Source organism: Vanessa tameamea, chromosome 16 (genome assembly GCF_037043105.1).
Source record: "Vanessa tameamea isolate UH-Manoa-2023 chromosome 16, ilVanTame1 primary haplotype, whole genome shotgun sequence".
NCBI lineage: Eukaryota > Metazoa > Arthropoda > Insecta > Lepidoptera > Nymphalidae > Vanessa > Vanessa tameamea.
In genome coordinates, this window is record NC_087324.1 from 205,264 (window position 1) to 277,352 (window position 72,089).

Below are 72,089 nucleotides of genomic sequence, written 5' to 3' on the forward strand. Positions count from 1 at the left end.
CGCAATAAATGATAATACCTCAGTTATAACGTTACCTAACAAAGATATCTTATATATTAATACCGTAAGCCGATTTCTGTCCCATTGATTATGGGACGATGGCTGCATATAATAAATCGGTTAAAGTCTCATTTTGAAGAGCTCCAGCCGTAGATGTGCAGAAAATTAAAGGATTCCTGGTTGTAATTTACTAAATTGTTACCATTTAACAAAGAATTAATTTTAGAGAGCGGAAAAAGTTACTGGCCGGTTAGAGAGCAGTACTAACGCTGTAAAAGAAAAAATAATTAAAAACGTAACCAATATCAAAGTAAATTGTTTTCGACATACTCCAATTCTAACTGAACTAATGTATAGATACTATTTGATACTAAAAAAATCATTTATAAGAGGTTTCATCATTTTGGCGCCAAATGTAGATCAGTGACTTGCAGTTCACAATGAAATGAAATCAAAATAGAACCTGTCATAGGTTTCAAATTTCTAAAAAATCTTTTGAATAAACGTGAAATTTCGCCGGAGACCCACTAGTTTTAAATGAAAGGTAAAGATGAATGTATGCTGACTGTAACATACAGGTGCCTGCGTGATATGAATTCATACGTAAAGTTGCCACGAATTATTCGTAAACAATAGTTTTGACAAACTGTAGTAGTGAGTAACAGTTTAACTTTTAAAGCAACTTTCTAAATGAAATCTTCACAATATTTTCTTGACATTTTCTTTTTCACACATTGACATTTTAAATTGAAACGAACAATGTCATTGAACTCTAACTAATTATGTGTGTGTGTGAATGTATATACATACGTAGCTCGTGTATACATATATAGCTAGTATATTATTGTAGAACGAAAACTGAGTGACGTGGTCAAGGAAGTGTCGTCACCCTTCAGACGTAGTAAAAGAAAGGGGCATCCATCTTGGGTTGTCGCGGCGGTAACAAGTTTGAACTATCAATATTTCCCTTTACCGCTGAGCACGAGATGATCGCATAAATTTAACCGCAATCATCGGTTAAGATGTACGCGTTCTACCCGCTGGACCATCTCGATTACCTATCTATGACGACGACTTTTTCATGACTACAAGTATTTATAACGGGATATTTACCACGTTTTTTATTTTTATTTGGTGGAGCTCGATATTTCGACAATATCTACGAATATCTTGTTCACGAACAAAAATAAAAAACGTAAAAAAAAAATATCCCGTTTTAAATACTTGTAGTAGGGGAGGATGGGGGAATTGCGGACGCGGGGTAAATACGGACTAGCAAGTATCTACTCATTCCCTCCCCCCTGCGGCAGCCCGGTGCTGTCGTCTGTTTCATTCCGCTATTTTAGTGTCACACAAAAACTTACGACAGCCGGCTGCGCACAGTTTGAAAGGTAGGTAAAATAAAAAAAAAAAGTGTGTATTGATCTAATTTTTAGTGTTTTTTAATTTGAGGGACAGGTCTGTATACTAAGTGATGCTAAAAAGTGATATTTTCTATGGATAGCTTTGTCAATGGAGTTTGAATCGCCAAGGTTTGTTTTTATGGAACGTTTTCATAACCTACAAATTTCTCTCTTTGATTTAAAAATACCCAGTTGGGTTAATTGCGGACACGGCTTGTGGGTAAATACGGACGTCCGCAATTACCCCTAATTCGATAAACTATTATGAAATTAATCAATAACTGCTCATTTTTAGATGCCTCGGAAATATATAAGAAAAACAGAACAATCATACACCATCGAATCATTACAAAAAGCTGTACAAGAAATAAAAGACCAGAAGATAACTTTTCGTCAGGCGGAAGAAAAATATGGTATTCCCAGAGCTACTTTCTTTGATCAAGTGAAAAAAGGTAGTGTTTCTACAATACCAAAGAGAGGTAAAAAATCTGTTTTTAACGAAATACAAGAAAACGAACTGGTTGATTTTATTTTAAAGTCATGTAAGGCTTTCTTTGGGATAACAATACCTACTCTGAGAAAGATAGCTTTCGATTTTGCCACCGCAAACAACATAAAACATAATTTCAATAAAGAAACTGGTATGGCAGGAATGGATTGGTATTACAATTTTACTTCTACAGAATTTATCACGGGCAATGTTCCGAGGAATTGTTCGAATTAATCCCGGCTGCTGAATTTCACCTTCGGACATCTCGTCCAAATTCCAAATATCACCCGCACCACCTAGATGTCCGAAAATCCACAACAGCGCGATGTTTAAGACATTTTCTGCCTCGCACAACCACTCTGTGGAACCAGCTTTCGCCGACGGTTTTTCCGAACCGATACGACTTAGGAACCTTCAAGAAAAGAGCGTACTCTTTCCTGAAAGGCCGGCAACGCACCTGCAAGCCCCCCGGTGTTGCAGATGTCCATGGGCGGTGGTAGTCACTTTCCATCAGGTGAGCCTCCTGCTCGTTTGACAAGTACAGTGATCCACCCGCCGAAGACTGGATTATGTGTTCAAAGTGTAACAAGTGGGCTCATGAGTACTGCACTGCAGGAAGTTCTTCTAAAGGCTGTACTTGTGATTTTTGTCTATGATTTGGACCTAGTCCGTAAATACCCCATGCTGTCCGTAATTAACCCAGGGTCAGTCCGAATTTACCCCGAGCGTTACGGGTAATTACGGACAGACAAGGTTTTGTTTTTGCTAAAAATATTCTATTTGTTGATTGATCTCGTTTAATAAGTATAATTGTTTTTGTAGATGTATAACTAAAGATTAATAATTAATAAAGACAGACTGATTATTACTAATAGTACGAATGTTGTGCGTTATTTCCCTTCAGCGTCCGCAATTCCCCCATCCTCCCCTAATTAAAATAACCATGTTAATTTAAAAGACTTTTTCATTGATGCAGAATGAGTCCTAATTGTCTTCCTTGGTGTTATTTGTCTTCGTGGGATTCTGGATTAATTAGCCGTACTCCTTTGGTATTTGTCTACGTTGTCTATAGTCCAGATTCTCTTTAGTAGTCGCCATTTGTGCCAGTTCTCTTCGCGATTTCTTCACTAGTGTCCATAACCAAAATATTGCCATTAAAGTGTGTGCCTCTCTTTCAGATTTATCGACTCACGTGAAGCAATGTTCAAATATTTATTCAATATAAACTTAATTATTATTTGTCAAAAATATCAACGGTTCGGAAATAAACACCTCGGACTTGAGAAGAACCGGCGAAAGTAACTCAGCAGGTTTTTTGTCTTTAAGTGCAACTTGAGCAGTGAGTCAATACATTTCAAATGAATATCAATAAAAACGTAATCCTGGAAATAAATGTTATAAATTGAGGTATTTCGGAGTTAGCACGTTGCAGTCAGCGGCCTCGTCCAGTGATTTACAATCTCGACACGTAGCGCTTTGAAACCTGTCTCGGTTACGAATTCAAATCAAATTTGAAATCATAATTCAAACAGATTGTGTATTGAAGTAACAACATTATTATTAGTAATTTGTTGGGTAATATTCAATATATTGGAACTCATGCCCATTGCTTAGCCTGCGCGGATTTTAGTTCTTGACTATAACAGTTAATTTATACACATAAAATTGTGTGATATAGCTTTTCGGTAGCACGTTTTCTTTTGGCTGCTTCTCAAGCGCTGTTATTTCGTTCTACACCTAAGACTGACGAATGAGTGTTAATGTCATAGTTACACAGTTTTTATTTCACTTTTGTTACCGCCTCTCTCTTTCCGACATCAGTAATTTGACATTCAGAAGAAGAAAATATATTGTGCACTGTACAGAGTTTGAGAGAGAGGTGACCGACCTAATGTAATAAGACTACTATTTTATTCATGGTCTAAATTAAAAAAATACATATATCTAATGCACTCTTTGGCCAATAATCTTACTGAGGTCAAACTTCACAATAAGCCTGAAATTAATTTCAATTCTATAGTGTAATTCATGTCATGTATATGGTTTAATTTCAAAAGAAACTTTATACTGAATATAATCTGTAGTTGAAATACTTTGATTTAGATTTTTTTTTTAAATGAAACGTCTGTTTGGTAGCTTGGGCTTTTGTACGTTTTAGCTGCTTGTAAATAGTTATGATTATTAAAACATGACGTTAGTAATAAGTCCTAATAATTCATAGTTCGGAGCATAACAAACCCATGTGATCTTGGCTAATCAATAAAAATCTGCTGTTATCAGCTATCACAAAGAAGATGGTGCAGTGAGGCGTAACACGTGCGAAGCGTCACGTAGACCACTTTCTAGACGAGACGTGGGGCGCGGAACCACGCGTCTCGCACGGAGGTGTGGCCGATGGACCCCTTTGTCACGGCGATGTAACGGTCGAGCTGGATTTACAAGGTATGTTATGAGAAATAAGTCGGGCCCTTTTAATGTTGTTTGGATATCCATTGTTCGTGTGGCGTTGAACTAGTTCAGCGGCTATACGATGTTATGTTATCCATTCGAATATCTCTTGCTTTCGGATGTGAAGGATCCGCCTCACAAAATCTCAATATATGGGATGTCATTGGTAGAGTTTGCGGAAAACCTAAAAAGGAAATGGTATCAATCAAAGTAAACAACGGTAACATGCACAGTCAGAATTATAAGTTGCAAATTTATTTGATTTTTGTTTTATTGTAATATAATATATTCAACAAATAATTTGATAATATACGCAATGAAATAACATTTCACTTAAAATCATGATCGTTAGACGCAGCTAGATTATTAAATGACAATGCTTCTAAATGCGTTAGTGATTTTTCATTTGGAACAGTCTCTTTATTAGACATACGTAAAAGTATTTAAAACTCTCAATATTAAAAACAATAACCACAACTATAACGGTTCTATTTATTAATAAAATCATACCTACATGATATTGCTGCGTATATTGCAGTAATTTTTAACAAGATTAGGACACGGGTTCATTTCTTAATTTGTGAAAATGTAGTAAAGATTTACCACTTCTTAAGATTGAAGAAACAAAAGCGATCCCAGTAATGACAGGCCATTTCTATACTTCCACTTTTAAATAAAATATTTTAAATCAATTTCTCGTCCATTTCGGTTTTACGAGAGGTCGCCCGACAACTGTTACGGAAATAGCACTTCTCAAAAATATTTACGATGCGTGGGAAAAAAAACTGAACGCTATTGGAGTATTGGAGTATTTATGAAACGGCAAAGTTAAAAATATGCTATACAATCACGTCTATGCTATTACACTTACGTTATAATACATTATATGATGCTGATGTCGTTCTGACCGTTTTCGGCTACGGCGACAAATCTTAAAGTGACTAAAGTCTATCTAAGCCACTACGTATTAACAAACACTTACGTAATCCGATGGGACGGCGAATCCGACACTACCGGAAATTCGGCTCGGGCGCAGGATCAACCCCTTGACTTGCTCTCCGAGGTACAGGACTCGGGAGTGTACAACTTCCAGACCTTTCCAGACCGAAAAATAATAATAACTTAAAAAAAAACAGATAATTATTAAAATAAAAAACATGGTTATGTTGATAAAATGATATGAATTGTTGTTTATCTTCTAACTTTTTTTTTAATTATATAACAATTAAAAATAGTTGAAAATAATAACCGCTATGAAAGGTGCAAGGATGCTAACAGCATTTACCTATTGAATTGCAATTCCAATCCTCAGAGCAAAAAATGTACCAGCCCTCCTACTAGCAATAAGACGAGATGTTATACTTTTAATATTATTTTACATAAGTTTTTTAGAAACGTTTTAATGCAACTCAAATATGTCCCCTTTACGTAACATATATTGCCATAATATTAAGTACCTAGAATTAAGGCGTGGATATATGGGCTCAAAGTACCGCTCAGGCCCGAGACATTCTCGTTGGCTTTTTATTCGTAAGGGCGCCGCCGTGCGCAGGCATCCGTCTGCCTTCCGGTGCGTCACGACAACCTTCACTTACAACCTTTCAAACAATATACATTGCCCTTTTACAACAACCGCATCTATTTATACGTAAGGAAATCAGCAATGTATGCCAGTTCACCTATGTCTGGCACGTCCGGAGTGCCAATTTGCATGTTATATTTGGGAACGACGTAGCTTTTATGAGTTCACGGAGTGCAATGCAATTTAAGCATCGGTCCGTTATAAAAGATGTTGTGTAAAGATAAACTGACATGACGCGTATATTACGCGTAAATATTAGCAGACCTATAGTTTCTAGGTAAAGAGGAGGGAACGTGAAGGATACGCGTTAAAGGTCTGACCTAGTTGGGTCGTTCTGTAATTGGCGCTGTAGTCGGATCTTAATAATTGTACTCTTTCTATTTCTTCGAATTGCTATAAATAAATCATACTTAAGTTAAGGAGGGAAATCTTTATCGTGTTGATGTGTATTTTATTATTGTTAATGGATGATTATATTTTTACGTTGCTAGTAGCAGGTACCTAGTTAATTCTTTTCTCGAAGGATTCATGGGGTTATTCGTAGCGAACTCGCTCTCTAATCGCCAATGTTACATGAGCCTTATAAAGAGGAGGCCGCTGCTAATGTTGCAGAAAGCCCTCGTCTTAAGGGGCTAGCCTTAGTTTAGATGACTTTAGAAGAAAAGTTAATGCAAGTATTAATATTTGACCTGACCTAACCTGATTAGTGTTCAGCTTCCATTTTAGAAATCTTCCGCTGTAAACTTTCGCGGTAGGTACTTAACAAATACAATTTTTGTAAGTTTGTTGTTTGTTAAATACTAATTGCCCGGCTTCCTGTGGTTTCGAAACCACATTGCGGTCATTATTTTATTGTCTTTTAAAATATATTAAAATTCGGAGAAAATGTTAAATTGCCGGATTTCAGGCCAATCCGTGTTGTATTGTTTGAAGTTAAATTTTCAGTTCACACGGAAAAATATCGATCATTCCTTTATTCAGCGACGAAGATGACAAAAAATATAAAAATAAATGAGCGATGTTTCATTCGAGAAAAGAATTAACTAGTGAGATTTTTGCTGTTTGCTTTTGACAAAATTTAAAAAACTTAAGGCGCAATGATGAATATTTCTTACAGTAGTGGGCAGTGGTGACCATTTACCAGCAGGTGGCCCATTTGCCAATCCATATGACATGAAAAAATGTATAAACTGTAAATCGATTACACAGTGTGTAGAAGTCGGGGCGTGCAACGAACGTTAACGTATCCATCGGCCGTGAATGCGGGTTTTGTTTGCATTTATTGAATATAATTATGCATTTAGATCATGATGCATTGATTACGAGGGAAATGCCCGGAAAATGTTTAGGGTATTCCAAATAACCCGCTTATCCGCGGAAAACCTTTGCTTTAGGTTTTGCCGTAAATGTATCTATACGGTTACTAACTTGCAATGTTTTGTACATTTACTTATCTCCAGATACCTATGAAATTATAATTGTTTGCGGATGTGTACAAGAAACCCGGTGGTATAACGTAAATAATTTATAAGTATTCGCATTTAAATAGAAGTTAAGTAAAGAGTTCACGAAACGACTTGAATCTCAGCTCAGCATAACTATAGATTTACAAAGCCAAATAAACAACATTTGACGCGATATCGTTGATTGAGAGCTGGAATAATCTTTGATATTTAATATGGATTTGCGAAAAAATGGCGTTTTGAACATCGGACAAACTGTTATCGGAACTTTGGAAGTAAAATTAAAGTGGATATAAGTAATTAAGTGGAATGGTGTTGTATAGCAAATAACGATATGTTAATCCAAAGCAGTTAGTAATACAGCAGGGCCATTAGAAAATCGCGTGGAATACGTAAAGCTAAGGTTTTCGATTGGAATAGGCTATAGAAGATAAATAAATAGACTCAAATCAATAAGAATGTCTATAATTAATATCATGACTGCGTGGCACGGTGGCAAGAACGCCAGCAGCATTACACCGTTGATTCGTAGTAACGACTCTCTGAGAAAAAATGTACTAGCCCTCCTGTCACCAGAGCAGGCGATCTGACGACGAGTGATATGATGTGTTACTTTTAGTCATGTTTTTTGCACTATTACTCCAAGTGTTTTATCTGCAAACGACACAAATATATTATTTTATTACTTGTTCGCTTCAACCTTTTTTCGCCCGGCGGCCCTTGATATTGTTTCTCTGATATTAAACGGAGTCAACGTGGCTCGCCACATGTAGCTCCCTTGTTTTGAAAAACCAGTGTTATCCATACGACCATTAGGTTGTTTGCCATCATAATGAAATAAGTTTAAGTACATAAGAGAGGTAAATCACAACTCCTGTAGTAACGTAATATTATATCGATATCATATGAAGATTAATATCAAACCTTTTCTATAAAGCTGCGCTTATGGAGCTAAGCAAATAATGGTATCTACCGAGAAAATCAATTTGATAGGATTCTAGACTGATTTAAAGAAAAAAAGATTGCTTAAAACACTCCTTTGGATGAATTGTTGAAATTTTCTCAAATATAAAACAAACTCACATTCAAAGAATGAACACAAACTGAAATTTACTTTATTTAATAATTAGGTCACTAAGGTATTAAAAACCTAAGTCTTAAATTAAGACTAGATGGCTGTATAGCTAAAACTCAAAATCGAGATGAAATCTATAAGCATCACATGAGACTTATTCACGGAAAATATTTAAATTTGAAGATTAGTTTTTTCTTTTAGTTTTTTAAAGGTATAAATGATCATGAAGTAGGTAAACTATACTTTATAATTTCTTACATTGAATATACTATATATACACTATGTATAACATGTAAATATATATTGTGACTTAAGGTGTAAAATATTCGACCGAATAATCAATTCGGTTTAACATTAAACGAATATTTGTGTTCTTAAAAACCCATGATAGGTCTATCACTAATATTTATTCTATAATTTACTTTTTATTTAATATTTAATTTAATGGGTACAGGTAAGTAGACAATATAAAATTATAAAAGCTTAAACAATATAGTTAAGCTTCTAAACTGTAAAGTACTGCTTACGACATCTATTGGCAGATTTAGTAAGTAATAAATATTGCAGCATCCATATCACAACGCCACTGCGGTTTGACTCTATAAATACCTACATTATCGATAGATGGCGCCTCCGTTAAAATAAATAAAATAAAAAAAATATTTTTTGACCTTAAAATTTATTTATAACAAAATTATATCTTACATGATTATTATGAAAAGTTCAATTGAAAAATAAAGAATTTTATTTATGCTTAATTCTAATTTTATGGTTTATCTCATTGGTTTTATTAATTATTATTTATTATATAAGTTAAAAATGTATTATACTTCTTATTCTTAATTATTGCTTATGTTTAATTTCAATACATATATTGTGTATTGGAATATGATATTGCATGGTGAGACTACCTGTAAGTTCTACTAAAGTTCTACTAACTTTTGCCAAGTTTATTTTGAAATGTAATTTATTTTTTATTTTGGATGTTATGTTGTATCTACTGTTGGTTGTCCTAATGAAAACATAATGAGCTTTTTGTAAGTTTTATAAAAAAAAAATATATTTTTATTTCTATAAATTTTTAGAATAGTACCTACTATCAAAGTACAAAAGATGACGCGCGCGTCGTTAACAAGTTATATAAGTTAAATCTAATTATATAAATTACAAACTGTACACAACTGAAACATCTATATTATTAAAATTATAAAGGCAAAAGTAACTCAAAATCACTGACCCAAATTTAATGAATTTTGTTATGAAGCAAGCTTCAACTTAAAGAAAAGTTATACTTTTTTATGACTAACGCCTGAATATAGTATAGTAATAAATATAGATAAGCTGCGCTCGAAGGAAACGAATCTTACATGAACAATAAGCAAATAATCGGATCAAAATGCAATAAATGTATCACTTATCACATACTCATAATTATATTGCTTGATTTAGTAAAAAAAAAAAAATTTCTCATCGTGCGATTGGGCTAAGCAGTACTACACAATCGGAGCTGAATATTTTTGAACTATTATGATAATTAATTAATTTATATTATTTTAAGATCATATATCCGTCCCATAATGTGTCCGAAGATGCGTTATTTTTTTGCAATAAATAGAAAAATTGTAATCCTGCAACAGATTAATATGAATCGAATCATTGAATTTGCTGAGAACACAATGAATAATATACCTTGATGGTAGACCGTAGTATGATAATTTAATCTAAGCGACAGGAGTCAAAATAGAAACAAAAATAAAGTCATTAAAATTTATTATTTTTATAAATTAAAAAATATTTGTGATTGAGTCTTTAACAGACCGGTTTACATACAAATTATAATTTTGAATAGTTTTAAAATAGCTTTATTTTTTCTCTTCATCATGCTTCATTTTATCTTCTAAATTATGAAATCTAACTTATGGAGACCAGATTCGAAATCTCAATGCAGTGAGTTCTGATCATTCTTCTTTATCACATAATTATTATTATAATAATAATACTCATATATAATAACTGTATCAAATAATAATCATTTTTTTATGTATATTTTTAACTGTTTGCAATGGATATAAGTTTAATAGGACAATATGAAAACGACGATTCCTGTCGAGATACAACGATCAGTTGTGGCCGTACGTGAAGAGCTCGTAGTCGCGCACGGTGAAGTTGTAGTCGGGCGCCAGCGTGGCGGGCGCCAGGGCGTCTCCGTACGAGTGCAGGTTGCTGTAGCTGTCGCTGTTGGCGTGGCAGTTGCTGGAGATGAACAGGTCTGCGCCTGCGCCGAATATCGGCCCGCAGCTGAGAAAGTGACCACATGAGTATCACTGCACCAGACTTTAAAATATGATGATATTTTTGCTATACTAAATGCATCTCGATAACTGCTGATATCTGTTGTTCCATAAAAAAGTGTCATACCATATAAGATTATATCGTTTTCTTAAACGATCTGGTAGATGGCGAATTGGGGTTCACACGTCATAAATGTACTCCGGTCCTTCTGGCACCGAGCCACAGAATTTATCCATTAATTCGGTAACATAGGGGTAACTCACTCGGGGTGGTAGCAGAGCGCGAAGGCCTTCTTGGCGAGCGGGTAGAGCGCGGGCGGGTCGGAGAGCGCGAAGAGGCACGCGCGCTCGGCGCTCACGTAGCCCGCGCCGCCGCCCCCGCCCGCCCCGCCGCCCGCCGCCCAGCCCGCGCTGCACACGCCGCCCAGCGGCGGCCCGCGGCTCGGCTGCGGGGGCGACACGCGCATGACACGCTTTATGGTGGGGTATACTGAACTTGGTTGTCGTTTCACGGAACACTTACAGTACTACTTGAACTAGAAGCCTATTTAAATTCAAGAAGAATTGGTCTATTATTGGATTATTACATAACTGTAAAATCTCAATTCATGGTATTGATATAGTATATATTAGTTCTTTTCTTCGTCTTTATGCGACCCCATCTATGTATCATATTTTGTATAAATACAGTCCCTTTGTACATCGCTGGCTATAATAAGACAGTGAGTATAACGCCTCAGTCCTCCAAACATAATTTGGCTCAGCATTACAGATCGTTTGTACCTGCACGAGCACCAGCACCGGCGCGATACCATCGCAGTGCGAGTGGAAAGCCTGCGCTGAGAATCCGTGCGTGGAGGCGCGAAACACCAGACGCCACGACTGCTTCGGGTTGCCGCACCTGTGTAATCTCAGTGTTACAATACCACACGGTCTGAAACATTTCCAACTTAAATTGCAATATGAATGCATAGTATATTACCAGCTGTTGATGAGAGACTGAAAGGCGCTCTTATCTTGTTGCAGGATCACTGAGCCGGCGAACATATTTACTGCCAAGCTATAAAAAGATTTTGCCTATTGTTCAAAATTAAATATAATGAGGGAATACTAGTCTGATTATAGTTATATTATGAAAAATAAATTAGTATATTGTTTAAATTAGTAGTAGATGTGAAATGATTTTATAGAGAGTTAACATTGAAAATAATGCATATGATTATATTTCCCTAACAATGTAATCAGTCAGTACCGCGGCTGCGTGCGCTTGTCGGGCTCGTGTCGCGGCTCCAATCTCGGCGCGGCGTGCAGCGCGGCGCGCCGGTAGCGCTCCAGGGACAGCTCCATCGGCACCGCACCCGTCGGCTCTACCTCCTCCGCAAACACCGTGCTGTCTGTGGCACACTGGTAGAATACAGTATACGTCATAGTGTAGGTTGCGCTTAGGCGTTTAGGCCCTCACCGATGAGCAGCAGTCGCATGTGCTGCATGAGCGGGGCCAGGTGGTGGCAGACGCGTGCGCGCTCCTCCTCCGTCCAGTGCGCGGTGGGCTGCGCCACTCCGGCGCGCTGTTTGGCCCATGCCAGCGCGCACCGCCACACCTCCTCCTCCTCCAAGTACAACTGGAATATGTGATTGGTATATTTATTGATTAATGATTTTTAAATTCAAACTTAACATATTCAGCATCTATTGCAAGTGTATGTGCAGTTATTAAATTGCACTAGAATCATAAATTTGCATTATGTGGAGTTACTAATTTATCTTTACTTCCCTGTTTTAGCATAATGTTAATCAGTTGCTAATAAACAAATTACAATAATATTGTAAATATGCATGACTTTGAGTAACTTGACAGCTGCAGTGATTCTGTGAGAAACCACTTTGTATCTCATTCATGAAATATTGCCAAATAGCTTACAGTGATACATCATTTTGGTGTGTATCCTATTATTTTTTTAATTATTAGTCAAAGTCGCATTTAACATTCTGACATTTCAAGCTTGTGTTTTGTGTTGAGTTTCCAGTTTTTTGTTACAGAATAGTCTCTAGAAAACTATTATTTATTTAAAGAAAATGGAAATGCCAAAAATTAATATTAAAAGGTAATAAATACTAACAAAGTCTGACGATATAAGCTTGATGAGAGCATCTTTCGGCAGATTTAAAAAGGAATTTGTCTTGACACAGTCTGATGCATTGTCCCCAATGAATGCAATACAGCGTTCCATGAAAGATGATGCACTTTTTCCTCCTGGAAATTAATATTAGTAATACTCATAATTACATCAAAGTAAATCAATCAGAAGACATATTATTAGTCTATTTCTGACCTACCTGTTCTTGTCATTTGTGGGGTTTATTAAGGTTGATTATTCATAATATACTTAAACATAATTCACATTAACTATTTAATGTTTGTAGCTTTTAAACATACAAATGAGTTGCTATTTATTAATTTATTTTAGATTACATATCATTTAAATAAAAAACTTATTTTCAATCATGTCAACAAGACATATTTTTTTTCAGATCAATATCAGATGTTTGTCTTTAGAAACAATTTGAACATTAACAAAAATATACGAACATTCATGAAATAAAAAAAGTAAGTGAATTGTCTTCTGAGGTTAGAAAATAAAAGCCAATTTAGATCTTAAATTTAATGAAAAAATGACGTGAGGTTAGCAGTAAAACACTTTCACAATTCACAATTAGTGACCATCACACTTATCAGCTAGGAATGTTCGTTTGGTTCTTATAACCTATTTCACACCGTAGCGTTTGGATTGACATTTTGGATTAATGTTATATTATCGCCTTTCATCATTATGCGACCGATTTGCTTTCGATTTTTGGTTTTCATATGCACTTCTTCGGCTTCATCTAACACAATGTTCATATATTCGTCAAAGCCCACGATGTGGCCCTCGATCCTCAAGTTCACGTTCTCGTAAAGCCAAATTTGTACACGGCTTCTATTTTGTAAATACCTAAATATAAGGTTGATGGGTTGTACCATCACCTTTTGAACTTTCGGTGGGCCTTTGTAAGCCATTGTTATGTTTTATTCTTAGAAGTGAAATGATAATTTGTTAAAAACAAAAACCGCCAAAGCCGGCGTCGTTTTTATACGTCAGATATAGAACTAGCAACGTCAAAGACAATGATAGAGCAAGGAAAATGGCCGCCATTACAGATTATAATATCATATTTTAAAAAGATAATACACACCACTTTTTGTTTTATATTCAATCCTCGAATTAAAATGAAATAAAAACGTATTATTATTTTTAAATTTCTGCCATTAATTTAAAGTTTTTTTACTATATTACGTACTTTTTTGTATGTCAAGTACTAATTATGAAAAATCATATAAAAATAAATCATATGTAAATCTGCGGCGATTAAAGTAATAAATATTATTCAATTATATAAATAAGAAGTCAATTTAAAATATATAAAAATAAAAACACAAAAAGTGTGCGATGGCCGGGAATCGAACCCGGATCAACTGCTTGGAAGGCAACTATGCTGACCATTACACCACCATCGCCACTGACAGACCTGTTAAAATTAATGTATACATTGCACACATTACAATACCAATTTATATTTTAATATGAAACACAATACTTGCCTGGCCTATCCTGGATTTCCATAGCAGCAGCTAACAGAGTACAAGCACTCTCTACACTCAAAGTCGAAGTGACATGATCCTCACAAGCAGCTCGGAGGTCTTCTACGCCTAAATCCGCAGCTAAGGTCATCATTTCAAAAACCCCAGAATCTTGAAGCAGTAACTAAATAAAATAACATATTATTTTATTTTATTGAACTTAGGTATTTTACTTTTAAAATTACTATTTTAATATTTAAATTACAAACATAATACTATTTAAATTTTTGTAGGGACTATAGCCGTTTTTGTTGTTTTTTATAAATAAATAAAATTAAAATGTTACCTTTCCTGTGTATACATATTGGATAAAAAGTCGAAAAGTTTCAGGTTGGACATGTGGCATCCGTATCGGTGTTGGTTGTGGGCCGGCAGATGGCGACACTGTGCAGCCAGGTATTCGGCACACCTCCCCACGCTTCGTATTTTGAAAACTTTTGCACCTTTCGAAATATTAAATATTTTAGTCTATGCTTGTTTTTAATGGGATGGAATTTTAAATCAATAATAAAATCTACTTTTTAAATATCCCAATTTAACATGCTATTCGTCAACAGATGGCGCTAGCCGTTGTTTAAAGATGTTTTTAGGTAGATATTGTCGTTTGATATAGAAAAAAATATTTATTTTTTTAAGAATATGGATATAAGGTTTATTTATAATTTTTTACAGACTATTATCGATTATTCTCCGCCAATAATATATATATATAATAATAATATGAAGTTTTAATGAAAAAAAAATACACAATAGAACCATTTTATAATTTTTAAATAACAATGGATTGTCCCTAAGATCTAAACAAAATAATAAAATTCATTGGCGCTTCGAAACTTTTTAAGTAGTTGAAGCGCACTGTCTGTGAGTATCATCGCGTAATTAAAAACCGATAATCTTTCAGCAAAGACGTGGCTGTGAAGTTGAAGTGCGCGCCAGACTTCGGAAACTCGTTTTTAACTGTGGACTAAAGTACGTTACGCCTAAACTTTGCACCAGTTTGTATTTACAGCAACCCTTTAAGTCTGCAATTTTTATATTTTTCAATATATTTTTTGTTTTTATACAGTATATTAAACGACCAAAAATCTCAGTATGATTTCAGTAAGAAATATAGTCCTATCTACCTATTGGAGTAGATTCTTATTTTCAGCAGTTTTAGTTGTTTTGAATAGCTACATTATTTTAGATACTATTGAGAAGAACCACCATGTAATTTAGTAAGAAAACGTAACACTTTTCTTACTGAACAAATTATATACTGTAGATAAGACAAACAGCTAATTCTTAAGCATAATTAAATTTATTTATCCAGGAATACTACCTCCACGATATTTTATCGTCTATATTATAATATAAAATAATACGTTTAATTACATGGAGTTATGAAATAGGTTTTAGCAAATCAAATTTAAAAATGGCCGCTGTTTAAATCATGACATTTTTTTATATTCTGTAACGACACCGTTAGAATATTTTAAATGAATACTTCATCGTTAACTGAAAACTTCAAAATACTGACTTTTTAAAGTAAAGGAATTTTATACGAACTTTGAAAAACACTTTATGTGTTTATGAACTCGTTAATTACGTAATTACTAATTAGCATAATTAATCAGAATTTAATATATTTATTAATTGCATCTTGCTAACCTGGCACCTGTCTCGTGAGTAAATTCGTCAAAAAAGCCTACGATGTTTCGGTCGTTAATGACATTAAAATTAGGCGAATGGGGGAATCATTATTATGATTGGCAGCGTTGCACATAAATCTATTTATTCAATTTAACAGCATTACACTTACTGTTCGGTAGTTAAAGTACAAACTAAAAATAAATAATATCGGGTTCGGAAAAGTAAATATCTGAACCTGAAAAAACGGCGAAAGAAACTCAGAGGATATTTTTGTCTAATTTTTTTGTTGATTGTAGTAGCCGTTGTAATGATCTTGTGTTTGATTTTGGTACCAATTTTATGAGTGTCACATTAATTCCCAAATTCATTAATATTTTCAAATATACGAACATTTAAGTATTGTAAATATTAAAATGTAAGCCAAGATAATAATAATAATAAGTCAAGATGGTGGAGCAAGTCGAACTTTATCTGAAGGCACACAAAGGTGACTAAACCTACATTACAGGTTCTTTCAGCCTTGAAGTTTGAGGGCTGTGGCTGTTCTGTGCTGTACTCATTGTAAGTATATGTACCCATACTTAGATTTTTCCATGGAATAAAAGCAGTCGATATGTAACACACATTGGGATGAAGTAAAGCTATAAAGTACCTATTTATATCGTTGATAATGAAACCAGAACCTCTGGAGCCTTCTTAACAGACCACTAGACCACCAACACAATCCTGAAAATCTACTATGAATGAATCTAATATGAAATGTCGGTGAAAGAATCCAAATTCTATGCGGTTGCGATATAAGCTAGACTATTAAAATTGTTTTTAGGAACACGTCTAAGTCTGAGCCACCTCTGGACAGAAGAGTAATGAAACGGGACGAAGGTTTTAGATAATTAATCGAGCTGGCGCTGTAATCACGGCGAGCCCGATGTTTGACAACAGCATTAATCATTTGAGATTTTATCTCCGGCGGTGATTAATTTTGTCACACTAGCATCGAGGCATTCCTTGCTGTATTACGTTACAAGTATTTTTAATTTCGTGATTTTTTTTTGATAATATCTAAAGATAATGTGTTTAAATCGAAGACAACATTATGCCGTTGGTCGTCACGGCGTACGAGTCGGTCTATGACCCGGGGCGCGTCAATTCTAATCAAAATTTGCGGCGCGCGCTCTTACAATAAGACGGAAAGTATCCAGTATCCGCCGATCGATTGTAGTTATTTAGTGTGTCGGATTATATTCATATATTTTATTTCATATTTCTTATAAAAAATTAACTCGATACGCTTAGTTTGTGCAAGCCCGTCTGGGTAGGTGCAGCCCACTCTATAATCAACCGCCAAAGTGAGTGAGCGTACAGTACAGTACCAGTAGGCAGTTGTATTATCAGGCCTATTTGCTTAAAAAAGTAAAAAAAGGCTAAAGGTTTAAATATTATGCCGTGGGATGTATGGACAGACATCTCGTTCATAATAATTTCATAATACTTCCAAATATATATAACTACCTACTGAATCCGAAATAATAATCTTAATGTGATAATTAAAATAACCCGAGAGACTATTTGACGATATCAAAATTCTTTATGATATATAAGATTCCCATTTGACGGTAGGTAAGTGCACGATTTTAATTTATGCCAATAAATTGATTTTGTCGTGAATATTTCAATCAAATATCGGAGAGTCATGTTATTAAGAACCAATCATGTAAGCATGGCATGTTACAAGGAGTTATAAAGTTGGTGTTCAAAACAGATTTATAATGATGCGGCTTCCCGCCATTGCAGCTGACGGCGACACGACAAGTTTTAATAGTGTTGCCATTCCTGCTTCTCGAATATCCAATTATCATTAACTTGACGATAGATTAAAATTATTTTGTAATCGGAAGGGATGTAATGCACAATACAATTACACTACAATTGTTTTTAGAATTTTATGTAAGTGTTACTGCCATACTCAGACACATTATGGTAACATACTTACTTATCAATCGAGGCTGTAAGAAAAGAGAGCAGATTATTGTTTAGAAATGTATGTACTTATTACTATGTACATATATGTAATATACATAAAGATAAAAGAAATACGATGAAGTTAAATATTTCTTCAATTTCGATTACACGATAGTTAGTCAACAGGTAATTACTCAAGGATGCTAAACGTAATTTGTATCGGCGGTCGCAGCGGGCGGCCATGATTGATGACGCAGGCGACACCCGCGCGGCGCTGTCGCGGTAGCGCCGCGCCACGCAATCTGCATTATCGCGATTAATGGCGCCTGCCGCGTCTGCGGTACAGCCTGTGACAACGATTAATCGTCTTCTCAATTTTTTACGATATTTAGAATACTAGTCGATCGTTTATGTAAAATATCGTCGTTTTATTTGATTGAAGCTATTATGTCAATCAATTATTGGTGGACGATAAATAATCATAATTATAATTATGCCGAAATACAAGTGGCAATTAATAGTATTATTATGGCTTTTGTAATATTCTTAATTATTATTAATTTATTTTTAAATATGTATATGTACACGATTACATTTTTTTAATATTATGAAGGTACGTTAAGCATATAATAAATAAATAAGTTTGGCGTAATTTCTATTCAGCTTTATCATGAAATAATTCTGAATAGAATCTGTAAACCTACCATCATGGAGCTCTATTAATTTAATCGTGTTCGGTATTCAGTATGGCCAACTTCAATAACGGTAATCTATAGACTGGCAACATTCTAGTTTGCCGCCATTCAAGGCACATCGGATGGCGCCTTGAATTAGAGCCTGTGTTGATAATGAATAACCCTCTGTATTTTCAGCTTCCTTTAATTCTCCACGTTTGTATTGCCGTTATAATGACTGCTGTAATTTGAAGGTTTAAATTAACACGTTATCTTTCTTTTCAATATAAGTAATCAAACTCGTTTGTCTTATAATTTTTATTTAATCATATTTAATAATTATTTATCTGTGATTTGACATTGGATGGCAAAAACTATTTTTTTTAAATTATCTGTGCCAGTAATCGTATTGATAGACATGAGCTCAGCTTTCCCTTCGATAAAAAGAATTTATTTGAATATAATAATGAAAATGAATATGATATCAGCAATTTGTATATGCTTAAATCTTTAAACCTTAACGACAATTTTCCTGTATTTTAAAGTATAATACAAGTAAGCTATTAACTTCAATGTATCCACTCATATCGATTTTATTAAAATATCATACGTGGGATAATGCCTGGTCTGGTTTATTCACTAGCATTATATAAGAATAACATGACGTTAGCTAATGAGACGTCAAGAGCAGGCGAGAAACACAATTTGCGGTAACCGACAATAGAGATTTTTCCATTGCTAGACGGCACGATAGTGACGCCGGTCTTGAGAATTATACTTGTCGAAATTATGTAAAATTATATATTTAACTTTAAAATTTGGTCAAGGTATTGTATAAAAATACTAGTGTCGTATGTCGTGGACTTTGCTCAAACCTTACCTACCTACCTTTGCTTACACTGTAGTTGCGGAAAGATATATTGATAGATCAAAATAATCAATTTGTCTTGTATACCTTAAAGAAGTCTTCAAAAAAGTCCGCGATGGTGTATGTCTATCTCTTAGGAATAACCCACAATAACTATTTTTTATCCTTTACTTTTTACGAAAATAACGGCTTATTTTCGAAGCGTTTTTAAACAATACAGCATTAATCCTTATCCAATTAAGTACCTTAAATACATTGTGCATTTAATATAGATCAATATGGCCCTTTACATTATGTAATTTAAATTAATATTTTCGAAGATATTACGGATTTAAAACGCAAGGACGTAGCGGTTTGTATTGTCTAACGACTGAAAAACTGTGAACGTTGTAAAGACATTCTATAGTATATTTAGTGGCAGCATTGCGCCCGTGTGAAGCCGGGGCGGGTCGCTAGTATGTATATATAATATATATATATAAAATTTTCAGTAACGCTTACCGAGAAAAAATCAATGTAACTCAAATGGAGCCATTTTATACAAATACACGCCTTAAACGTTTTTCTGATTCATAATTTCTTTATTATGAAAAGCATGTTCTCTCAAAAAAGATGTTATCTAGCTGCATAGACGAATTTTTAGTGTAAGCGGTATTATTTGCAAACAAAAGTGCAGTTTCTATTTTCTCTTTCTAATAGTATAGAACCAGATAGAAAGTAAAATGTGTCGTAAAAGTCGATAAATACAATACAAGTTTTCTTTAATTTATGCCTTCAATGTGATCGTTGATGTTTAAATGAATTTTATCAACCTTTAGCAAGTTTTAGTTGTGACCCAAATACTTAGTGACATTTGTTGATATTCCGTTAAGACCGACCGGTCAGCATAATGATGGTGTATTTATAATAATAATGATAAACAAAACTTAACTTTCCGTAATCCATGCAATTTGCTAATGACTGAGCTATACTGTACACTACAAGTTACCGGTTAATATGTCTTTTGATACAATACAATATTATTACACTTAACAACTCATATCCAATTTAATTTTACTTCTTAATTTCCGATAACTGCTTCGTCGACGTTCAAAACGCAAATTTTTCGCAAATCTATAAATTAATATCATATATAATATTCAAGCTTTCGACAAATATGAGCGTCTATTCGATATTAAATGTTGTTTATTTGGCTTTTGTCTTCTTGTGGTTGAAATAGGCATAGCACACATATTTATAGTGTTTGTGTTTGTTTGACCGATTAACATGAATGTTAGTACATTTTATTTTTTAAGAAAGTGTTATGTGGTACTGTACGTTACGATACGTTCAATCGATCACGATGACCATTGGTATATTATCATGTTATTATTATTTTTTTTTAAATTATATTAATAATCCCGGAGGTTATTACTTACAAACAAATTTTATCTCTTCTTAATCTTAGCAACCCATTACGTATTTTTATACGCATCTTTGCTTAACGACGTGATCGATTTTTTTATTTTTAATCTATGTTGTCTTGTTAAAGCAATAACCTGTAATTATTCCACAGCTGGACTTAAGGCCACCTTTTCGTTTGGTGGACAAGACTTACAGATTTTACAATACTGCTCCAATACTGATTAGTAAATAGGCACATATGTGGCAGATTTTCATCCGACACACGGTTACCATGATATTTATCTTCACGAGCACGAGATAAATTACTCCAAATGTCTTTAACATGAAAATTCTGTGTTGTTCATGTCGGCTTTCCGGACGAGTTAGTTACATAGTCTAATCTCTCTAGATAGTCAATAATTGTAATTCATATCTGATGAAACCGTCTCAAGCCTGCACGAGTATGAAAAGACGACTAAGCGTTCTGTGGACAATGCCTTACTGTCTTACTAATTTTTGATATCCTTTTTGTTTTTTAAGATCAAAACTATAGTCATTATGAATATTATGTTCAGTTTAATGTACTACAAAAATTAATTTGCCTCTTTTTAATGAATTTAACACAATTATTTATGACTTGTCACATATAATAGGGTGACAACGATTAACGCATATTAGAGATTAATGTATTAATTTAAATATCAAAATGATTAGTTCAATATTTAATATATTTCAGAGTATAATAACATAAGTACAATGATTTTATAACAGTTCTTATGCGGTTTTCTTAAAGTAAACCCAACGTGTGCTTTTAATAAGACGTCGGGCGCAGTGCAGATCCAATTTACGGTTCTTAACAAAGGAATCTCGAACGAACGTTTTCTTAAATTTTCCTTCTCTTAAAATCCTTACACATTTCGCGTCACAACGAAATTTCAATTTCATAGTTTAATTCTTTTATATTATTTTGTTTGATAAACAGTTGCTTCCAATACAGCTTATATAAAGAAAAAAAAACATCTTAGATCCTATTAGACAGGCTTGGTAAGCGTTGATGCTGTTATGGTTTTGTTTATATCATGGTTATTATGCTTGCATTTTTATAAATAAAACAAAATGAATTCTACCTAAGAATTATACACGAGATATACATCAGAAAGAACGAGTAAAAGCAGTTACGTTTTGAATTAAAATACCAAAGTAAATCGTAGACAATTTTACCTTTGAGGAAAATATCTAATACCAATGCGATCTTAAAATATAGGATATCACAGAAAAGCACCAATATCGCACGAGATTGCTTTATTTGGAGCTGAAACCAGGTTTACGAGACCTTTTATTAAAGCTAGACTTATGAAGAACTCACCTTTGGGTTTACTGGCTATAAGAATACTAATTAATAAATAGTTTGACTGTTATAAGTTTTATTTAGTTTTATACCTACTCCACTAGAAAATATTTATTCTCCAAAAATGATTTCTGTCATGAGAATGATGAATATCATCATCATATCAGCCGAGATCGACGTCTCTTGCTGGACAAAGGATTCCCTAAAGGATTTCCATGATGGCTGGTCTTGCGCTATCAGCATCTATCGTTTCACCTTGTGTTTGTGATCGCTAGTCGAATACATTTTGATCCCAGGACCAGTCAGTTCTGTGAAGTCCGTAGAGAGGGAGAGGACACCGTAACCCGCGAATCGGGCCACCTAATATACTTCCGAGAGGGAGACCAACAATCCCAAGGTGGCGTTGGGTTTCTGGTTAATAAGTCCCTAGCTGAGAACGTTGTGGAAATCTCCAGTGTGTCAACTAGGGTAGCGTACCTCATTGTAAAGCTCACCGAGAGGTACAGCCTCAAGGTGGTGCAAGCGTACGCACCGACCTCGACACACTCGGACGATGAAGTGGAGGAAATGTTCGATGACATATCGAGGGCCTTCCACTCCACCACGAAAACTCACTACAACGTTGTCATGGGGGACTTGAACGCTAAAGTGGGAGTACAGAATTGTAGCGAATTGGTAGTAGGACCCCATGGATTTGGAAGCAGAAATCATAGGGGGCAAATGCTTATCAACTTCCTCGAACGGGAGGGGCTCTTTTGGATGAACTCCTTCTTCAAGAAGCAGCCCCAAAGGAAGTGGACGTGGCAAAGCACCGACACTATGACCAAAAATGAGATCGATTTCATCATGACGGACAAAAGGCACATATTCAGAGACGTCTCAGTGCTCAACAGGTTCAATACCGGTAGTGATCACCGACTTGTCGGTTAGTTAGAACGGATAACCGTTGGGGAAAACGTGTTCTAGAGTGAAGACCGCGTCTCGGCAAACGTAGTGTAGGACGTCCTCAGGCACGGTGGTGTGACGATTTGCGCAAGACGGCTGGCAGGAGTTGGATGCGAGTTGCCGAAGAAAGACCACATTGACGTGCATTTGGAGAGGCCTATGTTCAGCAGTGGACAAATATGGGCTGATGATGAAAATCATTTAGCTCATGTTTGTTCAGATTCATAATAAATAGTTGTTTAAGGATTTTAACTATTAAACGAAAAAAAAACATGTTCCTGAAAATGAAATTGCAACTTAAAATTCTTGCAAACGTGAGATAATCCATTTTCGGCGAGCAGCTGTTGCAAGCCGCTGGTTTCGGCATGCAAATCGCTGGCTCCTGTAGACTTATCAAGAAATATTTATGCAAATTGCCTGAAATGTGCTTCAAATAGCTCGCTTTTTGTTGTTCGTCAAATGTTCAAGAACTTTTGTAATTGTTTGTGGATCGTGATTGCATGTTTGCTTTTTGCTATAAATATTCTTGCATAAATGTACGGAGTGTTTACTATGATACAAAAAATAATGTTTCTGTACAGGTCGTTGCACTTTAATAATCATTTATTTACTTAAATACGCATTAGCAATTTTCGTTTATAAAATGAATATTTTTTGTTCATTAGGTTAAGCCGTCAGAATCGTAATAGAAATTCCTTGTAAAATGCAATTACAGTAGCGTGGTCACCCTGGAAGAGGTGTTCGCATGTACGTAAAGTTGTAATTACACGTGAGTTTGTTTTTACAATCGCGGGCGCGGCGCAGCACGTCACGCATTGTTTTTGTACGCTCCAACTTTTCTCATTTAACCCAACAATTGTACAACTTGCTTCGGTAATCCGACGTGTTATTTGTATTGTAAATTGTTGTCAATGATGTCGGCTGCGGGATTTAAAAATAAAACTCGCTAGACTGTTACTTTTATCGTCACAATAACGTGGGGCGCGTTACTATGTATGAACGTTTTCATTTTAACTTGGTAATGCGCACTGTTTCGTTATTTTGTTTATAAAATTTGCTAGAAATGACCCTGAAGTTTGAATTAAAAAAAATGAATATGCTTATGAAAAACATGTAATAAAAATTTTATAAAAAAAAATATTTAAGATATTGAAAATATATTTGATAAATGATAGTATATATATATTATTAGTACGTCATTCACAAGTGTCTCCCAAGTATTTCCGGTAGCCTAACTCTGGAGCTTTTGAATACAAGTTAATTTATGTTTACAGAACAGTCTCGACTCAGCCTCTTCAATGGGCTCAGTCTATTTGCAATTTGCAGCCGATTCAAAGAGACCCGCTGATGACTTTCATGATTATGAACTAATTAGCAACTTCATAATGTTCCCTGTAATCCCGCACCGTACATACTCTGCTATAGCAGATAATACGAGACTTAATTACAGAAGTGGAGGGAGGCGGTAGGGCACGGAGGTGGGGTGTTGATTGATGGTATCGCGATCAACGCACGGCCGCTTAGCGAATTTATAACCTCCACTCTAAGTTTAGACACGAAATTATGTAGTTTCAGGATCGTGGAAAATTACATGCCATTAGCAAATTTTCAGACGAGTAATAAATGTTACAACATCGTGAGTTTTCTTGAATTTTAATACTGATATAGGAAATCAGGACTATCTAAACTGTAAAATTTGTACATTAAAAAAAAGCTACTCATCAGTTGAATCTAATTTCATTATATTCGTCTTGTCAAATTATTATACATTCCGTTTATTTCTTTGTAACCTAAAAAAATATTTTGTTTTCGAATTTGCGTTCAAATTTATAATAATTCCGCATGAAAATATAAAACAATTAAAATATGCAAAAGTTTAAGTGAAGGCAACAAAGTATTATATTAACAAAAACCGCATCACACAAAGATTGATAGCTGGTAGGCACGAAACTTTATAAATTTATCATCTCGCAAGAGCACGGCCGCAGCTGCCGTTTCCCGCACGTTGTGTTGCGGTTAACAATGTAACATACATTATGTACAGCAAATAAGTGCACCTGTTTTTCAGTAAATAATGAAAAAAATGATTTACATCGCTTGTTAAAACTTATAACACAGTTATTAATGCATTTAAGCTTTGTTTTAGTATTAAAGTGATAAATTTTACATGTGCAAATATAAAATTATATTGTTAGTTGCGGTTTTAAACTATTTATCATTGAGTTTTTAACCGACTTCAAAAATATTTTTAAAAATAGCTGAACAAAGGATGTGGTTTTTATCCGAAAATCGCAGGTTTGAATAACTACTTAGTTACTTTTTTTTTTTTTTGTTTAAATATATTATTCGAATTGTGTGGTGGTAAAGCAATACGTCGTCTGGAAAACAACATGACACATGCAGGATTAAATTCTGTCACATGTGTTTCCTCCAGCCCTTACTGGAGCAGTGTGGTGCAGTAAGTCTTCTCTAAACAGAAAAGCAGGCTTTTACACAACTATGACATATAAATGATATGTTGTTTATGTTTTTATTTTTTATTTAATTGTAAATATCATACCGTCCGTAGCGTTAAGGTCTCTTTAAGCAAAAATAACATATTGATATAAATATACTGAATAACGAAGGTAACATTATAAGAATCCATAAAATAAAATTACTTAATAGAAAGATGAACGTGAATTTTAGTAGTGATTGAGAGCCTTTATTTGATGAAAATTCATATCGCCATTACGTATCTATGTCGCAAAACCACTTCATACCTCTTTAATTTACTTCTTCGCCTAAAGCCAATCCTACACTTTTCTTTATTTTTGAGGGTTTATCATAACAATCTACAGCAAAGTGTTAAATTTAAAAGTAGGTTATAATTACTTAGAAAAAATTGGCAACGGTGTTATCTTTTATTAAAGTGGCATAAATAACCTACATATTTGTTTATAATCCCAATAGTTAATATTTAGTAAAATCAATAAAAAGACTCGACTAGACTAGACTAGACATTAATATATAAGCATATCCAGTATTTTTATACTTTAAAATATAAATAATCAACTATTTAAGAAAACAAAAAACTAATCTTATTTTTACAACAGAAAGATTCTAGTTTATTTAACAACTATGAAGCATGACGATAGTTGATATGATTAGATTACATCTGAGAACAGTAGTTACTCTTTTACAATAAATAATCTAACGAGTTAATGAAATAGTCACTTGTATATAAAATATTGTATAACTTTTAGTAATTCATCATGTATGCGTTACTGATTGTTTTCAAGATTTAAATTTGCCAATGCCAATGCCAAAAATATTTGGAGAAAATTATTAATATTTTGTATAGATTGAAATATATGAACATGATATTTTATTACTAGCTACGTAGGTACTCGTTTAAGCGCTGAGATACTAAATAAATGAAGTAAATTATGAAGTTTTCTCGAAAATAACATTTAGAAAAGATTTATTAGCGTACGAAGTACAAGTAAATAATCTATGCCTTGCTTAACAAAAAACCTCACAAATCACAGCCAAACAACACGTAATAAAACTAACATCATATATCACGCATAGTAGAATAGAAGCGGTAAGGAATACCGAGTTATTTTTCCAATATCTCTGTACAAATAGGCAGTCTCCTCTAAGTTCCCGCATAACTTTATTCAGTTTGTCGAATTATATCGTACCATTTTTCTGCTCTCCGTTGACCTTATCTTAAAGAAAACGGTAACAACTACTATGAATTAAAAAAAATATATATATTAAAATAATTTAAACAACAAAATGTTTAGAAAAACGGACTGCCTAGTTGCTCTAGTAGCAAGTTGAAAAGTTTTATTTTTAAGTATTAAAATATATATCACTGTACAGTATATAAAGGTAATAAGAAGATATTAAATTATTATCTTTTTTTATTTAAATCTGGGAAAAGTTACTAAGACATGTATTTCAAAGTGTGAAAAAAAAAGATTGGGATTTTTGTTGGAAAATACTCAGTAGCAGCCGGATTCTGGAAGTTGCTAGTGATATCCTTCGTCCCTCGGAAAGCACACAGTCTTTGACCCCGAGCCTTTTTCTTTACGGTCGGGTCTGATTTGCTTTCCCATCGGGTTGTGAGAGTGAAGGAATAGAGAGTGAACCTGTGTTTGCGTATACATGTAATCACTACAATATCTTGCACAGTTGACTAGCCTCTCTTGACAATAGACAGCGTGACCAATGTCGGTCACCTCATTAAAAAAAGAAGAACTTGCTACGTATATGTATATAGGTTATTACTATTTTTATTTCGTAATGAAATATAATATGATGAAAATATTTTGACCAATATTGAGGATTAATTCTTTTAATATATTGCATATAAAATATTCTGTTTTGGAAAACAAATGAAAAACAAAGTATAATAAAGCAGGACAATATTTAAATCTTGTACGATTTCTTTTGTTTAGAAATGTTCCAACAAAGAAAATATGTTTGGAAAATACAAAACATGGTTACCCTAACAACACCACATGTTTTGAAACTGAGCGGCCATTTTGATGCAAATCGCTTTGGAGGTTTTTGCGACCATCTTGGACAATAATATTTTCGTTACGGGCTGAATAATTTCGAAGCACGGACCAGACTTTGTATTAGCATATTGTATTCTATGAGATAAATTATTTCTTTTGTTATTGTGTTTATGTGTGTCTTTTACTAAGAAGATAAGTTGTATTATTATGCAAAATATAGTTCTAGAAGTAGTAGGTATCTTATTCATTGATATTTTTTGCAAATAGTATTGTAGATGCTTATAAAATAGTTATAGACTTAGACTTACGAAGTAATTTTTCATTTAATTATTTAATTGTTTAAAAAGAAACTCCAAACGAAGTACCTACTCTTTAAATACAAAAAAATGCAAGTTATAAACGACAATGTTTAAATGTACCCCCAATTACTAGAGATCACAACATGTACTTTATTTATTTATATATTATCACAACATTGTAGTCACAATAGTGTTCGGACTCATAATATCATTGAAAATTTAATTGAAACATACAATCTAAACTGAAATAAACTAAGCCAAAAAAATGTGCAATAATAATTAAAAAGATTTAAGTGATCTGTGATTTTAATAATTGTTCTGTATTTATACATAGATAACCAAGTTAATAAGTGGGAACGGTTAAACTTTAGTTTAATATATTATATACCTATGTTTATATGTAGTTCAGGTATTATAAATCAAGTTCTGTTAAATCGTTAAAACAGGAAATATGATTTTTTTTTTAATAATATTGAAACTTGAAAAGTATATTTCAATATTATAACATTTTTAAATCTCTTAGAATTAATATGATAATAAATGTAATAATATGCGGTTGCGTTTTCGGTTATGGCTATGTTTTCTATTAAGCTCATAATATTATTGAAAGTGACGCCATCTATAAAAAATATTTTTCTTTCAAGAATTCATCAATAGATGGCGCTTATGAATAATTATCTTCCTCTTTTTAACTCGTGCGCTGCAAAATTAAATATGGGTAAAATTATGATTAAATTAAAAATCGAATAGATTATATGAAATTGTAATTGAATAATAAAAATAAAAATACGAGTACCTACTGTTCTCCAAAAGAAATAAGTAAAGCACATGACGAAAGTTCGGTTTGATCGTATGATGCGAATTGATGCAAGTCTAACTTTACTAGGTTTACGTTATAATCTAATGACTGACAAAGGCGTGATCGTGACGTTAACTTAATCTATTTTTTAATAAAATTAAGTGAGACTGTATAACGTAATTTGTATTTTTTGCTATCTTTACTCTTAGTCGTCTTCTTCTAGTAAGCGCTATCGTCACTCCAGTCAGCCTAAACAACAATTTAACGTGGAGGGGCGCGCTTTTGTGATTAAATAATAAATAGATCTATATTTTTGTATGATATGTATGATGTAACACAACTGCATGCCATTTAAGTATGAATACACGTGTCAAATAAACAAAATAAATGAATTTCATACAACAATATAATATTGTCATGTTTCGATGTAACTGAAAATCATTAAAATGTCGTTAATAATTTAAATAAGTACTTACTTATCAGTGTTAAAATCTAGTACTTTACATATGCTTCAACCAAAATATTATAAAAGATAACATAATGTTACTATATTAATATAATAGAAAGTATGTTATTATTATATTTAATTTATATAGAAAAGTAAATTATAGTAAAAAATACACGTTATGTAAAACGGTGTTTCACCTAGCTATCAAGATTATCTTGTGCGCATAGACCTTCTCCTCAGCCGTTCCCAATATGAACACGATGTCAGCTGAATCCTGATCCTCAGAGAGTCGCTGCAGATCTCGTAGAAGGCCCGGCAGCCCGGCCCGCTCTACAGACGCGGTGCAGCATGTCCCGGTCACTCTGTTAGCCATTGTCACAGTTCACAATGTCCAGGGACTTAGACTTTTTCACATATGATTCAGAAAGTAAGTATATTTTTGAACGAGTTTCAGTTGTTATTTTATTTTATGAATTATGAAGGTACGTTAGGGAGATCTGGGAAACTGTTATTATTTATTTTGAACCATTATCACTCAACACGATCTTATCACAGTAACGTTACATCACACATAATAACACGCAAAGTTAAACACAACGCTATCAAGCGGTTATAATGTCGAACTACTTAGGAATCACGAACAAATTAACATAATTTACACTTTAAAAAAAATCTGATCAATCTGTCATATTACTTTAAAGGTGTTTTATTTATTTTTTCCTTAAAAGCTTACAACAAGCTAACTTGTCAACATAACCTTAAAGTTACCGTAGCTTCTCATACTAAGCTTCAATTTGCCCCACGCTATTCCAACTATGCACTGTGCCGTAGATGTTTTTAGCAATATTCGTCTCTGTGCGCATTCGTTTTCCTGTGTCTCGCTATTGAGAACGGTTGTAAAGACAGAACAGGTTTATGTTTTGTCCAGGTAGATTACAAAGATATGTCTATCTCTGTCTTATATTAAGCAATAGATAATGACTATTATTTTTCGCTGCTTTCACAAGAGCCTCCGTGGCGCAATCGGCTAGCGCGTTCGGCTGTTAACCGAAAGGTTGGTGGTTCGAGCCCACCCGGGGGCGTTTATTTTTTAATTAAATTTCCTAGACTTTTTATTTTTTATGTACGCCGTTTAATTGGTTTTACAAAAAAATTTAATTCATCAAAGAAAAAATATTTTTTTATAAAAGATATAACTCATTATTCAGATTTAAAACGTCATAAATGTCACGTCACGTCAGAAAATATGAAAATATATTGAACTCTGGTGACCTAATGCTGATATTAATAACTCTTTATTGGGTTGTGATTATTTTCCGAAAGATTCTTCTATCTTAATTTATCTAATTAATAGCTCTTATCAACATCAAATCAACGACAAATATTTTATATGTTTCAATGACATTATCACCCTCACGACAATACACGATAATACTGGGACAAGGCATTAAATACAATTAAAACTTGAAAATGTACAATATCAAATATTCTATAATCTTGATGAATTAAAGTATTTTAAACTTTTTTGTTCATATACATATCACGTTAGTCAACTATTTGCAACTATCCTTAATATTATTCAAAAGTATAATTTGAAAGCACTTAATTATTCCGTTAAACGAATTTGATTTTATAAGTGAAACATTGTAGTAAATTTGTGGGCTTGGCGCCGACTTTATACTGTTTGTAGTCAAGGCCAGATTTTTCATAACGCAGTGTAGACTAGGGTTACAAGGAGCACCTGCCTAAGAGCCCCCGGCAAAAAATTGAGACAAGTTTTATAAAGTCACTGATCAACGAAATCGTTGAAACCAAATATTTATCTTATGAATACGGTGACCTCATACGTTCGTAATATAATAAGGAAACATGATAATAACTATCATCATCATCATCATTCCATAGTATCAAACAAAGTCGCTTACCGCTGTCCGTCCCTGTGTGTGCTTAGATCTTTAAAATTGCACAACGAATTTTGATGCGGCTTTTTTAATAGATAGATTGATTCAAGAGGAAGGTTTATATATATATCAGATGCACAACATAGTAGAGAAACACTGATCATTTTAAAGGTTTCTGAAGTGATGTCGTAAATAAACACATTTTTTGCGCTTACATTGCAAACGCTGGCTGGCCTACGAGCTAGATTAAAATAATGTACTACAGTATGGTACACCTTATAAAGGTTTTCAAAAAAGTCCGCGATGGTATATGTCTATCTCTTAAGAATAACCCACAATAACCATTTAATTTCGAATTATCGATTTTAAATATATATTTTAATCCTTATCCAATTAAGTACCTTAAATACATTGTGCATTTAATATAGATCAATAAGGTCCTTTACAGCATGTACTTTAAACGAATATTTTCGAAGATATTACAGATTTAAAGCGCAGGGACATAGCGGTTTATATTGTCTAATGACTGAAAAACTGTGAACGTTGTAAGACATTCTGCAGTATATCTGTGGCAACATTGCTCCCATGCGAAGCAGGGGCGGGTCGCTAGTTTTTAATAATATTGGGTTTTGGTAAAAAATCATGTTTTAGGATGGTAAAAAAACCTTTATATATAAAAAAAATATTGTTACTTTTGGAGTAATATATTTCTTTATCTTTTCTTGGAGTCTTCATTAAAGACTGATAAGTTTCTTTTACAAAACTTGTAAATTATAAATTCAGCATAGGACTTAAGCCGCACCTATTGTCATTTTTTTTTTTTATTTATTTATTTCAGGTACGTAGCTGTCGTAAGCATCTCTATAATACAGATTGAAGATTTAAATATCACAATATTATACAATTCGAAGCTATACTTCAAGTTAGATTAGTGATAGGAAGCGACCAGTGAGTGACAGTTCGGAAATTGCAGACGCCGTCAGTATAGTGCGATGCCGGTGCGAGTTTCCGAACATCGGCCATATTGCTTTAAGTTTGTGCAATTTGCAATATGACGCGTATTTAGTTTCGTTATCCTTACATAGTTCAATTTAATTTAGTTCTTAAATTAAAAAAAGGGGAATGTATATAACAGTTTCCCTACTTTTGTCACAGATTATTACTTTTTATTATTGTTTAAATTTACGACGACGACGGTTTAAATATGAAATCATATTATGTAGGTAAGAACTAAAAATATTATTCTATAATCTGACATATTAGAGATTTACATCTATTATTGTACAAAATAATAATAGAATCAGCGAATTCTTTATAAAAAGTTATTACTTTGAAATACATAAATCAAACAAATTGCCAAAGAAACGTAAGTTATATCGCGTTTATGTATCATAAATAAGTGTTAGAATTAAACGAATACGAACAAGGCCTACCGGAATATACACCTTAACACATCAAAATAGAGTAGATAATTGTACAAACATATTTACTTAGGCAATCATACTTTAGTGTGTTTGTTTGTTCAGATGCTCATTGCTTAGGAACTGGCTCACTGACAGCATTATGGTCGCCGATCGGTCCGTACGGTCTGGTTTTCGTGAACGTCACAATACATTATTGGCTTTCACTAAATAACGGGAAACAGTTTGGACAATAATTCCTTCCATTTGTTATTACTGCGCCGGCGCAGCTTGCAGCCTCGATGACGTGCTAATGGTATACTATCTCATTTGTTTTTATGGACCAAGGTTAATATCTATCGTTATTTTAACGTATAAGTTATCGTGTTAATATCTGTACTGTCATACCTTATTCACACACGCATGACCCCTGTTGTGTTATACAATATACTATTTATTTATACGGTATATAATGGTATGGCTCACTCCTTTGTATTACAGTGGTTACACTTACATTATTTCTTAGTTAGTTTTTTTTTTATGCCATGCGAATGGGCCACCTGATGGTGGTCATAACTGCTCACAAATTCTGCACAACAATTCTAAGTATTGCTGTTTGGTGTTAGGATATATGATGAGTGGTACCCACGCAGAGGGGCTTGCAGAAAGTCCTACCACCAAGTAAAATTAAAATTCTTTAACATTGTACCCTTACAATGATTATGATCTATAATGTACAGATGAACTGCTAAAGAAACGATTTACAGAATATAGGGTCATGTCATAGTAAAAACTATTATAATCTTAGTCTTGAAATATATATTACATATTGTGCTAAGAACGTTTTTCTAAGGAATCAGTTGCACTGATTTCCATTCATCGTATACACCATCGGCCTTGATCTCCATTAGCTTACAAAACTAAAAAAATTGCGAATATGTTCTATTACTTAAATATCGCTTATGATTCGAATGCTTCGACGATAACAATGCGTATGAAAATGTACAAAAAAAACGCTCAAAATTCAATGGTTTACTTCTGATGTTATTGTCTCTAAATAATTTCAATTTCACTAATTAAAACCACCAAATACAGCTATTCTTCTTCAGAGCATTTGTTATAGTTTTATATCGGCATATTTTTATTATATGTTTTATGATAGTTTAGGTCGCAGGACAATTATAGCAATCTTCAATGCATTAAAACTATCTCATCATCATGGTTATCAATCATTTGAAATATTGTATGGGGGACCGAAGCTTCTTATTTTGTACAAACTCCGTATTTCGTTACGAATACGTATCTAATTCAACTTTTTTATGAAAGCGGCTGCGAATACATAACCGATATTAATTCGATCCCAACCGATCGTATGTGCGAGGCAAATATTCGTCCAATCAATCAATGTCCGAAGTGATGATAAAACTAGTATTTACATTTGATAATCCGGACGTTTAATAGAGGGATTATTTCCTTTTTAGGCCGTCTGTTTGCTAACACGTGTACCCAATGTACCGATAAGAAGGCACTACCGATACTCACTATCTGCGACTCTGAGCCGAGTTTTTTCCGGAGTTTGGAGGAATTTTTAAGAATTTTAATCGTTTATTAGATAACGTCCACTTGGTGTCGATGAGAAGTTTTTTTCAAACAAACGGGGCGGACCGATCTGTATAGATAATAAGCCCTTTTTGAAACCTTGCAAGGTTTATTAGTATTGCGTTCATCTAAGTAACAGTCTAAGTGTACTATGTTTTACTTGTCGTGATTTTTAGAGGCGTCATTATTATAAATGATCTGAGACGAGATTCCACGCGTTGACTTCTATTGGTGTAATAGGAGACGTAATTAATTACTATTTATTATGGATGGATACATTCGACAAATAATTTCACAAATCGATTATAATGCCTTAGATAAGAGATGCGATTCTCTCGTGTCCGGGTTAGTTTCAATACAACAGCATTCTAGTTATAGTTGCGGTAGTTTTGAATATCCATAACCATTGATATTAGATTCCTAAAAGAAAGAAATGATCAATCTACTTTCTACAATGATCAAAGCTGTTTTTCTGTTGTGTATAACATATATACTATCAGTTGTACTTTTTAGGCTTAAGACGAAATCAAAGACGTTGATTCGTGTTTTTTGGCGTTAGAATAAATAATATAATGAAACAAGCGGCAGCTAATCGAAAAGCCGTTTAAAAGTTCCAACTAATCGATTTTATACTGATATCAATATTAAGATTTACTTTAGTTATATATTTGATTTAGATAAAACTCAGGTAAGTTTATCAGAGAAGTTATGAGCGTCAGTCTACTGTTTGTAATCGTTAATTTTGGTAGATGTTTATTCCACTACTAAGATTATCATTATCCTTGTAATTCTAAACGAAAACTGCTATTTGAATCGCTTGTGAATACGAAAGACCAGCCAATCATGGAAACAATAACATTGCAAACATGGCTTAACCCTTGAATATTTAGTGCGGGTCTACATGACCGATGCGATCTGCCCGCGGTTACCCCACAAAGGAATCAATTACCCGCCGCGCCTGCCTCCGCGTCGCGCAAAGCAGAAAGAAAACAATATCGCTCCCGCGTTTCGCCTCTTCACGATTCTCTGTGCACCTTGCGAAGTAGCCCTATGCAGGACTAGAGATCGCAATAATACTTAGATCTAAATGTGTTACCAAATATATCGTTTGCTGTATTTTCATTCGATCTAGATAATGAAGTACTTAATGAAGCTCTTGTACACATTTAATTTACAAGCACTAGGGTCAGCGACATATTTTTTTACCATTCAATTGTATATAATACTCATTCTATATATCTAGTTGCAGTCGTATTAAATTGTATCAGGAGATATTGAAACGCATACCTTAGGTACAACAGAACATGTAAATAGGTAAAGACTATTACGTAAATTACGTTTTTTTTGTTGTATGTGTGAGACTGAAATGCCATACTGTGTCTCAACACAGTATGGCATTTCAGTCAACTACAAATCATTCCACAAAAGAAAAATAGCGATTTGTTTCGATCATTGAATATTAAAACGGGCCATCTCTAGCCGTTGTTGAGGTCGTCGGCGCCCTTTGAGCCGCAGATCAAAGCACACGAGCTTCTATTAGCCCTGATTACAGCGTCGCTGGAGGGTCTCTCTCACCCCGAACGCGTCGCGCGCATTGTCTCCCGCGTATCCAACGGGTTAAGATGCGCTCTAGAGCCATTGCAAGTTTAATTAGCTCTGTGAGTTTTTTGAGGTTTTTAGCTTGGTATTACAGGTAGCTTTGAACTAAGAGCCGTTAGGCTCAAGGGCCCTGTCTCATGTTATGAGCTGGTAAAGATGCCGTTCCGTTAGTTAGACAATGTTATGATTTATGTACCTGTTTGTAGTATGAAAGTCTTGTACATGGAAATCTTCGAATATTTAACTACGAATTCAGTTTAAAAAGATTAATAACGATATGCCAGTTGTGACTAAAGTAATCTTTTTAATCAATTGAATTGATAGATAATGCCATGTCATTAAAAATTAAAAACTGAGAATAAATTTCACCGGTATTATCAGTTGCGTTGGTGGTGTAATGGTCAGCATAGTTGCCTTCCAAGCAGTTGATCCGGGTTCGATTCCCGGCCAACGCACACTTTTTGTGTTTTTTTTTCCTGATCAAATTAATTATCGATGATAATGAGTACTTTAATTAAATGATTTCTTTCAACGTCAACTACTATATTATAATAATATATATATAAAAAATCCTAATGTTAAACACTTTCTATTTTAATGGTTTTTTATGCAATTCTCTTTTGTTTTAAATAAGTACTTCTTCATTTACAGTGAAAAACTAACTAATAAAACATTCGATATTCATTTATTGCGTAAAACTGTCATTTTTTGCATTATCGATGTCAAATTGGAATTACATCCGTTTTTCGTCACTCACCGATAGATGGCGCAACTAGTATGCTAACGTAAAATCAGATAACATAATTTCTCAATTTCGCCGTAAATTAAAAAGAAACACTTGAAAACCAATCTCTGAACAGTTCCCTAATACAGTGTTTGAACATCCTTGAAAGGGAATCACTGAGATAATTCAACGTTACGCATCGGTACCCCTCCGGCACATACTGTTTATTGTGAGTTGTGACTATACATTTTGTAGACAAAGGATCCAATACGGGTTTGTATTCATTAGAAACGGAAGAAAATATATTATGATGTTAAAATTAAAGTAAGCGATCAAATTGCCACCTGGCCACAGGTAGGGCCACCTGATGGTAAGCGACTACCGTTCATAATCATTGGCGTTGTAAGATATATTATATTAACCATTCCATATATAAGTTATGGCCTTGCACCTATAATTACATTATTTGTTATTTATCAGTATTCTGACGGCTGATAAAAATATATATATTAAGCATTCATTACTTATAATCTATACATATCATAAAATTGGAGTGTCTGTTTGTAATATTAAAATAACCGCGTTTTACTGAATGTGTTGATATTTAGGTGGAAATAAATAAACGATTACTTAGATAAATCCAACGAACGTATATTGTTAGTACAAACGGTTACAAGCTCACATGTCAATCACCGATTAAGAAAAAGAAATAAAATAAAAGTTGTCAACTAATAAACAAATAAGGTTGCGTTCTTATATGCCAACAAAATGCATATGTATGTATACTCGGTACATATACCTAAATAACATTTTTTAGAATTTTTGTCTGTCTGTCTTGTTTTTTTTGTTGTCTGGCTTGTTCCGGCTAATCTCTGGAACGGCTGGACCGATTTTGACGGCACTTCCACTGGCAGATAGCTGATGTAATAAGGAGTAACTTAGGCTAATTTTATTTTAGAATTACAGTGTAAACTCTTTATAACGAAAATCAAGGGACTGAGCATTTTTTGTCGTTATAGAGAGTTATCGTTATATGGAGTGAACAAAAAAAACAACCAAATTAACAAGAATTTTTAATATGACTCAGATATAATTTGCTTATAAATTATTTTATACATATATAATCTGATAAATTTGTCTGACGTTTTTTGCTATGCCAGTACTTGTTTTGTATTATTTTATGTATTCTAATCATATCTAGATACGTGGTGGAATCATCTTGATTAAACAACAAAAAAAAATCTACCAACTTAGCGGCATCTAGGGCTTGTTGAATTGTTGGTGGCGATTCGGCTTCGTCCACTTGATCATCTTCTTCATCTTGATTATCTGGTGTTTCCTTACTTTTTGACACTAAATCAACAATTTGTTCATCTGTAAGTGTACCGGTTGTGGCTACATCCTCATCTATATTTTCGTACGATTGTAGATCTTCGTTAAAATTGCTTGGTATGTTGAACTGATTTATCCATTCACTCAGTGGTAAATTGTCTTCACTATAAAATTGGTTCGTTTCTACTGTCTGGCTACTACATAATCCAGCATGTCGAAAAGTGACCCTTTAGGCTTTTAATTACACTTTGATCCATTGGTTGCAAAATACTGGTGGTATTAGCAGGGAAAAATGCTAACTCTATGTTTCGAAGATTACATATGATTGGGTGAGCAGGACAATTGTCTACTAGAAACAATATTTTCAGTGTTTTTAATTCAACATCCCATTTTCTCACTTCCTCTTCAAAAATCTGCGATGTCATGTCCAAGCTGACTTGTTTGCTTTGTACGTAACTGGCAACTGTTTTATGTTCTTGAAACACAGAGGGTTTTTTGATTTGCTTATAACCAAGAGCTTTCTTTTTTCTGTGCCTCTCATATTGGCAGCTACCAGAACAGTAATACGGTCTTTAGGCATTAGATTTGTTACCTGATAACATAACATAAACAATAATACCGATAATAAATATTTACTGTCTAAAAATACGAACACATTTCTTCGTAATAGAGAATGACTGTATCGCTATAAAATGTGTATCAATATGTGGGTTTTAACGCAAACCAGCCAAGTCGTGCTCACTTCTACTTTATAGGGAGTTCATCGTTATAAAGGATAACATAAAGAATTTACACTGTATATGTAAAATAATAATAAAGTCACGCTTTCTTATTAAATTCCAACGCGCACGAAGTCGCGGGCACAGCTAGTTTTGAAATAAAAATTAATAGTGATGACTATTGGTAAATAAATAAACAACAGCTCGGCTGGCGGAGAGGTTAAAACTCGTGAATGTTAACCGAAGATCGCGGCTTTGATTTCGATGTAAGTCGTTAGTGTTTATACTTGATGTCTTGTTCGGCGATACAGAAAGCATCGCGTGGAAATATGCTTGTGGCGAAACAAATTTTGCCTCATTTGTATCCATAACTCAAAATGGAGTGTTCATTTTATCAAATCTTCTTTAAGGTTCCATGTTCACTCTGCAAACGATAGAAAAATTTTTGTAAATAGAAACTTTTATGGATATAGTAAAGTTCGAGACGTGAATCAAACTAGGAATTCTTTTTAAAATATATTTTTTTTAAATATTTCAAATAACTTATTCATATGAGGATCATAATTTCATGCAACTAAATCTTGCACCCGCCCTTAGTGTTGGCGATAAATCGATCATACACAAATACATACAACAAATATAACTTCTTTGAAAAAATAAAAAAAATGGTATAATAATAGATTGTTTTTACTGCATTTACTGTAAGTCCTTACAGTTAGATAGTTTTAATTCATAAATATGAATTAGACCTGTAATTGAAAATGAATGTTTGTAAATGATATAATAGCATCATCCATTTCTCCACCACGAGACGGGGGCTCCAAAACGATAGCAATTAGACGCAAATTGTGCAGAAGAACTGTTTGCTTACCCACGCTCCACCGGAAATTGTATTTTCTGTCAATATCGCGAACTAACACACGCTTCATTTACTCAACGCAAACACCCTTATCACGGAGATATAAGACGTATAACAGCGTAAAATTTGATGGTGATAAAATTAATAGTTTCCTATGTAATTGTACTGTATTTTGCTTAAGGCTTCGTACATAGCTCTGTACGATGGAGTTTTACGAGTTGTATATACATATATATTAGTATATATTTTTTGTCAAATTTCGAGGATCTTAGAATAATGATTAATTAAACATTCCATGTGTTTATCATTAGATATTTAACGTATGTATATACTGAAATATCTTCAACATTTGCGTTTTTTTTTAGATTAACGCAAATGATGACCGAAATCACAAGCTGAAAATCGCAAAAGTGGATTTAAATATTGGCGGTCGTGTGAATGGTAAGTGCATCATCATTGTGTGCGCATATTGGGTCAGGTAGTGCTCTGGCGACATAACACTATCTGCATCCGGGCACTTGTTAAAGACGGCTGTATCGCGAATTGGGGGCCCAAATTTTGAATAGATCAAAATCACTAAGTTATACACTAAAAGTTACTTTGTATTTCTATTCCATTTGACTTAGTAGTAGTACTAGTAGTAGTAATAATCCCAAATACTCGTTGTATTTCCTTTTTTATATTTTTTAATGGTTAAAGATATACTAAATGTATTAAAACAAATCTCTTTGACGATCTAGCTATTAATTCAGTATAGAGTCAGCCTAACTCAATATTGATGTAGGTAATACGAAAGGGAATAGAAGTCAATATATCAAATGTGGACACGAGAGTGCCCTCCTTTATGATGCGCCCCTTCCTTAGAAAAGATGAACAAAATACTCTCTCGCTGCGTTATTACGACTATTGTTTACTGTCGTATTTTATGAGAAAAACGTATCAAGAGTCGTCCTAATATATGCTAAGGCATTATAATAATATGACTAATTAAATCGAACTGAGCCGAGATGGCCCCGTGGTTAGAACGCGTGCATCTTAACCGATGATTTCGGGTTCAAAGCACTGAATTTTCATGTGCTTAATTTGTGTGTATAATTCATCTCGTGCTCGGCGGTGAAAGAAAACATCGCGAGGAAACCTGCATGTGTCTAATTTTAACGAGATTCTGCCACATGTGTATTCAACCAACCTGCATTGGAGCAGCGTGGTGGAATATGCTCCAAACCATCTCCTCAAAGGGAGAGGAGGCCTTAGCCCAGCAGTGGGAAATTTATAGGCTGCTAATGTAACGTAAAGGTAAATCGAACTACATAGAGTTTTATTGAGTAGCCGTTCCTGCGAACACTTGATTCTTCATTACAATATACAATAGGGCGACTAGGTGGGCCATTTTCTAGTCCATATAACTAAAATAATCATAGCATAAGTTTGGTTATGTCGTATTACAACTGCCGCCATTCACGGTTGTCCTATGCACATATATTTAAAATGTATAACAGATCAGTTCTGTATTGTACCGCAAGTTGTATCGGATGTTAGTTTACAAACAAATTTAAGAGGCATTGCAACGCACGCGGGGCTCCGCTGGTAATATGTGTATACATGTTGGACATGTGATCGCAATGACAATTGCGTAGAACAGGTTGAACGGTATACAAGTTGGTGGAGTGTTGTAGCGAAAGCTAGAGGCGAGTTGCTGCGAAGTGTATAGTATAACAACATACTTAAGAGCATAGTTTGTAAGCGTGGGAATTTATTTTAGAACACACACATAGGTACTTTCCAATAATACACTTGCATTGTGCAGTGCATCGTACGCACCCCCTAGACAATTAGTTGCTTGTTTTCGTTGCAACGAATAAATTAAATTTTCATATGTTATGTATATAAGATTCATAATGTAAACAGTTATGAAGTGCGTCGATTCGCTTTACAGTTTACACAAGTAACACGGGACGGTTTTCTTAAGACCGAATGAGTCGCGGGATTGCGACGACAAACAGCGATAGCACAAATGAGCTGAAAGGATCTAGGTCGCCGTCGTCGACGCCGACGCGGGTACGTATTCTGATCGAGTCGGTAATATTACGACGGAGAAATTATACGAGATTCCTTGCTTTACACATACATTCAAGCCGTACGACTAGTGCATACATTTTAGGTATAAATCTAATACTGAAATGTACTAACATTATGAAGTAATTCTGCCTGTCTGTTGCTTTTTCACTTAGCTAAATCATTGAACCGAGTCTGATGAAATTTGGTATGAAGCAAGGTTGAACTCCAAGAAACCACACAAACGCGAGAGAAACCGGGCGCTATAACGAGTCTTTAATGGCATAAACAGCGTCGCTTTTCCCAACTCTCCATATGTTCGGTACCTCTTCTAAACTACGTTATAAATGTTGATGTAGTGTTAAACAAATATCACCCACACCACCTAGATGTCCGAAAATCCACAACAGCGCGATTTTTAAGACATTTTCTGCCTCGCACAACCACTCTGTGGAACCAGATTTCGCCCGACGGTTTTTCCGAACCGATACAACTTGGGAACCTTCAAGAAAAGAGCGTACTCTTTCCTGAAAGGCCAGCAACGCACCTGCAAGCCCCCCGGTGTTGCAGATGTCCATGGGCGGTGGTAGTCACTTTCCATCAGGTGAGCTTCCTGCTCGTTTGCCACCTCTAACATAAAAAAAAAACACTAATGAGATAATTTATTTGAACAGGTTAGGTATATTACCAGACCTTCCCAAATACCCACGCCACGTCTGTCTGTCTGCGATAAACGTAAAATCTACCGAACGGATTTTCATAAGTTTTCACCAATGGACGAAGTGGCTCATGAGAAAAATTTAGGTATAAAATTAATTGAGGTTTTGTATAAAATATCAGAATTGCTTACAAGCACATTTCAATCGGCATGTTATTTTTACAGATAAGTTACAGTGACTTTATTTATTGCATGTATGTTAATAGGGTCTCGCCCGGTGTTCATTATTCGTATCAATCTATTCACTCGTGAAGGCGCGCCCCTCCATGCTAAAATATCAGACTGCGTTAGTGTGACGCTCGTACTTACACGATGGCTTAGTGTGCGTGATATGACTTATGTAAGAATAAAGATGGAAAAAAACGAATTAGATTATATTTATTAATGAACGGCGTTAACTCGTCGCGGCGACGTGTGTTTTATAATATTTTATAATAGGTTCTGTTTTCGGGGATACGTTGGTTTGTAGTGGGTTTACATAAAAAGAGTAAATTGATATGAGACGTTAACAATGGCAAAATAAAAGTGTAAACAAAAAAAAACATAAAAGTATACAAGTAAATTTATAAAATATCGTTTTATTGATGACTAATCTGCAGTCCGAAGTTTGAAAATTGGCAACGTTACGCTCTCTTGAGACAAAAAGACAGGGCTGTGATTGATCTCTTTCTTGCGGTAATGGATTGCCGTTCCATCGGTTTCTGTACTTGTGTATTATGATATCTCCTAGGCAGTTGGCTAATTTTTGTTGAGGGTGCCCGCCGTGACCAAATTCTGCCAGAAGTACAACATTATTATATTACATATTTTAATACGTTTTTTTTTATTCAGAAGCAATAGATGTTTGGTGAATTATTAATAAAAGACAAACATCAACTTTATTCTTCAAAACGATTTAATGATTTAAAACTCAATAAAAATAACGGCTCTCAGACTCATTAAACAAATCAGTATTTTAATATTTGGCTTTTTTCAAAGCATCAACGAGAGGCGAGGGCGGTCCTCGTTCCAAGCAATTTAAACAGCAAAAATCGTCAGGTGGTTTATGATTTTTCGGCATAATAATAAATACGAAAGTCATCCAATTAATAATTCCGGTCGAGGCCATCGGCTCTCGACGATAAAATAGTTTTAATTGGATTGTCAATAAATCCTTCATGAACGGGATTTCGTTGAGACACGGCGAAATTGTTTCTACACGTTCTGCTGGCTTCCGTGATGGGCTCGGATGTAATGAGATATTAAAACATGTCTATTTTATCGATTGAGCTCAGTGGACTAGCTGAAAATCGCGGTTTGAAATTCAGGAAAACATCGCTGATTTTTAATCGTTTCGTTTTTTTTGGCAAATATCAGGAAGAAACATAAATGTGACTAACCACTGGAGCCATCCTCATTTTAAAGGTCTTGTCCACAAGTGGGAGGTTACGAGCTATCATTTAGCTATTTTCGTTAGCGTCTATTTAATCAAGATATGCAATTACACGGGCTCACATAAAGATGTATTGTACGGAAAGAAGAGGACAAACTTTCATATATAGTCTTGCAAGCATGTTCTTTTATGTGTTGAAATAAACCTCAGTTATATAATGAAATTTGATATTAAATCTTGGAATGAGTTTTAAATATTTACTGTTAGTATATAGTATATATAAAACACAGATTTAAATATAATTTATTTTCGCACCAACGCTTGTAGGAGTGACGAGTTTAAAATGCAAACGCGTTTTCCACTTACACCACAATCAAAACGCTCGACGTTTTAAGATGAAGTTTCGAGCACTTTTTCCGAAATTACACAACCTTCCACCGTTTAAGGAAAGAAAACTAAAGGCTCGAGAAAAAATTGCGATCGTCTTGAGGGCGGTTTCCAGAATAAGTACTGTTCTCGGACTCAGCCCTTTGAGAGTATAATTTGTGCGCGCAAATAACCGGCAGGGCGCTCTGGAATCCGTTTCCACCAACTTTATACAGCCTCCTTTGATATTTTAAACTACCTGTGTCAGAAGCGCTCACATTAACCGTTTACAATTCTTGAATTTAAAACACATTTTTATGGTAGATAGCAACTGAAGATCGCAGCTTCAAATACAGACAAGCACCATTGATTTTCATTTGCTTATTACGTCATGCTTGGTGGTGAACTGATATATCGCTATAAAACCTGCAAATTCAAAGAAGTTATGTCAAATGTATATATTTCGATGCGCATTAGAGCAGTCTGATGGAATAGACTCTGTCCAAACGCTTTCCTTGAGTGAACAAGAAGCCTCTCCGTCTAATGGCACTTAACTTTTTTTATGTATTTAAAACAAACAATATTTATGTAAAGGAAAACAGTCCTCCATACTGATACACACACGCAGCCGATTCCATCCATTATAGAAACATTTGCAAGTTGAAAAGGAAATTAACGTCGAACTGTGAGTATACTCCTGGTAGTTGAAGTCCTGCGACGTCGCCGATGTCAAACGGTCTGTCCCTTTCTCATCGGCGGCACTACACACGAGTGACTTTCATTAGACAACAAGCCCCGAAACAAAAACGAGTGTACGCAACAATTCGCCCTAACTACTTCAAGTTGAACCTCCTACCCCTCGCCCCGCTTAAAAGCCATTACTCGGTCCTTTGATGTGCGCCGCTCTGCCTGCGTTTCGACTGGCCACTTAAAACTATTGCCGAGCTCTTTGGGTATAGACATTTTTTTACTTTTTTTTTGCAATGAGATTTTACAACTTAAATGAACACATTTTTTATTGATTTATTTATAAGATAGTATTTCGTTACCAGTGAATTATTTTAACTCAAAATTCATTTTTATTAAATATTCATATTACTGATGACTACTTATTCATTCATGTCAGCCGAAGGACGTCCACTGCTGGACAAGGACCTCCCCGAAAGATTGAAAAAAAAAACTAAAAAAAAAGAACTTATAGAAGATGAAAAATTGTATCCACTATTATAATCGGCGCTATGGGCTTCTGTAACACATTTGTAAGTCTACGCACTTAATTGCATGTCATATTATGTCCCCTTAACATGTTTAAAATAATATCATAAAATATGTTTCTATTGTCCTTAATATTCGTTAAGCAAACTAAAATTGTAACAATTGTTTTTTAACTATTATTTAGTAAAATTCAATTATCTGATCAAAATTACTGTATTTAATAAGTTTAGGAATTTATTTTATTTGTTGTACCGTTGCAAAGTCCTTTGCTTAAAAGAGAAAAAGCCTTTGGCTTGCAACGAGACAGTGACGACCAGATACTTTACTTTTTAAAATAATGCATCCGAGTTTAAATGTTTGTTTTATATAGAATGCATTTATCCTTAAAAGAGTTCTTCATAGCTTGCAATGAGCATGATAGTTCTAACTATACATTTGAATAAAAATAAAGTGATACAGATCAAAACTATAGAGCACAATATGTGATTGCGTTTACGGTAACGATATCACGACCAATATTAAAAAGAAAAAACTGACGAACTTCGACCATACTTGAATATATTGATATGAATATATTCATAACTAGCACACGTGCTATTAAGTAACAGCATGTTTTCGCAGTGCCTTAATAGTATGTATTTTTACAAGGAAATATTTCAAGTTTAGATTACCATGAAATTGTAAATAAATCGTTACAGAAAACAAACGTTGCTTATGATCTCGACATTAGTATTCGAACGGTAATGATGTACCAATCCACTTGCAAGCAGACCAAGTTGTTAATTAGCTGGGATAGGTTTGGATTTCACGTGGTAATTAGCTAGACCTTTGTGAAGGCGGTCTTTGATACCTGTTGTATCGAAGCTGGCAGTTTGTCTCAGTATTCCTCGTTGTGATTATGATTGTATTTGATCTCATCGTAGAGGTATGATGTTACTATTTCATTGGCCACGAATGATAGTATAATTTTAATGAGTGTTTTTTGTTTCTTAAAACTTAATTAATGGTCATGTGCCAAAAAAAATTGTAAGTTACGGTTATGAAACAAATAGGAAAATATATTATTTGCAACAGAAACGTAACAGAAACAAAATATTAGGGCAATCCTAAATAGCAACCCTAAATAAATAATATTAGAATTTTAAATTTTATTTCAGTGGTCTGATATTATGATATCAGACCTCGGTCGAACACTCACTGCTGGACATAGGCCCAACCTAATGTTAAATCTATATCCAATGAGTTAGTTAGTAGGTAAATAAAAAAGTTAATAATCGGTTATATTTTATTTCAATTGCACTGAAAATCAATCATACCACAGTTACATATTCATTTAAACAGACTCATAATATTTGGAGTTGAACAGCATAAACGCTTTTCAGAACATTTCGTTCTGTGGTATTTCTTTTTATATACTCGACGATTTTCTTTATTATTTTTCGTTTGAACCTGGTTTGACTTATTCTGTTTTAATTCTCGCCATAGCTTTCGTCTTTTGGATTTTTCTTCTTCTGACGATTGTGAAATTTTCAAGTAGTTTTTCTTTTTTCTTCAGCTTTTTCATCTCCTTCCATATTTCGGCATTGTTTAGTTTTAAGCGTTCTCTATAATTTCGCTGTCGTTCAGCCGGTGTTAATGGTATATTTCCTAAAATCAAACAATCAATTTTTTTAATATAACGACAAATACTTGTTTATTTTAAACTAGTAACGTAATTGAATAACTTGCTAATATTAATAATTAAAATCACATAAAATTATCAATTCCCTGGAATCCGTGCCGTTAACTCATATCCCTTCCCAAATATTAGTGTTATTAAACGTGTTTTAACGATTCAGTGAAATTATTATTGGAATTAAATTTAATTAACTACTCGTTTGTTGTATTTGTTTGTATATGATTTTGCATCGTTTTAGATTTCTTACCTGTCACCCAGTATAAAGAGTAGTACTATTGTATGAAAATAGTTGAAGTATTTATGGACAGATTTCTTTCGCCTATTATTTAATTAATTAATTATTTCTAGATATAGAATCTTTAGATATAGAAATATTTCCTTTTTAATTGAGGGTATTTTTGGTCTGTGATACTGGTCACACTTTTTCACCTTTCAAAGTTCCAGGAACTTTTGTATTCGTTCTTTTTGCATTTTACTTCGAAGTTTAGTTTCTTAATCACGTCACTGAACATTGTTGTGTTGTTGATATTCGCTATCAAAGTCTTTAATTCTTGTTTTACTTAAATACCTTAGTTTAATATTCATAAAGTCGTAGTAATGTTTAATTTGTGTGGTTTACAGTGATCAGCAACCCGTAGTAGTGATTGACCGGAGATGAAATCCTCATTTATAGTTACCTCCAGAAGGTAAAATCATGTTTCTTTTTAATATTTTGGTAAATTATTGAACCTGTATATTTTGTAATGCATGATTTTTTTTATACGATGCATATGCATCACTTCCGTACATGGATTAGAATCACATCCATCCGCACATGGATTATAAATTTAACGCTGCAACATTAAGAGCAAAGTGGCGGGTGCAGTTTCCTGGTTGATTGTTGATTCCTGCTGGTAACTGGGAACTTGGTGATGTACCCTCTTTTATTTTTATAGTCTATTCGAACTTATATTGTGTAATATAAGCATAAATATAAGCATATAAGCATATAAAAATAAATGTAATATAATTTAAGACCCGTGTGGGTCTTAAATTATTAAATACTAAATCATTTTATCGTCAGAAGCGCCTAAATATTAGTTTTAAATAAGATAAATTATTTTGACCTAAGCTGAGTCTGGCTGGTCTCTGGGCTTGAGGGTCTCTGTAACTAAAACAGAGGCCCTTCTATTCCACGGTCCGCACCGAGGTCTCCCTCGAGAAGCGAAAAGCGAGCCTGCACTTTAATCACCGTCCAGGGGATGAGGCCCAGATGAGGTATCTGGGCCTCATCCTGGACGGAAGATGGAGCTTCGGGCAGCATTTTATCCAACTCAGCCCGAAGCTCATCAACTCTGCTGCGGCCTTAGGTCGCCTTCTACCCAACGTAGGAGGGCCGGAAACACCTTGCCGGCGTTTATACGCTGGCGTGGTGCGCTCTATGGCATTGTACGGTGCACCCATTTGGGTGGACTCGTTCACCGCTCGTAATAAGGCTCTTCTGCGGAGATCGCAGAGGGTCATAGCGGTAAGAGTGATGCGGGGTTACCGTACGGTGCCGTGGACGGTGGCGACACTTCTTGCGAGCGATCCGCCCTGGGAACTACAGGCGGAAGTGCTTGCGGAAGTGTACCGGTTCCGGGTGGAAGCAAGGTCAAGCGGCGATTGTCCAGGATTGGTGGAGGTAAAGTGAGTCAGGGCTCTAGCCCAGCGAGCCTTGATTAAAAGGTGGGAGGAGGACCTGGGGGCCCCCTCGGCAGGCCTAGCGACAGTGGAGGCTATCCGTCCCCACTTGTCGCTGGGTGGAACGAAGACACGGCACACTCTCATTCAGGCTGACGCAGGTGCTTACCGGGCACGGCTGCTTCAGTAGGTATCTGCACCGGATAGCGAGGCGAGAGATGACACCCTCCTGCCACGAGTGCGGCGCGCCTTCGGACACGGCCCGCAACACCCTGATTGAGTGTTCCGCATGTGGGCCTCAGCGCCATTCCCTGGCGGCCATTATAGGCAGAGACCTCTCGCTGCTGAGCGTGATAAACGCTATGATCGGCAGCGAGAGATGCTGGAAGGAAATGGTCTTGAACTGTGAAAACGTGATGACACACAAGGAGGCCGCGGAGCGGGAGCGTGAGAACAGTGCTGCCGCCCGCTTCGCCGAAGAAGACCGGGGAGAAGGCGTCTTCGTTATGGACACCTTCTCCTCCCGCCATAAGTCTCGCCGGGGATAGGGGGTCTCTGTACCCCGAGAACCCCCTAGGAATTGGAAGCCCACAGAATTGGGCCTACCGTCAGGACGTCACGGTAGTATGCGCAAGCGATCCCGTGACGTCTCCCAAAAAGACGGAGTGGGTACCGCTGGTTTTTTAGTGGGTATTCCGGCGCCTTCAGCGCCGGCGAGCCCCACATACCCCCCACAGCATGTGGGGGAAACGCGTTATGCGTTTTTCCAACGTAAAAAAAAAAAGAGTCTGGCTGGTCTAATATTTAGTTATAGAATAACTCAATTTAAATAATAGTTAAATTATTTAAATTGTACCTGTATATATATATGACATCATTCCTTAGTTTACAAGTTTTATTAAGATAACATGAGTTTAGTAAGATGGATAAGCACAGTATAGGCGGGTAGATTGCTAATACATTACAATACTATTTTTTTTTAAATTAATTAATAATAATTGCTTGGATTTGATGCTTTCCGAAAATAATTCTTATTTATAATTATGAATTAGATTGATAGACAGAGAACAAAGTGTTGAAATAAAAGCATATGTTATGATCATACAATAAATAGTTGTAGAAATGTAGTAAAATACAATTACTCCGACTCCCTTGAGGCGCGCGTCATCCGATGAGATCTTTCCAACCCAACGAGTCAATGCGATCGGGATTCCAGAACCTGTCAGAGTATCCTTTGTGTGTGGAAAATGATGTAGAGACCGTTAGAAGCCGACAATACTTACATATGTTAATATATACGCCAGAAAATATTTTATACCAAAAGCTTTAAAACCGTTTGTTTTCACTACAGTACATTTTGTAAATATATGTACAAAAATTCTAAGAATGTATCTTTTTTATCGAAAATATTTTGACAGACTGGCATAAAGACCACCTGATTAGGCCACCACCATCCATAGACATTGGCGCTGTAAGAAATATTAACTAATCCTTACAACGCGAATACACATCTTCATGTTAATCTCAATTTTGGTATTCATTGGGAACTAAGATGTTATGTCCCTTGCGCCTGTAGCTACACTGACTCATTCACCCTTCTAACTGTAACTTAATAGTACTAAGTATTTTTGTTTTGTAGTAGAATATAATATGAAGGGATGATTTCTAATGATAATGATATGTCTGAAGTGCATAGATTACGAGTTTACTCTACTACGGAAATGAGATATTTACCTACAGAACAGCGCTTAGCAAAGCAGTGGGAGCTGGTGTGAAGCTAAACTCTGTTTTTCTATGAAGCAGAAATTTTTTTGCTCGGTGAATATTTATTTTGGAACCGAGTTTTAACCGAACATTAGATAATTTAACAAAATGTTTTTTTTTTATTCAGAAGTAAAACATTTATATCACGACCTCCGTGGTCGAGTAGTGTGTACACCGGTTTTCATGGGTACGCCACTCCGAGGTCCCGGGTTCTATTCCCGGCCGAGTCGACGTAGAAAAAGTTCATTAGTTTTCTATGTTGTCTTGGGTCTGGGTGTCTGTGGTACCGTCGTTACTTCTGATTTTCCATAACACGAGTGCCTTAGCTACTTACATTGGGATCAGAGTAATGTATGTGATGTTATCCAATATTTATTTGTTTATTTATTTACAACGACTTAGTAATAACTAGATCATAAGCAATGAAGTTTTTAATGTCGGTTACAATCCGAAAAAAGTAAGACAAGTCATAAGCTAAAAGAGCCCGAGTAAATAAGGCGATATGAGCTAAACAATCACTGTTTGCATTCCGCTAGTGAATTTCAGGGAAGATACGGCGATTGCTTCATCTGGCATTCCCTTTGCCCTCGTCTTTAGCATCGACTACGGATGAGTACGGGCGCGTGACACGGAGGATGACGCTTAGAAATCGAGGCACATTTTATTGTATGGAGGACTCCAAAACCAAATTACTTTCTTATTTTTATTTTGTCTCTTAATAACTTTAAATCGGATGTTCAAAATAATTCATAAAGTTAGACGATCACGTATTAGAATAATGTAGAAAACATAGTAAACATTATATTCCTATAGACTACGGAGTAGTTGAGAGAAAAGAAACATATGATATTTGATAATATTTAGGTCTATCTGACCGATTTCGGCCACAGCGGCCAATCTCAAGAGACCAGTTAACTGCGCAGGATATCTTATAGTATGTGAGCAAACACACATCTCTTCTCCTTAACTCTCGTAATAATTCGATGGAACGGCAATTTCGAAACGGTAAAAGTTAAGGGCAAGTCCAACGGCTTTACGTGCTGTCCGAGGCATCCCGTCCCTTGTTCACAATTCCAAATTCGACATTGCTATTGAGAATTTTGCAACAGAAAAACCCATTAATGTTTTATCGAACCGACCTGTGATATGAACCCAGGACTTCGGGATGTATACTTAGCCACTAGACCAACGAGGCAGTTAATAATATTACATAATATGTATATAAGTACGAATACTATATTCAACAAGACGACAGGATAAACCTTACAATTTTATTGTTATTGTAAGAACCTCTTCACACTTTACAAAATTTAATTAAACTAATAAATCCGTAACCCCTTATTTATACTTCATGCCCCCCATAAAAACTTATAACGGCCACTAAAAACTATCAAACAACTATAAATTTAACAATAACTACTTCTACAAATTTTAGCAAAGCGTCTTCAAGATCGATTCTTTATAGCTTCCCTGACGTTTCAGACGCGCAAATGCACCCCTAGTGTTACCTTCCCTCGGGATTGTCCGTCTCTTTTTCATTCATAAGAAAACATACTTCTATCCCTTACAGTGGAAACGTCATTGCGTGGCGCATTGTCTGAACCCACACCAAAATATAATTTAAAATCTAAACACATATTCCTAAAGTTGAATTTTATTTGATCAGGAACTGTTGAAAGGAAATTGGCATTTACATCGAGAGTAGAAAAGCCAGTTTTCCGCGGCAGAATTTGAAAATGGAATTCAACTGAAAACCAAAGCCACGTTACCGTTGCTTTCCTTCGTCTTATGTTTACATTTATGGCCTTTGAAATAAGGGTTATATTTGTCAAAGGTATGATTTTAATAGTGCAATTTGAAAGTGTTGCTTTGCACGCTTGGAACACAAGCCGCCGGCCGCATTCGTTGACATGTACCGGCACGCGAATGTTTTTGTTTCATTCTTTTTTCGAATATTAGTTTTTTTAATGTGACGTTGACTTTTTGAACTGATAAAAATGGAGTGGCCAGTGTTTTCCGTGTGACAATAGTGCAAATAGTTTTTGTTTACAGTGTTGGGAACTATTTTTATCGGTGGCCTGTTATTTGTATACGATATATGAACTTTAGAAAACTTTTTTAGTAAAGTTTATAATAATAAAAACTAACTATAATCAACAATACTTTGAAATATTTATAAAAATTAAATATAGACATAGGAGAGCATTATTGCACCATACCCAAGGTGAGTGTTATTTGAAGTATAAGTTTCTACTTCGATAAAGACATAAAGTGTTTATTATGAAAGTGATGTGCATTAGGTTCAGGTGAAGCGTGGGTCGTTGACCCCGTCGCTATGGTTACGGCGGCCAGCGTAGAGGCCTCGTCCCTGAAATGGGGCTTATTTCTGCAATTACTTTAGGGTGCCTCAGTGGGTATACATTTATATATACCTACCTACCAACTTAATAGCAATAAGCGATTAATATCGCTTCAATTCACACTTCAATCGAGTTTTAAATGTATTGTTAGTTCTTGTTGTTCCTCTACTGATACAGATATATGTATGTATATGACAGCTAGTAAATATCAGACGCTAGAGAGTGTTTCGTAATACATAGCGCTCCTGTAAAACATATATAATATTGCGATACCAGCTCTTAACGATACTAAATCGTGTGACCGTATGTGTGTGTGTTTGTGTATGCGTAAAAGATTCACTTTTTCATTGTAATCCATAGCAAAATTGTCTCAACTAATGTTCTATATTTAACGACAACGGACAAAATAATTGTTTGATATATTTTACTACTATTTATTGAAAAGGTTTTACTATTTTTAGGCTTTATGGCTGTATACTGTATAATTGTATATAAATAGTTGTGTTTATTGGTAACGTTAACACATTAAGACTGTTGTGTATATACATATTAAAGTCCCTGTAAATGCCCCAAGTAAAGTTTAATAAAGGTATCTTCTTCTCGTCAAGATAAGGTTTTCGGTTGTTTCCACCACGCTGTTCCAATGCGTGTTGGTGAATATCATTTTCATATCATATCATTCAGCGTCGAGCAAGAGATTAACTTTAAGTCCAAACTAAGCTCATGATGTAGTGCTTGCCCGAGTCTGACCCCGCAGCCTTCGGTTTCGAATCACGTGATCTAGCCGTCGTTTGTACCATATAAGCCAACTAACTGTTCATTGCTTTTATTTTTTATTACAAATAAGTTGGCTTACTATGTTTTTTGATGACATAAGTCTTTCCTAAGTTGCGCCTGAACTCCCAGTTTTCTGAATCCAGTTGGATTCGACCAGCTTCTTCAGATCGTCGCTGGACCCCGCACGCTTTGTTTGACGATCCGCAGTTTCTACTCTATGTCTCGTCCGATTCGACAGTCGTCGGTCCTTCAACATACGTGCCCATTGCCAGTTCAGTTACCTAATTTTGCAAGCTATGTTGATCTCTCCGCTTCTTCTCCGGATATCTTAATTTCTGACTTAATTCTTCAAAGATACTCCAAGAATACCTCGCTCCATAAATTTCTTTACTAGTCCCTCAGTCTGTACGTTCCGTATGTCATTTTTTTATGCTCTGTGGTAAAAAAAAGCTGCTAATATTAATAATAAATGTAAATTTCAAGCAAAGATTTAGCGGCACGTTGTCCTTAAGACGACAGGTTAAGTCAGAGACGCAAACCGACGAAGCCACTTGCGGTATTCTCAATATCTCCGCGAGACCTTACCCCTCGTGAGACGCGCACCCTTTTATATACTTATCATAACTTTTATTTTCATACGTGAGGGTGAATACTTTAAATAAGCGTTATCGTGAAGGCAACCTGTTAAGTATTATGGAAGCCGTTTCATATTGCAAAGAGTGTTTATTGTGTCTCATTATTTCTTGCTCAACTATGTAATGTCCTCCTGACCGAATTCAGTTATGGCGGCCGATCTCAAAGACAAGTCATCTGCGCAGAAAATATTGTAGTGGATGTTTGTTGGATCATGGGTGCTATCTCTTATCTCTATAATGATCATGCAAATCTCTTTTCTCTCTCTTATATTCCGATGAAGCTGCAATCGGAACAGGCGTGGGGCCGGGCTTGGTAAGCCAATTTGTTATATTTAAAACTTCTAACTTTTAAACTGTTGTTATTTTGTGTATGGATTCGAACTTAGGTTTAGGCTCATATATTCTGGCTCAGCGCAAGCTCACACATACACGCAAGTCACATACTTTGGCTCTCAGATTACACTTAAATGATCTCAGCTTAGTTGGACGCTCTCATACAATCAGGCGTCGTAACAGTGCTGACGACCTTATTAAATATATATTTTAGTTAAATTATTTATAAATCATCATTCGTAAAAGCAAATAAATAAGTTCTGCGAAACTATTGATGAAAACCCTTGTATCATGTAGAAAGGATCACGTTATCAATTGCGCAATATAGATAATATAATATGTACCAGTACGTAGATAAGGTAACTACGATGCTAATGTCTGATTTGATTTATCGGCAAAACTAAATCCATCATTAGATATAAGTATATTCGATAAAGCCCTGCCCCCTAAATGTCATAATATACTTTTAAATGGTACCATGTTTGTCGAGAGGAAAGACCTTGTAACACATAAAAGTAAAGTTAGTGTAGTTGCTACAAATCCTAAGTCCTGAGTTCAAATGACGGTTTTATTGGAACTTTCTGAAAATAAATTTACTTTAGCAGTTGGAGACTAAAAGTTGCCTCGGAAAGCACCTGATTTCGAGTCATTGGCCCTGCCCTAACTCTTTCTGATCTTGTTGGATTTTGTCTAATCCGCCGTAGATGCAACTTCGGACAAGTGAATTTTTAATGGTTTTAATTTATGTTTAATCCAATACTCTGCAATAAATTACAGCTTGTTAAAGCCCCAAACAATTCGACCAACTTTAAGTAAAGCGGTAAATTAAGTTTGTAATCTTCTACGAGAAAACAGGAAAGATATTTTTGTCCAGGATTGAAATTGTTATATAAAAGTAAAATTTCAGCGTCGTAATGCTTTGTGTTTGCTCACTGTTTATTGCGGTGTAGGTCTTTAAGATTGTAATCTTAATACGTCTATGGTTATAGTATAGAGAATAGAGATGGCTCGGAGGAGACCGAGGAGTGCTAGTTCAAATCTAAGCAAATACAACTTAACTTAATCTTATTGTAATAATAAGATATAAACTCTAACACCGCGTGTGGACCCGTCGTAACTCATAACATCTTTTCTAAAAACTTACATTATCAACTACTTTCTGAAAACGTATAACGAATACTTACTTTATTAATTATGAAGCCTCATCGCCCTATTTTAAACATTTTTATTTAGCAAGCAAGGGGCGCCGCGAGTGCAATTGATCGATAACCGGAGCCATGGGGCGTAATGTGTCTATTGCTTCACACCTCGTGATTACCGGCTCGGTTTACGTTCGTGTTCATGTCTTTTTAACGCGAAATAAAGATGAATTTAAATGGGAACCTCTAAGAAAAATTAAGTGTTTATAAATATATAGCGATTTCTTTAAAGTTTTTAAATTAGTTTATCTTGGAGCCGAAATGGACCCAGAGGCTTTATGAATATTAACAAGTCAAGTCAATAGTATTTTAAACACCTGGTGTTTTACGGTAAGAAAATGTGAGGAAATTTGCTTTTGTATGATTTTCTGATATGAACTCACCAACTAACAACAGGCCTTTCCCCAGTGGGAAATATATAGAATGAAAAATACTTTCTGTGGCCTTTTTTCTTAAAACAAATTCGGCACTTACCTCAAGACGGTTAAATATTTGATAGTTGTTTTACTGTCGTACGGTTTTAAAGAAACGGCACTTCCGTCGTTCTTCCTTTTATAAAGTCCTTCGTGTACTTTGATCATTATTCGCCCCTGTGTGAAATATATAGGAATATCCTTGCTATGCCTTTATACGACGATAGGGTGCAATATAAAATAAAATAGAGCTGATTCAGCGCAGTGCGCTGTAAACGAACTATAAATAAAGTCTAGGATGACCGCACTAAGCCACAAGCGCTCTATAAATTATGTCCCTAGTTTTTGCAGCGCTTTATTTAAAGATAACCCTGTAATATCGCACTGAACATTTGTCTACTTCTGATCCAATCTTATTAGCTATGTACTCCATGTAAAACATAAGCGGCGACTCATTGTGGGAGGTTAATATAATATATATCAGGAATGTGAAAAAAATATCGTGACATGAAACGAGAAACGGTAAAAATCTGAAACGTCTAAAATTCTAAATAGAACGCCGATAAAAATATCGAAAGGATTTATAAATAAAAATAATTATATAATAAATAATTAAAAACTACTGGGATGTAGGGCTTTTTGCAAGCCCGTCTGGGTCACCCACTTGTTATATATTCTACCGCCAAGCAGCAATACTTAGTCGGTGTGTTCCGGTTTAACTGATGAATGAGACAGCGTAACTACGGGCACAATGGATATATTAATTCAGTTCCTAAGGTTGATGGCGCATAGGAGATCAAAATAATTAAAATTTCTTTCTAGATCACCAATGTCATAAAATAAAAATATAAATTGAAATAAACACAGGGTTTATTTAATAAAATAAATATATTATAATAATATTAGAGAATATCTTAGCCCAGCAGTGAGATCATACGTTTTTAAAGTCTGCTTAAAGCCAAATCGATTTGTTTTGATTACAAAACAAATTAAAACATTGTTTCGTGTTTGCCGAAACTTCATATAAAGGATGCAGATGCACTAGCAAGTTTAGAGTTGTATTTGCATAATACATAATTTCATTTAAGATAAACTAATTTTATTTTGTATTCAACTGCCATAAAACAACTTTACTGGTTTTGTTTTTTCGGGCCTGTGGCAATAATAACTCTAGTTCAGTTTAAAGAGTGAGTAATCTTTACTAATATTATAAATGTGAAAGTAACTCTGTCTGTCTATCTGTCTGTCGCTCTTTCACTACCAAACAAATGAATCGAATTTGAAGGAGTTTGGTATGAAGCAATCTTGAACTCCAAGGAAGTACATAGGCTACTTTTTTGCCTAATACAATGACAATCAACCCCTAAAACGCGAGCGAAGCCGCGGGCGACGACTAGTTTTAGATATATACACTTTTAACACTTTACACTAGCTTATCCATGAGCTGGTCCACTTTATTAAATTTAAAAGAAAATATTTTTCATCGATATAACCTGAATGTTAGACGAGTATACAGTATTATTATTATTACCGACAGCATTAAACATATAAATGAATTACTTCTCTCTTTTCTTGCTATATCTATGAATAGCTTGTACGAATTATTGACTTAAATATTTGAATTGTTTTGGCAGAAATTAAAGGTAATAAATATTATATTTTATGTGTTTGATAAAGTCGGACGGTCCCGCGTATCGCACACGTGGCTCCACCGTCGGCCGGGGTGCGAAGTGGGTGCAATCGGTAACATTGATCGCGGTGGCCGAGGGGTGGTAATGTGTATTGCTTCACACCTAACATTCCCGGTTCGCGTTACTTCCACGAAGAGCCTTGTTACTGCGAGTGGGGCGGCTTTACCTCGATGAGTTATCCATACTTGTAAGAATTTGTAAAATATATCTTTTCAATGTACTTTCAAAATAATACATATACACTAAATACCGTTAGATCATAATCTATCTCGTGAAATTGTAAACTTTCTGAAGCTTGTGAACTTAAACTTACTGCTTATAATTTTACGTATTATTTTTCGGTAGATTATAATCTACCGAAGCTAATTAAAGTTATATTATAAAAACTCTAACCTAACCGAAATATTATGAACTATTGAAATTGTTTTACTGTAAGTTGAATAACCGTACAATCAGATTATAATCTAACGGTATATAGATTTTTACGGTGATATATATAAAGATCTAAGCAAAGTCAGCGACAGGCTTGGACAAAGGTTTCTTTAGTACTTCACTGCTAAAAAATAATTGAATTTTACGAGCCTTTGTGATGAGGTTTTTGTAACGGCTTAGGTTGATGTTCTTCAATTGTAGCATCAGTTTTCTTATTAAAAGTGAAAAGGCAAATAAAGAAAAGTATCACAATCCTAAATGAATTATTTAATGGATGTGTATATATTTTTCTTCTATTTCACGATATAATTAAGTTATATATCATAAATGTTAATAATACAAATATACATTTTCGAAGGATATCAACCGCACTAAGTTCATTCCCTTTAGTGTTTCAATCGCATCAACAAAAGCTGAGTCATGAATGCTATTGCGATATAAAGGTGTAGTCATACAAGATATTTTTAAATGAACATACTAAGTGAAAAAAATACTTTCATACGAACTTTTTTTAAGATGATAAATATCTTTGTACATTTTAATATGAAATATAAATGTCTATTAGGTTGAACGCAATAATATCAGAAAATAACAGTCCGTGTTGAATTATAATATTTCGATATCACAACTATTGATGATAGAAGATATATTATATACAAATTTACATGTATATATAATATATCATTACATTTACGTCAGCGGATATATCATAAATATTTATACCATTTTGTGATGTTGCATAGAATGAACTGGCTCGTTAATTTCACATATTTTTCAACTTTCTTTTGTTAGATGTGTCCGTGCTGTTTTGTCTCGAATAAAAACAATTAGTTCGAATTTGTTAAAAGTTCAAGTACGTACTCGATACAGATTTATTACATTGTATTCTTGAAGCGTTTTACGCTAGAAACCATTCCAGACGTTCTAGTTGAACGGCCCTTTGCACTCCGTTAATCAGCTTTAATTTCTTAGCTATAGACAATGATGAATATTAATAATTTCTCTCAATAATTTTAAAATTAACACTTAGAATTTCAGCAATGTTAGTATCGGAACTTTGGAAATCAAATTAAAGTTGATATCCGTGTGGAATGGCATCCGTATTTTAAATTAAGAACTATTTGTTGTGTTTAATATAGCAGATTTATTACCAAATCGCATTGAATATGTAAATCTAAGTTCATCTTTAGTCCTCCTGCCTTCGAAATGTAATAGAATAGTATCGGAATACACGGAACAGACGTACATTTTCTCACGTCGTATTGTTGTTTCTGTGTCGATAACAATTTCCCACTTTCCTATCGGTACTGTTTCGTTATACGTATAGAAACACCATTAGGACCAATTAAGAAAGTATAAAGGTGAACACGCCATCTCAATCTTTGCAAACACGACGAACGTCACATTTCTCTTATAGTTAATAATTGTAGAATATTCGCGAAGCACACGCAATGCTGAAAAACATATTCATTATTTATTTGCAGTCACAGTGCAGGTGATTTTATATATACATATTTTGTTTCTTATAACGGCGCACAGTCGTTTATACAACTTGTTCTGATCAAATAAATTGTGTAATGTAAATATTACTCAGATATAATAGCTAATACTAGCAAAGTTTAATAATTTTATTTGTAATTTGATATATAATGCTTGTATACGGAAACATTTAGTAGTTGGTTGAAAGCTTCCTCTCTTGTTAAGAAGCTCGCTGCTTATATACGCGGCCTTTTTTAGCCATCACATCAAATCTTTATAATATTTATCTCAACTAGGCAAAAGCTCAATCAAATGTAAATATGAAAAGTTAATATATTCACTTGCACCAGCGATTTGCACCAGCCATCTGTCCGCTGGGCCGCGCTAAATGCTTACAGAACAATTTGTTTTGTCAAAGATTTTATGCTCGTGGTCATTTCTTTCAAATTAACTCAGCGGCAAGGTTAAAACTAAAAACAAAAGTCATCTAATCAAAAAATATAATAGAACATATTACAATATATAATACCGTTAGCGTAAAAAAGCTATTCAACATTGTATATTCTCGTTGAGTTTTCTTTTCCCGCCTCACTCAGCGTTATCCTGGCATTATCACGTAGTTGTGTCTCCACACGTGACAGCCAGTTGACAAGGCTCTCGATGTAACAACTTTATCAGCTGCGTGTACACCGGCTAACTCCCTCGAGTGGTCACCAAGGCATAGTGTGTTCCAAGTGTTAAAACTTAAGCTGGTGTAATATTATTTTAATTTATTTCATTCTTCATGTAAAATAATTTTGTAAATTCTATGCATAAAACAAATTAGGGTTACATTAATTCAAGTAGGGTTTTATATTCGTACATTGCTACTGGAAGATTGGGAAATATACAAATTAAACATTAGTTTTGAATTATATAAAATTTGGCCCAACATCATATACAAGAGTTTTGTTAGTAACATAAACAAACATTATGTTCATCGTTCATTAAAATAATTGCTTCGTGCTACCCTTTACAAAGCTCACTCGTAAGGAGGCAACAATGTAATATTACTCGTGTGTTCTGTAGAGTAAGCGACCCAGTCTGCTGGCAGTAGAGAACTGATAAACGGAAACACCATTTAATGCATATTGATGACATATATTCCAATTTCCATGCGCGGCTGTTAACCGTAATTTCATTTATTTGTTCATTGAACTTCTTGTTTTAATTTATCAATTAAAGTAAAGTAAAGTAATACTCCGGGGCCGGAACGCTTTTTTTCTTAAGACGAAAATTTAAACTTGTTCCTTTGTGCTTTTTAATACGCGTCGACGGATACATATGTTTAATCGATTCCGAGTACGAAAGTAATTATAAACCCCATCCGAACCGATTGTGACTGAAAGTCGTCACTTTCAGTCACAATCTACGTACGGTCATTTCGACTCTCGTAAATATATATTACAATTAAAACGATAACCTTATACTGAACGAACGCCAAGATACCATTACCATTGTTCAATGGTCCAGAGACAAACGGCTGGAGCGTAAATCCTCAGACTGCGACAGGCAGCTGCGAGCTTACTCCAGCGCAGACACCGATCCATGGTTTAACCGTTAATTTATGATTGCATTTTGAGGCTTCGGCTCGGCGATCTTTATTAATTAGACACAACTTACTTCATAACACTCGACGTCGCTTCGTTTCAATCAAGGCTACTCATTCCACAAAAGAGGAAATAAATATTTATTCGACTCTTCAATATTCCTTCTTTCACTTGTTTCTTTCGGTTCAAGATCTAAATTTTCTTTGCTCGGAGATTATGGTTCTTGTGAATTTTTTCAAGTATTTTTAATTAAGTCGGACAAGTCATTAAATTGTAGTCGGTTGCCTTTGTTTACGTCAAAAGCAGTGGCGTGCACGAGGTCGGAATGTAGACGAGACAGCTCGACGAATTACACGAGAATTACTATACTGTATAATAAACAGAGCGTTATTATTTCACGCAGACTGTAGACATTGCAAATAACCGAATACAAGACGAAAACAAGACTATTACTACTAATATACTAACTACTCCACTGCTAAGAAAACTTGCACTTGGAGAAGACTTGCAGGTTATTTCAAAATGTTTTGCCATGTGATTGAGCACTGAGCACCAGATTAATTCAAATTAAATACTTGAAAACTTGGTAGTCCTTTTCCGTCGATAAGGATTCTCGTGTTCTAGCAATTAGACTATTATTTGCATTTACATATATAATATGTCTCATACGCGATGGCACGATATCAGCTGAACACAACCATTATTTACACTTAACTATGCACAAATCAAAGCTGAAAATATGTGCTGAACAAATTACGATCGCATGGAATAGTGGCCAGAATGCTAGGAGCATATTTCCGTTAAATCGCAATTCGATTCTTTGGGCAAAATAATTAACGAGCTACTTAACTATCTACTAGTGGAGACAATTATATATTTTAAAAGGCAATTTTTTTTCCCAATAAAAAGCTTATTATATGATTTCACGATAGCTAAACGTAAGCAAGATGTTTCTTTGTTACATTTTAGTTCTATTTAAAAAAAAAAAAATATGTAAAGATTACCTTTTTTTGTTTTAAAATCCCTATTTTCAAAAGATATAATTTGTAATACAAATATCCTGTCTGTTTTGTTACGGATGTCGCGTGGACTAGTAGTTTGTAGAATGAAAAACAAATCTTAGCGCAGAACAAGATCACAAAATATCAAAAATAAAGATAGATACATAGAAGAAGCATCAAAATAGTGCGTTACTGAAAGTTGGTTTTCAACCGATCACGGTTAAGACACGAAGTCAGCTCTTACAGAAGCAAATCTGCAGAATACAACTATTTAAAAATAGAGAGTCGTGTGTATATTCTAAAAATGAGCAGGGCTCATTCAGTATTAATTACACCCACGATGTTTCTTGCCTAACTTCCAGTTTCTCATAGAAACTGGAAAATTTGAAAAAAAATACAAATTCTGTAGCGACGTTAACCGTTTGCTCGTTTTTTTTTATTAAACTCATATTCGACGAAGTGTCGCGTTAATTTCTTGTAAGCCTAATTACACACGGGCTTATTTGCCGCCGCCTCGCCTCACCTCTCCGCCTCTCCGCCTCGCCGCCTCGCCGCCTCGCCGCGTGTGAAGTGAGATGCACTACAAAAACCTTTACTCTTTCAAGAGTGAAATTCAGGTTTTCGTGCGCTAAGGTTGCTAGTTTTTAATTTTTAATTACTAATGCTTTTAATGTAATATACAAATTACGCGATACGTTCATGCGTCTGAAACTACGCTGCATGCTGATTCAAATTAAGCGTTCAGTTCCTTTTCATATTAGTTCGTTTTCGTTTAATAAATATTACGAGTTACTCGATGTTAATCTGTATCTAACATGAATGACATATTCAATTGTAGTATATCGTTGTTGGGTATATTGTTGGAAATCAAAAGTAAAACAATTGCTAAGCTTAAAGAAACCGCAGGTATATACTAGTACATAATGCACATATGTCGTGTACACTTCCCACGAGGATGGAGTGTTAATCCTGACATAATTAAACCGTTAGAGGATCTGTTTACAGAATATATTTGGTATACATACTCAACATTGGGTACTAAAACAGCCGCTATAATTTTCTTGATCGTTCTTCATGGTGATGTCGTACTATTAAGATTTCCATCAATATATTATTAGTGGCCTTAAAAACCACCTTTATCGACTTGCTTAAAAATGATCTTTTAATCAGAATATATGACTGTAAATCAGATCGGTAAATGCCTAAATTATGGTAAAAATTACGTTAAAGTCTATCACATTTTCTGAAGTCCTTCAGATGCATTAAGAGACTTTATTTTAAACTTAAACAAAGTGTAATAAAATATGCCCGAAATATAATTTGGTTACCGAGGCTTATTAATGTAATCGAGCGGGACAATTTAATGTTAAAATAATTATGTAGTATTATTAGTGAGTCATCTAAAGTGCGAAACCAAACGTAAGAGATCAATTAAAGATCGCGCCTTCGACGACCGGTAGGCAACACTGTCATTGTTAAAGTGAGTTTTAAATTTCATAACTTATGCTTATAATGAACACTCGGCGTTTAAGGAAAACATTTGGCGGAAACGTTTATGTGAGAAGAAATTCTACTACTACTACTAGTGAGGTTTATGTTACTCATTTTTTTTTAGTTTTATTTGATGATTTAATAATTTTACAAAATACCTCACGGATATTCGAAGTTTAGTGAAAATATATCGGAACTCACCTGTGTTCGAGATTCTTACCAAATGTTTAATGATTCTTTAATGTAGTCTCGGTAGATATTATCGTACCGATATGACGCGTATATCCTGGTAAAAAACAAAGGAAAAATTAAAAAGGTTGGTAAAATCATTGTATCTTATTATTTAAAATCAGCCACTCAGCGCTACTTACTAAATGTAATCTATCTATCTATGTGTATTTATTACTTAGGAGTTTGCGGTGACAAAGATTCTGTAATTAAAAGTCCATACATATTTACTATTTAAATTCAAGGCATGTTAGTATAATTCGCTGGCTTTACCTCAAGCATAAGAACAAGACGCGAGGCGTGAGTCCGCGGCCGCAAAGCGACGGGTCGCAATTACTTTACAACGACATTAATTAAAAGATCCCCCTCCGCCTCGCCTCACCTCACCGCCTCGAGAAACGCAGTCTAAACTAGCCCTTACAGCAGAAATTTGTTTTAATTAAGGAGTCTTCTATTTTTTGTTGTGGATTTCGAATTTTTAATGACTGTCCCTCAGACTGTAAACCTTTTGTATAGGAACTTTAATGAATCCGTAAATCGTCTGCGGAATAGTTTTCTTACGATTTTCGTGTTTTTAAATGAGATTTTTTTGTTAAGTTTTATTTGTGAAAAAAGAGTTCATTAAAATGTGAATTAAAGGTTTTTTTTTTAAATATTAAGTTTCTTTTGTTTGGTTAAACGTTTGTGTTTTTGTAAATAATGCCTTATCTCTATCGGTAACTTAATAGCGGATGTACATTACGAACAAACTGCGCGAGAAGAGTTTGAACAAGTGCGCACGAAAGTATTTTTGAGGATCCCCTTGAAATAGTTTTCCGCAGTTGAGGATTTCTTTGTGTTGACTTATGAGATAAGCCAACACTACGCTTCGGTTGAATTGCTGAAAGAGATTAATATAAAGATTATTAAAACTTGTTTTTATGAATTAATTATATATATGACAAACTGCGATTCGTTTTTAATTTATTTATTAATTTTACTAACTACATTAACTCTTACAATATAAGAATTAGATCGTTACGCTTACTAGAAATAAAAACACGTGGGCACGAAAAACTAACGTCAATCAAAACCACGAATAACATCCAACACGGAAAGTTGTTCGCAGATTTTATTATTATTAATGAAAAAATAACTTATAAAACTTAAACTAACATTTTCACTACTAATCTGACTGATATGCTGATGATACCAGTAGATTCAGACGTCTATTCTCTACATATCATTAGTTAAAGACTTATTGTACCTGATTTATATTGTTTTAAAATTAAAGTATTTGTATGTTTGAATATGCTTCGTATAGAGTCTTAATTTGATTAAACTTACAGACATTGACGGTTTCGTTTTATTTCAAAAGTCATTAAATTTCGAGTCGAGTAGAATTTTAATAAAATATTTATATTTTTGTCGCAAAAGGAAGCGTAAGATAAAATAAGCCGAGAGCTATAAAAGGGTGAAGTCATCAATAGGAGCCGCTAGTCTGGCGCATCGCCAACAACTCAATTGACTTTGCAATGACATACACGACGTACTGAGAAACTCTCAACTCACATAATGCGACGGCGCTGTCCGCGGCGACGAGTGCGACGCAGCACAAGGAAATACACTTTTATTGATTGTATTTGTATAACTACAAATAAATAATGTTTTTTTACTGATAGAGCTGTAATTATTGAATATTTTTGTGTTTCGCTTTGTAGGGCGAGTGAGCCAGTGTAACTACAGGAACATGGGACAACATCTTAGTACCCAAGGTATGTGGTGCATTGACGATGTGACGGGTGGTTAATATTTCTTGAAATGACAATGTGTCGTTTAGTTTTAGTTTCCTGCAATTTCAATAAAATGTCTATTAAAATATATACAATAATAAAAAAAAATGTACTACTAGGTTTCTTTAAAATTTAGTTAATTAATAAATATCCCTTGATAAATTTAGCGACAAATATATTTGTGTCTGGTAAAATGATTAAAGACTGAAAATGAGGTCTGAAAATCATAATACAAGACTGTATTGAAAGCCATATAACCATCAGGCACTACACACAAACATACAGCACTATACAATATATTTATCGGTTACACAAAGTCCAACAACATACCTTATTCAGAAATATTGCAACATCAATTATAGATTTAAATTGAGACCATCGCTGCCAGCTTCTCTTAGATAGTTTGAAAAACAGTTTAAAAGAATAATAAAATGACTCGTCTGGGCGGCGGCACTACTAAAATATGTATTGGCTTCTTAAAATATCATTTTATAGTTTCACTTATGCATAATCGATTATAACTGAGCAATGGTCGAAACTAAACGCACGCAATACTAGTAAATATAAATAGAAGACTTTTTTATACACGGAAAGTGTGCAAGAATACAAAGCTAGACTAAAACAAAGTAGGAGAAACATAATACACACATTGCCTTTGTGCGTTTTTTGTTTCTTAAAAGACTACAAGGACCAGAAGAAGGACCTCTTCTAATTCTACCAAATTCAAATAAAGAATCATTACAAGTAAGGATTATGATGTAAATAACACAAATATAAATGACATTATTCATAAATCATTGAAACTTTCCCATTTACAGTATTAGTAGCTATTCGTATACAGTTGAGTGAAAAAAGTATACGTCTGCAAGAAAAACAAGAGATCCTTTGTTCAGATCTCGGGGTCGCTTAATTAAACAAGCGATTGTTATAACGAGCCCGCGGCGGACAATAAGCCATTATTGTTTAAACTGACCTCCGAGAGAGGTTGTCTTTTTGGCGGTTTTTCTTCGAGCTATTTTAAATGCGATTCGCGATGAGCGGGCTCGGTAACTGAATTACTCGTTTCCTTTGTTTTCACTCTATTGTTACCAATTATTGAGCATATTCAATTACAATGTGCTTCTTAAGTTTCATCCGAGGACTCCGTCAGTCGGCTGCTCGCAGGACGTCCAATATTATTTACAATTTGACAGATCGCTTGGAGTTGTGAAAAACCTGACCTTTTTGTCGGTTTTTCTCATAGTATTGGTGGTATGACTTTATGCAAGTCCGTTTGGACGATATCAGCCACTATCGCCGGCGGTGACAACTTACCATCAGGTGATCAATTTGTTTAGTTTGCCTATATATTTACAAACAGAATCGATGATAGTTTTTCTTGTTTACAAAGAGACAACTTATATAATGTTTAATATTTTTCATTTTAATGCTTTATTTTCTGTTCAAGAAGGAACCTTCTTATGACTTACGTTCGCGTGTGAGTGTTGTTCATACTGATCTCAAACTATCAAAGGGTGCAAGCATAACTGTCAAACCAAATCACTATGAAGTTTCAGTAATAGGTTTAACTGACAGATGTTCAGCAGCTGAGTGTTTGGGGCAGATGACAATATCTCTATAAAATAAAAATACTTAACTAATCGGGTTGGCTCTTTGTTACCAACTTACTATCTAAAAATACTATGCGACTAGAATATTTTTAAGTAAATATATCAGCTTTGTAACTGGATATACGTAATCACATATATAGAAACTAGTTTTTTGTATAAACAGCTTTATATCCTTCTGTCATCGTTGGTGTTCACGTTGTGCAAGTCCGCCTGGATAGGTACCATCGTCTCATCGCATATTCTACCGCCAAGCAGCAATACTTTATATCGTGGTGTTTCAGTTTGATGGGTGAGCTGGTGTAACTAACGGCACAGGTGTCATAATAACTTAATTCCCAAGGTTGGTGGCGGGTTGGGGATGTAAGGAATGATTAAAACTTTTCACAGCGCCAATGACTACGGTCAGTGGAAACCACTTACCATCAGGTCATTTACCCAATTTGCCCCTCCGCTTAAATATTAAAGACACGGCATTATATAACTAACTTTATCCTAAAATGTAAAGCCGTTACTTCTGACTTCATTATTTTTTACTTAAAAGTTATGTCTTTAATCAAAATAAGCAAGTATTCATTAACGTTCGCTGTAATTCTTAGAGTTTTATTCAGCCTCATATTCTTTTTCAAAGGTTGTCTAGAAGTCAGCGCTTTCATAGCGATTAGACTGTTTTTTGTATTATTTTTCTTTACGCTCGTATGATACTCTATGGTTTTTGATAAACAATAAAAGTACTCATTATCTTATCTACACTTTTATTAATAATCACAAATACAAATGTAGACATAACTTTAATTATTATTTATTTAATTATTCAATAATTTCCAACGATGTTAATCTATTTAAAAGTTTTGTTTATTAAATATATCCTTGATACAGTTTTATATTTTATTGGAATTATTTTCAAGCAATAGTGATCACACGAAGTGTTTTTCGAAATTAACGCCAAAGACTTGTAAATAGCTCGTGTCAGAACATCTCGTTCAAACTTTATCATACTCGGGAATTGAATCGTTTTATACCTCGTAGCCTCACCGACTCCAAACTACTACCAACGAAGTTATATTGTGATGAAATTACTTATCTTGTATACATCCATTGCCTCTTAACTTATTGATTCACTGTGCACGGTCCTTTATTAACGCGTAATGAATTATTTTGTTGTAATAGTGCAGTATTGTAGTGCGGGGTCAGAGGCTGTAAGCGATTTTCTGTGGTTCCATTTTAAACGACGCCACCGCGTCTTTATTGTTAGTTTTTATGACGAAAGCGATATATAAAATTACCTTTTCGATTAATCATAATTTCACTGTATTTACATTTAGGCTTTTTTTTCTCCGTATCTCGTTTCATTTCAAGTGTTGAATATATATTTGTTACAACAACAATAGTTGTTTGAATTAAGTTGATTTTTTTTTTCGCAACCTATATAAGGGCATGCGCGTTTTTTTTCCAATTCAAATGTAACGTAACGATATTGTATTTCTGTTACAGAATAGAGGAGGTTTACTACTGCGCGCGATATTATTAGCAGTAAAGTAAGTATTGCCTTAATTTAGTGATGCTGACGAATGAAAAAATATTGAAGTAAACGTCGAACGTTTATTCGAGTGTGAGTGCAACGGCTTTTTATGTACTTTGCGTAATGTGCTTCTGACACACAAACAACATATGAAACGATATATGCTGAATGTGCTTTGATTTATGTTTTATTTAAGAAGTCAAACAGCATTTTCCCATCACAGTTATGAGATAAATACATAATAAGTAAGTGAAGTAGTGAAGTGTTACGGATCTGTGTGATCCCAGTTACCTCGACCTTGTTTACCTAGGAATTAATTATTTTTAAATAAAATATAAATATATTATGGTATTAGAAGAGTGAAATCGTCGCTTTACCATTACAACGAGAGCCTGACCCGCGCAGGGGCGCGCAACCCCACTTCATTAGTCGTCCCTCGAAATTGCAGCGCACGTGTGCAGCCTGCAGAGCGGTTGGTCACCCCTGCCGGATGCCACTGATGCTATAATCCACTCAGGGTTGGCCTCCCCTGGATTTCAGATTTCGTTTCATTAGAATATAAGAAAGACAAATTTCACTGCGCTTTGTTTGAAGTTTTTAAGTTTTTATTTTGTTTAAGGAGAACTTTACAAATTAAAAGGCACAGGCATTTTACATTGGGATATCCTTTCTTCAATTAGAAAATTAAATTTACTTTAAATATAAATAAAGTAAAAATATTTTGTTATATCTCTCACAACTAACGCATTCCTACTTCATTAAAAAAAAAAAAACTGCAACTAAGACCTTAGAAAATTTTCTTATCAATATCAATAAAGGACGTCTTCATGTCTATAGTGCGAGTATATCGTACAGGATTAAGATAAAGTGCTCGTTACATGACACCAGGGCCAGAGATCATCTTACACTGGAAGGATGTAAGCAATAGGGTGACAGACACTTGCTGCTAAATTACCAAAATTACGACAAAATTGACATCAAAGATTAGGTTTTTATTATTTTTTCATGAACGAAAAAATGATCTTGTAATGTGGTAATATGTTCAACAGCAATTTGGTGGATGGGACAATTTTATACTGTAATTCAATTCTATGAATGAGTCATAAGATGGTTAAAACAGAATAAAATAAATATTCACTGAAAGTATTGTTTTTGTATAATATATTGTAATTTGCCATAAAAAAAATTATGATTCGATAAACACACCAGCTCGTTTTATACTAAAAACAAATTAATAAAAACTAAATACCTGCCATATACAAAGAGACCGCCATACATACGCCATATTGATTTAAAAAATAATATATAATTACTATTGCTCGAGATATAAAGCCTACTTGAATAAAGTATATTTTGATTTTGATTTTGAACCCACGCAAATCTGTGCAGGCAAATGGAGGGTATGGCGGTGTAAAGAAACTCACTCATAACACTCCTTTTTTGAGCAGTCGTGTAAAAACGATTATATAATTTTTTCGTATGATGCTAATTGTTATGGTTTTATAATTTGTACAACGTATGTCATGTCGTTCTAACGTGAAAAGAAGCCTTGTCCGTTGAGATAGATGACTGAGATGCGACTATGATTATCGCATGTGTAGGTAAACTCCCGCTCATCAGATATTCTATCGCCAAAACAGCAGGTCCAGTACTGTTGTTTTCTGGTTTGAAGGGTGAATGAGTGAGTATAATTACAGGCACAAGGAACATAACATCGTGGTTCCCACGGTTGGAGGCGCATTGGCGATTTAAGGAATGGTTAATATTGCTTACAGCGCCGTTGCTTATGGGCGGTGGTGACCACTGAACATCAGGTTACCCGATGGTCACAAGTGGTCAACACCGAAGAAATATTAATCATTCTTTACATTGACACGCATGGTGGTCCATAGTGTACATTTTGGCAGTAACAGAAACTTTGGACCATGGTGTCACCATGTCACTTACAATGGTCAATTTGAACGCCCACACTTCTGAAATAAAAAACATTTTTTTTTTAATTTATTTCCGTAATATTTTCATCGCTTGCTTTCAACAAATAAATAAAAGGAAAATGAAAAGGACAAACTCGTTTTAACTCGAGGCTGGGAAAAGATAATTTGTAAGAAAATTCTTAACAGAGTAATTAGTGAGAATATTTTTTACACACCTTTGAAGTTATAATTGAAGAGATCCCAGTTTTCGAGTTAAGTTGTTAAGGATAATCCGATAACCGCGAAAAGGTGGAACTTGTGTAAGTACTTTGGAAAAGAGAAAGTACTTTTGTTGCCAATTGGTTTCTTACTTAAGCAATGTTTGGTGAAAACACAAATCTGGGTGTCCTAATTCCATCTGCAGACACCAACGCGAAATATACAAACATGAAAGGTTTCCAGTCGAGGAGGATATTAACAGCCTTTTTCGAATTAACAACTCGACCGATCATTATGACATTTTACATACACAAAAGAGGATATATTGAACCTAACACCCCCCGCCCCGCACACGCCGGCGAAGTCACTCTCAGGTGGAAACTAGTAATCAGGTATATATGATTATAATATTAATTAACGATCCCAACATTCGTCTCTTATTCCAAATGATGTCTTAGTCCTATTTGCAGTTGAAACACTTGGAAACACTCCAAGGGGAGTAGTAGTGAAAAACCTTTATTCAAAGTATAACCTTCTTGGCTCCCCTGGTAAAAAGGGCTGATTCATTTTTGGCCCAGAGGATCGGAATTGCGATTCAAATTATTCAATCCCATGCGGTCATAATACGAGTTGTACTCGTTTGTACAGAAACTATTTTTAATTTTTATTTGTGAATGCTTAACCCCCAATGGTCATAATTCATTTATCAATAACATTTGTTAGGTGTATAAGTTTTAATGTAAATAGTTTAGTTTTAGGTTGGTTATAGGTTATAGGTTGGTTTTAGTCAAAAAAATAACCAATGAACTTTTTGTTAGTTCCTCCCCTACTATATGTAACTATTAAATAACATAATAATAACATAAACACATATATTATATTTAATATTATAGTATAATATTCTGATCGCTGAAATCTGATAAAAGGACGCTTTCCTCGTATCATTCCACGGTTAAATTTTTAAATTCCCACAGAGTTAACAATAAGGGGATCGTATTTAATATGTAAATATCTTAAGTAAAATTACGTACTGCGTTCTGGTCTGAAGTTGCAGTAGGAAATTAACGTGAAGTTAGCAATCCGTGCCTCTGGGGCGCTCTGACTCGAAAAAACTCTGCGACAATTTACATAATATTTGCATTGTTTTGTACATTCCTTTATCTCC

General features: G+C 34.6%; 3 protein-coding genes and 3 non-coding genes across 6 annotated transcripts; 3 read left to right on the forward strand and 3 right to left on the reverse strand.

The window, feature by feature from the left end:
• Positions 1-10,417: 10,417 nt before the first annotated feature.
• Positions 10,418-30,082, reverse strand: LOC113403561 (BTB/POZ domain-containing protein 19). Its single transcript, XM_026644140.2, has 10 exons — positions 29,498-30,082; positions 14,718-14,874; positions 14,393-14,555; positions 12,873-13,006; positions 12,215-12,374; positions 12,005-12,146; positions 11,735-11,812; positions 11,536-11,653; positions 11,017-11,198; positions 10,418-10,759 (listed from the first exon to the last, which is right to left on the reverse strand). Exons 1-10 carry the CDS (start codon positions 29,671-29,673, stop codon positions 10,582-10,584), a joined length of 1,488 nt encoding a protein of 495 aa, XP_026499925.2. The 5' UTR covers positions 29,674-30,082; the 3' UTR covers positions 10,418-10,581.
• On the reverse strand, positions 13,401-13,920 carry Sme (Small ribonucleoprotein particle protein SmE). Its single transcript, XM_026644142.2, has one exon. The coding sequence runs from the start codon at positions 13,808-13,810 to the stop codon at positions 13,523-13,525; it is 288 nt and encodes a 95-aa protein (XP_026499927.1). The 5' UTR covers positions 13,811-13,920; the 3' UTR covers positions 13,401-13,522.
• Trnag-ucc (transfer RNA glycine (anticodon UCC)) lies at positions 14,237-14,308 on the reverse strand. The gene has a single exon. It is a non-coding gene; the product is annotated as a tRNA-Gly (tRNA).
• Positions 30,083-30,308: 226 nt separating the features above from the next.
• On the forward strand, positions 30,309-30,382 carry Trnan-guu (transfer RNA asparagine (anticodon GUU)). The gene has a single exon. It is a non-coding gene; the product is annotated as a tRNA-Asn (tRNA).
• Positions 30,383-36,182: 5,800 nt separating this feature from the next.
• On the forward strand, positions 36,183-36,254 carry Trnag-ucc (transfer RNA glycine (anticodon UCC)). The gene has a single exon. It is a non-coding gene; the product is annotated as a tRNA-Gly (tRNA).
• Positions 36,255-48,089: 11,835 nt separating this feature from the next.
• On the forward strand, positions 48,090-49,047 carry LOC113403570 (uncharacterized). Its single transcript, XM_064217371.1, has 2 exons — positions 48,090-48,505; positions 48,651-49,047. The coding sequence occupies exons 1-2, from the start codon at positions 48,090-48,092 to the stop codon at positions 49,045-49,047; spliced, it is 813 nt and encodes a 270-aa protein (XP_064073441.1).
• Positions 49,048-72,089: the final 23,042 nt, after the last annotated feature.

What these genes read in the sequence shown, in the direction of transcription:
- Sme (XM_026644142.2), bottom strand. Translation starts at nt 13,810, where the DNA reads ATGGCTTACAAAGGCCCACCGAAAGTTCAAAAGGTGATGGTACAACCC.
- LOC113403561 (XM_026644140.2), bottom strand. Translation starts at nt 29,673, where the DNA reads ATGGCTAACAGAGTGACCGGGACATGCTGCACCGCGTCTGTAGAGCGG. An exon ending in AATATGTATACACAGGAAAG is followed by an intron (nt 14,556 to 14,717) that starts GTAACATTTTAA and finishes TATTTTATTTAG; the next exon opens with TTACTGCTTCAAGATTCTGG. An exon ending in AGCTTATATCGTCAGACTTT is followed by an intron (nt 12,375 to 12,872) that starts GTTAGTATTTAT and finishes CACATATTCCAG; the next exon opens with TTGTACTTGGAGGAGGAGGA.
- LOC113403570 (XM_064217371.1), top strand. Translation starts at nt 48,090, where the DNA reads ATGAGGTATCTGGGCCTCATCCTGGACGGAAGATGGAGCTTCGGGCAG. An exon ending in CCAGGATTGGTGGAGGTAAA is followed by an intron (nt 48,506 to 48,650) that starts GTGAGTCAGGGC and finishes ACTCTCATTCAG; the next exon opens with GCTGACGCAGGTGCTTACCG.